Below are 72,089 nucleotides of genomic sequence, written 5' to 3'. Positions count from 1 at the left end.
TATCTGATTGTGATGACCAAAGAACATCTGATTTGATGGATTTTCACCTATAAACTAGCTCATCATTAGCCAAATGGAAAAATGGTAGGATAGCAGATATCAGATGGTGAGCATCTTATTTTTTTCTGCAATTTAGGGCAAATGCTACAATAAAAACACTTCATATGAGTGTTAATATGTTAATGTTGTTAGCAAGTTATCTAGAGATTTACAATGTCCGGTAAAGCAAGTTTCACAAATAAAAAAGAAAAGAAAGAATCTCAGCATAATTTCCATCACTTGTTATAAAAAGAATATGTATTATACTTCACAGAAAGTATTAAAAATGATCTGAATTCAATTTACTTTGATTCTCGTAAAAATGAAATATAATATTTTGTAAAAGGTGCTTCTCTGTTCTTCCATGTTTCAGTTAATGGCTTGAAGGCAACTTTTCTGATTAAATTATTTTCTGGTGTAAAAAGGATGCTACTGCCTATTTACTGTTTAAGAATTTATGAACATATACTCTAATTACAGTCTACATAATATCTCAACTCTCTCCACAGTTTTTCAAAAATGGCTCGACGGCAGTAAAGAGTTCAAGATATCAATAATTATTGGATCGCAAAATGTGATTATATCCAAAAGCATTATTTTTTTTTAAATGAAAACTCAATTAGTTTTACAGCATATAAAAAATGTTCCAGAAAATGGGTTGTCTGCTATTCCAAATGTAAACTGAGTAGTTACACAACACATAAGGCTTTTTACTATTATTGTGATATTATTATTAGAAAAAATTGTATTTAACCCAGAAATTAATCTTTTGCTTTTAAGCATAATTTACCTATAATATATTCTGTTCATTTGTAAGGGGTCCTTACACCGTAACTGGTAATATACAGTGCCTTGCGAAAGTATTCGCCCCCCTTGAACCTTGCGACCTTTTGCCACATTTCAGGCTTCAAACATAAAGATATAAAACTGTAATTTTTTTTTGAAGAATCAACAACAAGTAGGACACAATCATGAAGTGGAACGAAATTTATTGGATATTTCAAACTTTTTTAACAAATAAAAAAGTGAAAAATTGGGCGTGTAAAATTTTTCAGCCTCTTTACTTTCAGTGCAGCAAACTCTCTCCAGAAGTTCAGTGAGGATCTCTGAATGATCCAATGTTGACCTAAATGACTAATAATGATAAATAGAATCCACCTGTGTGTAATCAAGTCTCCGTATAAATGCACCTGCACTGTGATAGTCTCAGGCCGCGTACACACGGTCGATCCAAACCGTTGAGAATGTCCAAACCGTTGAGAATGACCGTTTTCATTGGTTCACCGCTGAAGTGGCCTGATGGTCTGATGTGCGTACACACCATCAGTTCAAAAACCGATCGGGTCAGAACGCGGTGACGTAAAACACACGACGTGCTGAAAAAAACGAAGTTCAATACTTCCAAGCATGCGTCGACTTGATTCTGAGCATGCGCGGGTTTTGAACCGATGCTGTTGTGTACTAACCATTGGGCAGCGGTCCATCGGTTCGATTTTAAAGCAAGTTCTACAATTTTTGACCGAAGGACAACCGACCGATGGGCTGTACACACGGTCGGTTTGGACCGATGAAACTGGACTTCAGGCCGTTTTCATCGGTTTGGACCGACCGTGTGTACGCGGCCTCAGAGGTCCGTTTAAAGTGCAGAGAGCATCATGAAGAACAAGGACCACACCAGGCAGGTCCGAGATACTGTTGTGGAGAAGTTTAAAGCTGGATTTGGATACAAAAAGATTTCCCAAGCTTTAAACATCCCAAGGAGCACTGAGCAAGCAATAATATTGAAATGGAAGGAGTATCAGACCACTGCAAATCTACGAAGACCTGGCCGTCCCTCTAAACTTTCAGCTCATACAAGGAGAAGACTGATCAGAGATGCAGCCAAGAGGCCCATGATCACTCTGGATGAACTGCAGAGATCCACAGCTGAGGTGGAAGACTCTGTCCATAGGACAACAATCAGTCGTATACTGCACAAATCTGGCCTTTATGGAAGAGTGGCAAGAAGAAAGCCATTTCTTACAGATATCCATAAAAAGTGTTGTTTAAAGTTTGCCACAAGCCACCTGGGATACACACCAAACATGTGGAAGAAGGTCGACAGCGCGGACCAGGAGCGGCGGAGGTTCATAGTAAGACAGTGCTAACACACTGTAACATACCCTGCTGACTTTTTATTTATTTGATGTAAGAGTCCAATTTTACTGCATTATTAAAACTTTTTTACTAAAATACTACACTATAGTGGCCTTTTCTCCTCCCATTGGGCTCGGGTTGGATCAATCCCCCGCTGCCCCCCTCCCCCTATTCTAGTCACCTTGTAGGACACCGGACCACGGAGCACAGACTACCAGTCGTTTGGACACTAGGAGATTATCGCTTACCCTATGTGCCTTACTTAAAGATCTGGGAGATGAGAGTTTTGGGAGACAGGTGGAGGAGGTCCCATATGGTTCAATAATACAACTTACAACTCAACCAGGGAAGGATCTACAATTTGGATGGCCAGGAGGTCTGAGAACCTCTCATCTACGGGAATAATTCCATTATTGATCTATTTAATTGTTTGCACTATTGAACCATCACTATCATGGACATTCATAGCTAACCATCACGGACTGCACTTTATTATAGAATAGTTGCCTTCAGCAACAGCTTAAGTTTTGCACTTTAGTGTAGAGGTGGTGTATTCATTATTATTGCACATTCATGCTTTTGATTACTGTGGATAACAGGATCTTTTATTTTATGTCACTTATATTTATTTATTTATTTATATTAATAATTATTTATTTATTTATATTTGATTTTACACATCTGTATCAGATTGCTTGCCAGCATTTATTTACTATATGGCACAAGGTGCCAGCACAATGCACTTGTATGTTTAAACTTTAGCGCTAATCATTTATTTATACATGTGGAAGAAGGTGCTCTGGTCAGATGAAACCAAAATCAAACTTTTTGGCAACAATGCAAAACGTTATGTTTGGCGTAAAAGCAACACAGCTCATCACCCTAAACACACCATCCCCACTGTCAAACATGGTGGTGGCAGCATCATGGTTTGGGCCTGCTTTTCTTCAGCAGGGACAGGAAAGATGGTTAAAACTGATGGGAAGATGGATGGAGCCAAATACAGGACCAGTCTGGAAGAAAACCTGATGGAGTCTGCAAAAGACCTGTGACTAGGACGGAGATTTGTCTTACAACAAGACAATGATCCAAAACATAAAGCAAAATCTACAATGGAATGGTTCACAAATAAACATATCCAGGTGTTAGAATGGCCAAGTCAAAGTCCAGACCTGAATCTAATCGAGAATCTGTGGAAAGAACTGAAAACTGCTGTTCACAAACGCTCTCCATCCAACCTCACTGAGCTCGAGCTGTTTTGCAAGGAGGAATGGGCAAAAATTTCAGTCTCTCGATGTGCAAAACTGATAGAGACATACCCCAATCGACTTACAGCTGTAATCGCAGCAAAAGGTGGCGCTACAAAGTATTAACTTAAGGGGGCTGAATAATTTTGCACGCCCAATTTTTCAGTTTTTATTTTTTTTCAAAATTTGAAATATCCAATAAATTTCGTTCCACTTCATGATTGTGTCCCACTTGTTGTTGATTCTTCAAAAAAATTACAGTTTTATATCTTTATGTTTGAAGCCTGAAATGTGGGGTTTTTTGCCTTCCTCTGGATCAACTGTGGGTATGGAGTTGGGTGTATAGGATTTTACTGTGTTTTTTTATTTTGTTTTTTGTGGTTGAACTGGATGGACTTGTGTCTTTTTTCAACCTGACTAACTATGTAACTAACTATGTAACTATGTGGCAAAAGTTTGCAAAGTTCAAGGGGGCAGAATACTTTCGCAAGGCGCTGTAGGTCCTGTTTCTTGAATGAAGGATGTTCTTTCTTAGTGAGAGGCTTATTAATGCCTCTTCAATTTAAGATATATACGTTTTTCCATTGAAATCAAGGAAAAACGCATACAAATGCTTCTAGATTTGCATTGATGCCTGTTGTAATGCACTTTGTATTGTATGTTGACAGAAATGTTGCTATAAGGTCAAAATCATTCTGCAGAGAGACTGAATGAAGAAGGTCAATCACATGCTCTACAAGATACAGAAACACAAAGCTTAAAATAAAGTTTAGTGGTGTTGACCTGGACTGTGATACAGGGTGCATTTAGCATCTAGAAGGAAAAGTTGTATTGTTGCAGAATAATGTGCTACAGTATATGCAACCTATTTTATGAATGAAAATAAAGAAACAGTCTCTTCCGATGTCTGCAAAGAGCTTGTGTTAATTTGGTCAGCGAGCTACATTGAACAATGAGGCCATTCAGTTGTTGATCCAAACTTGTGCGATCAAATTGTTCTTTTTCATTACTTTTTTTAGTGAGAAATACGAGGACTGCCATTGCTGATCTCCTGAAAATGTTAGGTACCTGGCTGTCTTTGGTCTCAATATTTGGAGTTACTGAAATGAAACAAGAATACACAAAGTTATGTCTGCATTTCTGATTTCTCTACTTATTTCAGGTCAGTAATGCAAAAAACGATCAGCATGGAAGCCCGACATTTTGAGGAGAAGTCATCAAATGGCATCCTACATTATCCCCCTGTACAGTTTTCTTCTCATTAATGCTGATAATTAAAGAGAATCAGACACAGAAGCAGGACGGTTCCACCCAAAAGAGGAAGTTCCACTTTAAGCACTGCATGTAATTTTTTTGGGGTGGGAACGGGTACCTAGTTTGGACAGTTCTCCTCTCCCCCCCTCCCTACAATCTTCTGGGACACGTCACAGGTCCTAGAAGATTGCCTGACCATTTGGAAGGCACAGCGCGACTTGGCGAGAGGAGAGGGAGAGAATCGAGGGATTGCTGGATCCTGAGACAGGTGAGTGTGTGTTTATTGAAAGTCAGTAGCTAGACCTTATGTTTGCTTTAACCACTTCATTACTGGGCACTTAAACCCCCTTCGTGCCCAGACCAATTTTCAGTTTTCAGCGCTGACACATTTTGAATGACAATTGCGCGGTCACACAACACTGTACCCAAATTATATTTTTTTCATTTTTTCCCCACAAATAGAGCTTTCTTTTGGTGGTATTTGATCACCTCTGCGATTTTTATTTTTTGCGCTATAAACATAAAAAAACTGTAAATTTAAAAAAAAAAAACACAATATTTTTTACTTTTTGTTATAATAATATCCCAATTTTTTTTTAAAAAATTTGAAATTTCCCTCGGTTTAGGTCGATACGTATTCTTCTACATATTTTTGTTAAAAAAAAAAAAATCGCAATAAGCGTATATTGATTGGTTTGCGCAAAAGTTATAGCGCCTACAAAATAGGGGATAGATTTATGATTTTTTTTTTTTTTACTAGTAATGGCGGCGATTTGTGATTTTTTTGTCAGGCCTGCGATATTGCGGCGGACGTATCGAACACTTTTGACACAATTTTGGGACCATTCACATTTATACAGCGATCAGTGCTATAAAAATGCACTAATTACTGTATAAATGTGACTGGCAGTGAAGGGGTTAACACTAGGGGGTGAGGAAAGGGTTAAATGTATTCCCTGGGTGTGTTCTTACTGTGTGGGGGGAGGGGACTGACTGGGGGAGGTGACCGATGCTGTGTCCCTATGTAAAGGGACACAGATCGGTCTCTTCTCTCCCTTACAGCACGTGGAGCTCTGTGTTTACACACAGAGCTCCACATCCCTGCTGTGTCACCGACGATCGCGGGTGTCTGGCGGACATCGCGCCCGCCAGGCTAGCGCATCGGCTCCCGAGCGATGCGCTGGGCACATTGTTTCCCCGCTGCGCACCCCCAGCGGCGCGCATGGGGAACAACAACAACAGGACGTCCAGGGACGTCCACCCGGCACTTGAGAGCCGCGCTGTGGACGCCTTTCGTCCATAGCACGGATCCCAAGTGGTTAAGAAAATCACTGAATCATTGAAGAAAATCAAAGATATCTTTTGCCCCAATTAACATACTCTTGGCTCTGTTCTCTACATGTTAATATAATAGTTGGGCTAGTCAGCAAGTGTGTGTTTGCAGAGCAGCTGACACTGTCTTCCTACTGGGCTATTCATATTGTGTACGTGCCTTGTTCCTGTTGGGTGAATTTTACAGAATTGAATATAAACATAAGATAACTGTCTCTTGACATCATTAATGCATGCCATATTAAAGTGATTGTAAACTATCACCTTGTAAAACAACTCATACAGTTTAAAATTGAAATGGATGGCAAACATTTGTGTATAGATATAAAAAAAAACATTATAAATACAATTTCTCCCCTTTTTTATAAGTGATCACATTCCCTCTGTTCTCAGCAACATAAGTGCTGGGAGAGGAGAAGCAAAAGCACACTGATCTTCCCAGTGTCCCAGTGAATGGCTGTGCTTGTCAGGACAAGTCTGATCATTAGAGAAGAGCGTACTGAGTTCCCAACACAGCTAGAGAACTGACCACAGTGAGCTCTCCTGCCTAGTGTGGTCAGTTCTTAACATGAAAGATGAGGGACTGACAGAAACACCAGGGATTTCACACAAATGAATCAATACAAAGAGAACAGGATACTTTGTCATACAAGTACATGGTACAGCAGGTACATATCAGAAATTTGAAATGCTGGGGTAACAAACACTATAAGAGAAACTTGCTTAATTTTTTTTAATCCTTGACCAAGCTGCTATCATTTGGCACACCCAGCAATTATAGGCAGTAACATATTCATCATATAAATGTACTTTTTCATGGTTCACAAAATAAAATAATCTCCTGAAAAAATAATTATATAATGCAGTTATTATAAACAAGACAGTTGGCTGCCTGGAAATGAATGAAGCAATAAAACAGACCAATCTGCCCACTGCTGTTCATAAATTGCTTTGTTTTGAATATATTTCTGCTAACAAAAATAACTCCCTAAGAATAGTTAGTACCTGCAGAAATGAAACACCCATTCTGGCTTAACAAGGATATGTTTTTCCTATGCAAATTCTCCTAAACCCAGAAATTAGCAATGACTGCTAAATTAACACACTTGAAGAGCTTGGCTAGCTCTAACGGGCAGACAAATGGTCTTGTTACATTGTAATAGTGCCAAGTTAATTGAAGTGATTACTGTTGCTCATGAGCAGCCCCATTGAAGTAAAAGTCTTTTAAATTATCCATAGACGTTAAATGTCAGACACTATTGTGTAATTATACTTTGTAAATACTGAATGTCATAAGGCATCACAGGTAATTGAGGTTTACAGAGAAAAGCTTTTTTTTTTTAACCTAATTGAGCATCAAGGCTTTGTCCCTTAGTATGACAGCAGTTTATGGCAAGCAACAAAGTTTGTGTGTGCAGTACATGACACACAGACAATACGTTCACCTTGGACACTTATTTATAAGGATTGTATGCAATTTTAAAGGTATACTGGATCCTTGAATATCATTTTGGGATCATAAAACAGTATTTACCGGCACTGCACATTGACACAGACAGCCATATCAACAAGGAAGGCTTTGATGACTATACATGTTAGTAAGACATCAGGGGATCATTTTAGGAAGTGCTATGCTTTGGAAGCAAGAGATACATAACTATCCCCCAAATTACCAAATGTTCCACTGATCACTAGCACACCTTGTTCTACCATCTTTGCACATAGCCAGGAAGTTGGAGCATTTAAATTGATCACACCCCTCATTAATATGCTCTTCCTCTTCTCTTCTTAATAGTGGGGGAGGGAAAGCTAAATACATTAAAAAGTAAGTTCACATCTCACATAATGGGAATGAGCGTTTCAGCTTGTGATTTTTTACGCATGATTTACATGTGTTTCCGTGTGTCAAACGTAGGGAAGCCTATTCACTTGAATGCCATGCAATGTGCCAATTATATTAAGATTTGTACTTACACCAACTAGAAGTGAATGGACATCGTTGAGAGTAGCTTGCTCTCTATCAACCTATCAGAAATTACAAAGTGTTAAAGTGTTACTAAACCCACAACAATAAAATATGTCTGTATATGCAGTAAAGCATGCTTGTTATACTCACTGTGGAACCTAAGGGGTTAATCCTCTGCATTGTGTAAAAAGGCTGTTTGATCCTATATGCAGAGATCCTCTTCTTTTTCCATTGACTCCAAAACATGTCCGGATAAGACAGAGCCTGTGGAGTCAGGCTGCACATGCTCAGTTTGGTGTGTACTGCTAGAGAGTTTTTTTTTCTTGGGAGGGTGCATGTGATCAGAGCCAATCGGCACTGTCCAGACAGAGGGTCATTAAAACTCCTCCTACAAGCTTTAACCAGGCACTGATAGAAGTCACAAGACTGTTATATACTGCTGATGAGAAAAGGTACTTAGCTGTTTATATTTATATTTACTAAAGTAATTACATTTCCGTGTTCTGTTTTTTTTGTTTTACAATTAGTTTGGCTTAAATAAAGGAGCACCCCAATCTGATTAATTTCATCTTGAAAAAATAAAGTAATAATAATAATAATTATTTCATACTGCAGTTAAAAATAATACAACTCCAATTTGCTCTGCCATATATTTAAATGGTATTAGCAATGTATATGCAAAAACAATTCAATTACCAAAAAGGTATACATGAACAGAATAATACTTTAAATTAATACTTTACCAGGACTTAAGAATTCTGTCATTTTGAGAAACATCAAGAGAGAGAGAGAGAAAGAGCTCCTCCCTGTCATCTGTAACTACTTTTTATCCTACCCAAAAAGTGGGTGTGTGTATCACTACTATGTAATTGATAATGTAATATGACAATGGGGTTTATTTACTAAAGGCAAATCCACTTTGCACTTTAAGTGCACTTGGAAGTTCACTCTCTGTAGATCTGAGGGGGACATGCAAGGAAAATAAAGAACAGCATTTTAGCTTGCACATGATTAGATGATAGAATTCAGCAGAGCTTCCCCTCATTTCAGATCTTCCCCTCAGATCTACAGCGACTGCACTTCCAAGTACACTTGTAGTGCAAAGTGGATTTGCCTTTAGTAAATCAACCCCAATGTGTTTTATATGTTACCATGACAACACACGTCTAGCGGCCATCTTTAATAATTACTATTTTCAACCTCTAGAGGCAGTGTTGTATAATAAATGACTTGTAATGTTGTTTTCATGACCTTGTGACCTTAGTAAAACACCATTAATTGTGTAATGGTTGACAATCATGTGTCAATTGCCCTAGCCATCCTTTTGGATCCTGGAAATATATGGGTTGAGAAAGTCTACCCCACACAATTTGGCTGATACTTGTAAATGCCATTAAATGAAGTCATATTTCTAATAATAAGCATAACAGTTATTCATGAACATTATCACTAATAGAATACTATGTTTGCAACATTTACCATAATAATATATATATATGCATTAATGGGTTTTTGAATATTAAAACAGAAAAATTATTTGTGAATAAGCCCTCTTATTTCATTCATGCAAAGAAAACTTCTGTAAGCTCATGTGAAACATGAGCTGCTACCATTTTCTTATCTTATAGGCTGACAGAAAGAGAAATTATGATCTTAAGAGAACTTAACATAATACAATTAAAACCTTCTATTGAGAATTCCTCTTAAAGATATTGAACAGAAGCTGACCTCTTTTAAAAAAAATTAAAGCCAAAATGGCTTTGGTTATGTTCATAGCATAATACGTGAAAATATACGATATCCGGCCTTATATATATTCAACCCCAATAAATCTGACAATTCAAAATATAAATTTCAGGTATGTGTTTGATAGAAATCGGTCAATGCAAGGACATTACCCAATCTATTAAATATTGTTTTGAGACTACACGTATTGTACAGTGGCTTAACAGTATGTAAGCAGCTTGGATAAGTCATAATTTAAGAGGGAGAGATAAAACAAGTTTTAGGTGAAAATAAACATTAGCGTGCATTATCTCAGAGACAATAGCCACACATTTTGCACAGCGGCTAAACAGTATGCAAGCAGTCTGGTTAAGTTGCAATTTAAGAACAACTCAACAGCACTTACAATTGTTCCTGACAAACAGAAAATGGTAGTCCTGTTGAGTTTTTGAACTGTGAACAGAGGGGTACGCAAGAATATGTAGCCCATACTGTAGCCTATAATTATGTATTGCAAGTACAACACAGTAAATCATCTAGCTTTCTCTACACAAGCTGCCAGCTCTCCCTGAATTAATTTAACACACACTGACTACTAGGAGCTCATCCTGAGGGTGCTGGCACATAGCAAACCCACCATTATTGGGCATTATTTTCCAGATGACCACAGTGGAAAGGTCAGGCAGGGCATTATATGTTCTTTAAATTTTGGTCTGGCAAATTTATCCATCAATTCATCTCAACAGTGAGCCTCACACTTCCTAGGTTTGCCATGAAACCATCAAGCTGGGAATCTGTCAGTGGTGAATAAACTCTATTTTTGGCACTCGGTTGTTGTGAATTCAGGATCCCTTTACTAGTTACACTTGATTGTAAAGGTTAGTGTACATAAAATATTTGTGTTTTGTGTTTGGCATGACTTTGTAAATCTTTTTCACAGGATTTAAAATGCAGAGTTTCAACCTTTAATTGCAACCTTATGATCTTTGCATAATAATCGTATGATGGGGTCAGCTAATATTGCTAAGTACAGGGAGTGAGCATGCATATTGTTTAAAATTATTTGATAATTATAAACAAAACTTTTATTGAGAGCAATGCAAAAACTATTATTGCTGATACCATTCTGTTAAAAATTGCAAAGCTGAAACCAAAGCTTACTTATGGAGAACTTTTTTTAACATCCTCATAGATCCTGTAAAGCCAGGACTTCTGGTCATCCACCCATTCTGCCCTTATTATAATCAATCACTGGATACAGTGATATTTTGATCTTCACATGTTGGATTTTACAGATCCAACATATCTATCATGCAACAGTTGTATATGTGTGTAAGTTATCTTGCTAGCCCTCACACTATGCCAGTGTTAGCATTAGCAAAATATGCACCATTTAACCACTTAAGACCCGGACCATTATGCAGGTTAACCACTTAAGCCCCGAGACTGTTTTTCAGATTCGGCGTTTACAAGGCTAAAACATTTTTTTTTGCTAGAAAATTGCTTAAAACATTATATATTTTTTTTCTAACACCCTAGAGAATAAAATGACGGTCATCGCAATACTTTTTCTCACACCGTATTTGCGCAGCGGTCTTACAAGCACACTTTTTTTGGAAAAAAAATCACTTTTTTGAATAAAAAAATAAGACAAAAATTAATTTGGTCCAATTTTTTTATATATTGTGAAAGGTAATGTTACGCCGAGTAAAATGATACCCAACATGTCACGCTTTAAAATTGCGCCCGCTCGTGGCATGGCGTCAAACTTTTACCCTTAAAATCTCGATAGGCGACATTTAAAAAATTCTATAGGTTGCATTTTTTGAGCTACAGAGTAGTTCTAGGGCTAGAATTATTGCTCTCGCTTTTTTTTGTTTTCTTATTTATTTTTATTGATTTTATAATTTTTTACACTGAAATAAAAAAAAATGTATCACTTTTATTCCTATTACAAGGAATGTAAACATCCCTTGTAATAGAAAAAAGCATGGCAGGTCCTCTTAAATATGAGATCTGGGGTCAAAAAGACCTCAGATCTCATATTTAGACTTAAATGCAAAAAAAAAAAATGGAAATTTTGTCATTTTTAAAAATGACAACAAAAAAATTGTCTCTTTAAGACGCTGGGCAGGACTGACGTTTTGACAACACTTCCGCCCAGCAAAGCTATGAGGACGGGTGGGGGCCATCCTGCCCTCAGTCGAGTCCTCACTGATCAAGCAGCAGCACCCGATCTCCTCCGCCGCTACCGACGGCTCCAGTAAGCGGCAGAGGGCGCGGAAGAGCGGCGGGAGGGGGGGCCCTCTCCCGCCACTGATAACGGCGATCTCGCAGCGAATATATACAGTGGGCGGGCGTTAACCGGTTAAGAACCTTACCCCTTTTTGCGATTCGCACTGCGTCGCTTTAACTGACAATTGCGCGGTCGTGCGACTTGGCTCCCAAACAAAATTGGCGTCCTTTTTTCCCACAAATAGAGCTTTCTTTTGGTGGTATTTGATCACCTCTGTGGTTTTTATTTTTTGCACTATAAACAAAAATAGAGCGACAATTTTGAAAAAAATTCAATATTTTTTACTTTTTGCTATAATAAATTTCCCCCAAAAATATATAAAAAAAAATATTTTTTCCTCAGATTAGGCCGATACGTATTTTTCTACCTTTTTTTGGTAAAACAAATCGCAATAAGCGTTTATCGATTGGGTTGCGCAAAAATTATAACGTTTACAAAATAGGGGATAGTTTTATTGCATTTTTATTAATAATTTTTTTTACTACTAATGGCGGCGATCAGCGATTCTTTTCGTGACTGTAACATTATGGCGGACACATCGGACAATTTTGACACATTTTTGGGACCATTGTCATTTTCACAGCAAAAAGGGCTATACAAATGCACTGATTAATGTGAAAATTACAATTGCAGTTTAGTTAACCACTTATAAACTGAAAACCTCAATGGGAATGGGATTTTTAAGGCAACAAAATGTAGAACAACAAAATCATAAAAAAGTATAAATTTATAATATTTATTAGAAAGAACAATATCAATAATGATTTAAAAAAAAAATCTTTTAAAATCATTATTGATATTGTCCTTTCTAATATATTATGTTCACATGTTGTAATAAATTTATACTTTTTTATGATTTTGTTGTTCTACATTTTGTTGCCTTAAAAATCCCATTCCCATTGAGGTTTTCAGTTTATAATTGATTCAAGGGATGATGGCAACCACATGCCACTGTACATGAGCTAAACTTTTCTAGGAGTTAACCAATAAGTGCACTGTAGGGGTTAAGTGTGACCTCATATGTGTTTCTAACTGTAGGGGGGTGGGGAACAGACGATCACAGACACTGCCACAATGAAGAACGGGGAAGGTGTGTTTACACACACCTCTCCCCGTTCTGCAGCTCCGATGACCGATCGCGGGACATCGGCGGTGATCGGGTCCGCGGGTCCCGCGGGCACAGTCATGGAGTTTCGGACCGGGTCACGAGTGCCCCCCACGGATGGGCACTTAAAGAGGACGTACTGGTACGTGTTTGTGTCCAGCCGTGCCATTCTGCTGACGTATATCGTCGGTAGGGGGTCCTTAAATGGTTAAAAAATCTGCTCCATTGTTTTTAAGCTGCACTGGGAGACATACCATAAAGATGTTTTTATATTATTTGTAATAAATGCTGATATACAATTAATTGAGGCTCAAATGACAAGAATTACATGCCCAATTCACGTACTGCAGAATATTCTTGTTTTTTCCCCATACTATTATCTTCCTTAGTCTTCTCTTTTCTAAACAGTAAAGGCTTTTTGCCCTTGACAGTGATATTTTGCAAGTTGTCAGAGAGGCAAATATAGGCCGTGCATGATTGGTAAAATACTGTCTTTCAGGAAATGAAATGAAAGCTGATGGATCTGAGATCCCCAGGAGGAAGAAAAGCATACTTTACTCCAGGCACTTGCACTCCTAATATAATGCATTAGCAACTTGCCAGAACTGTCTCAGCCATATTGTTTCTATTTGTAAAAAGTATAAATGAAGTAAAACTGTTCTGGCATTCTCAAAACTCATCCCTGGGAGCTAAATACGAACGTTGAAACAATCATTCTCAGGGAAACAACAAACGTGATCTATTTGACAGAGAATATAGCTAACATGTATGCAAGCAGCTTCAATTTAGAAGTGTAAATTGACACACATTATAAAAGAAACAGATTTTTGGATATTTGCTGTCAAATCACAGCTCTTTTTTCAACTTAGTCAAAAAACTATGAAGCTGGTGAAACATTTTATTTTTATTTATTTTCGAAGACTTTGAAGAAAAGAAGCCCAAACTGCAGGCATTACCTTACATCAAACTAAATAAGCACTCAAAATGAGTTTCAATTTAATGTTTCCATATATGACAACGTTCATATCATAAAATTGAAAATTGGAATAAATGTGCCATTGTCGGGTTTCATCTTTCAAATGAAACAAGAAATTGGATGGGTTATTGCAGAACTAAACTCTAACTAGATGACATTCTAAACCTAAACCTTTGTGTGTTACCCACCATATCCGTGTTTCCTTCTTGATAAAATACCATATTCATCTTTTGTTCATCATTTCTTTTGCATCGCAGCACTTCTGATTTCTTCCTGTTTCTTTGCAGTCATTTGCTGTTTATATGAAAGTGATCCAGTGGCAGTTGCATGCCTCTGATGTCACTGAATAAATAGCGCCATTCACATAGGGGAAGCCGATGCCTGGGGCCCCTTATTGTTAAAGGGGGCTATCAAATTATATAACGCACCCACCCAAAGACCCCCAAAAACTACCAAGCCAGGATTGTGAAGGAAGAAGTCCTTGTTCACATCAATATGGGGACAAGGTGCTTTGCTATGGCAGTCATGTGACGGCATTTGGCCAAGTATGGTTCAGGGGGTCAAGGTCTGGTGTGTTTTTGGGGGACCCCTAAATTTTAATTGAAAGGTGTTACCTCTTAAAATCCACATGAGTTCCTAAACTTTTTTGCAAGGGGTCCCCCTAAAATATATACCAGATATGAAGGGTCGAGTATGAATACGGGGGGACCCTATGCTTTTTTGCTTACATTCTAATGACAGCCAGAAGTCCCTGGGCCAGCAACCCCCCTGGCAAGGCACCTTGTGTTCATTGTATTGAGGACATGGGCCTTTTCCCTATAACCCCGGCTAGGTGGATGTGAGGGTCTGCAAAGAAGAGCTTATCAGAATATGGAAGTCCACTTTAACAATACGAGGGTCTACAGATACCGCCCCCAAGTAAATGAGTACATATCCTTACTCATTCAAAAATAATGTAAAGTGTAAAAAAAAACACACACATACAGATTTTGACATATCCTGTAAAAATAATAATTAAAAAAATGTCCCACAACGTACATTCATCTTCAATCATGTTGACCAGTAATGTAGATCCACTGCAATCACAATGCCTGACAACTGCAAAAAAAAAAAAAGCCGACACACAACTGATCACAATGACTTATTGCGGATGGCAACTTATATAAACAAAGGGGCAGGGTTTTCTGGGTGATATAATTGACCATAAATTGTCATGTACATATTTTGTCAATGTCATCACCCGGGAGTCCCTGCCACCTTAATTATATCAGCCCCTCATCCTGTGGAAGTGTCAGATGAGCAGTCATTAGCATCATACATGTTTTTTCTTCTTTCGGTAGGTCAGTGGGAATCACCAAGGGGTCTAGTATAAAATGTGTACAGGCAAATTAAAAAAAAATTGTGCATAGGGTCCTCCTTATAACTGATACCATTTTTTTGCATGTTGTTCTCCTTAAAATGTATACAAGACCAGAAGGGAACCCCTGTGCCATATTTTTGTGTGTGGGAGTCCACCATTAATAGCTACACCAGACCTTCATCTAGGATAAGGGTCTGGTATAGATATAGGGAATCACTGGCTGATCCGTTTAGAAACAGAATGAGTCAGTGGGGGCTGTCATTTTGTCAGCAATTTTCTTTTTTCTTTCTAAATGTCAGAATTGCTGTAGTAGGATGTATACATTGCACAAGTACGCCACTTCACAGGCAGGGTCGGGGCATCCCTCAGGCATGTTATTTAATGGAATTTTGAATGTTTAATGATTCACTTTAAGCATAACTAAAATCACTGCTGCCTGCCATATAGAAGAAAATATATATATGTTTGCTTTGGTACATGTTCATCAGGGAAGTGTTCATGCCCCATGCTATTTTTTTGACAATCCCTTGCCTATCAGCCTAGAAAATTACCATTAATGATTTTTAATATTCAGCTCTCATTGACTTTAATGGGGGTTCGGATTTGGCACCCAAAATTCTGAATTTAGTAATGTCGCTAGAACCCCACTCGAGCCAAACTCAGTTACATTTGGCTCATCACTAGTCCTACTGACAGTCTTTAATAACTGTTATGATAATTGTAGCTGTTAGATTGATTAGATGCTAATCCCTTTCTCTAAACTGTTAAAAAATATTGTTTTTATTTCAAAATGGTCTGTCTTTTTTTGTTTATAGCACAAAAAAAAAACGCAGAGGTGATCAGATGCCACCAAAAGAAAGCTCTATTTATGGGAAAAAATGTATTTAGGTACAGCATCGCAAGACCGCGCAATTGTCAGTTAAAGTAACGCAGTGCCATATCGCAAAAAATGGCCTGGTCACAAAGGGGGAGTGGTTAAGAAAAAAGTTTCAGAAACAGCAGCACTCTAATATCCTTAATACTGCGTACAATTGATTAAAATACATTAGGTGCTCTGTCCTTTTAAGTGCTCATAAAATGTATATTACTTTACATATCACAAATACCGAATAAAGTGCATCAGTGATACCAAAAAGGGCATAAGTGGTACAATTAAATCAATTACATAAATAAATAAATAAATAAAGCATTTTATTAAATAGTACGAAATAATCAAAAATGTATGCTCAAAGTCTATAAACCATAGCCAAGGTGGTTCACTGTACACGGATGCACTTTATTTGTGATATGTCAATTATTATACATTTTACCACCTAAAGGGAGAGTGCACCCATTGTATTAAATTCATAAAATGAACAAAATAACATAAAATAAAATAAAAAGCTTATGGATTTGAGTTTGTGATCTTTTGAATAACAATCTAGCAAGATGAAAAGTTGTATTTGGATCAGGGAAATCAAAAATGTTACTACTTTTTATGAACTTTGTACTGTGATAATGTATACCCCGATCTCCGTGATAAACAAACTGTCTTGAAGACATTAACTTAGCATTCCTGTCAATGCTCATACATAAAAAAAAAATGGCCTTCAAATAACAACAACATGCTTTTTCATTGTGTCTCTACAAAGCACAAAATAAAACTAAATGCCAAGTAGAAAAATCCCATTAGCAGTTGGTGATTTTAAGCATGTTTTTCTCTCTGAGCGCCTTGAGCTCTAAATGTTATAAATGTTATTCTGTGTTATCCTAGTGATCAGATGCAGAAAAGATCAATAAAGGGATCTGAGACCAATTATTTTTGTAAAAAAATATACTTTCTGTGACAACAGTCAAAGCCCCCAATAGGCAACATGTAAGAACACAGCCTAATTAGAATGTTTTCAGTGTAATCATTAACTCACATCTAACACCTACAAGACTATTTTGTTTAAACTAAAACATGACCTGCTCGGCAGAAAGGCCTTGTAAACTGTCTAGAAAAAATATGAGACAGCAAAGGTCAATGCAAGCACTCATTTGAATTTCAATTAGAATCCTAAGTCCAATGTGCACAGTTAGACTTGTATTGCTTTCTGTTCTTCCCTCTTGTGCCAGACAATCTCGTCAGTACATTCCATGTGGATTAATTACTGAAGATGCAAAACAACTATTCATTTCAGTTCACTGTCGTCAAAGGCTTGGTGTTTGTAATAATATTTGTCCTAGTTTGCCTGCTCGATGCTGAGATTAATACATTTTGCGCTCAAATCCATATGGGCCAAAGAAGTTTGTGGTCACACAGGAGAAAACCCAACTTGTAAAGCTGTTAATAAAAAAAAGGCATTATGTGGTCATTTGTACTACAAGCATCAAGCCTCAAGGTGCAAATCTATAGATGAAATAGAATAGAATAAAATATAATAAAATGCTACTGCGCCACAATAGATGAAAAAAATGTACGACATTTACAGTATTTGGCAACACAACAATATATGTATTGTGGTGCACTGCAGTATATTGTGCTCTACTGTACAATACACTGGGGTTCCATTCTCAATATATGGCACTGCAATGCAGATAGAGCAGGTACATTGCTATGTGTTGGGGAAATACTCATTAAAGCGGGAGTAAACCCATTGATTTAACGGTTTTAAAAAAACTGTTACATTTCTAGCACGTGCTGGGAATGTAGCTGTCCCATTGGTTATGCTCTCAACCAGACCAGATGTCAAACCATCCAATGTCTGGTCATAAATGATCACATGTGCAGCATCATGGCAATTGAAGAATAAACAGAGACCAAGATGGCAGCTTACTTGGCTAAAAACAATAGGAGGGTTTACTTCCACTTTAAATGTTAATGGAACCTAAAGCTGGACTTTGGACAAATCAAATACACATATGAAATTCATATATTCGAACTGTTTGACCTGCCAAAGGATTTGCATTGGTACCTATCCATTCTTCAGGTTTAAACAGCTCTGCAACTTATCCCAAGCCTATTTGGCAGGAGACCTACATTTTCTGTGCTCCCTTCCCCTAGCCTATGATTGCACAGTGAAAAGAGAAGCAGCAAGCTGATCAGCTTATCCCTCTGTCCCTCTGATCTTTCCTCCCTTTAACATGCTTCTTGTTAGTATGCGAGCACTGAAGCACTACTGATTGCTGGCCCCCTTGGGCTACTTCATCCTCTTCCTGCCTGAGTCCTGCTGTACAGGAGATTGCAAGATGCTGATACCATATCAAATTCAAGAACTTATATTGCTTTCTAAAAAAATACATTTCATTTACTGTATATTAATGCATACAAAGCTGTATTCAATGGTGTCTTGTATATCTGTCTGGTATTAAAGTGTTACTAAACCCACATGTGTAAAATCAGTCTGTATATGCAGTAAAGCATGTCTGTTATGCTCACTGTGAAGCCTACGGGGTTAATCCTCTGCATTGTGTATAAAGGCTGTTTGAGCCTGTCTTTTTTGATCCAATTATTCCATCTTGCATTACACCCACTATGCCTAGTAACCCACTCTAAAAAGAAGGATGTCAGCTTTCCCTGACTCTGGAGGTCACCATTAGGCCTCCAGGGGTCAGGGTCATTGCTACAGCTGTTTGTTCCTTTCTTCTCTGATCCTCCCCTTCTTCCACAGTCCCCAATTCATCTCCTTGAAGACAGAGCCTTTTGAGTAACTCTGCACATGCTCAGTTTGGAGTGTATTGCTTAAGATTTAAGAGTTTTTTTTGGAAAGGTGCATGTGATCAGCACAGGGCCAATCAGCACTGTCCAGACAGAGGGTCGGAGAGGCCTGCAGCCTCATAGGATAGTAAGAGTAAAAACTCCTCCTACAAGTTTTAACCAGACTCTGAAAGAAGTCACAAGACTGCTATATACTGTTGATGAGGAAAGGTATTTAGCAGTTCATACTAACTAAAATAATTGCATTTCCATGTTCTGTGTACTGTGGGAGACAGATATAGTGAATGCAGGGTCCTGGGTAAGTAACACTTTAAGCTTTAACAAAGGAAAATGTCAGTTTTATTATAAAAACCTTTAATACAATTTAAATACACCTCTCAGCATCAGGATAATCAGTATATTGTTTAGAGGCGGTAATAGCAAAAAAGCCTGACACACCCAAATAACTACTTTTCATTGCTACAGCTATTAAACAACCCACTTAATTACAAAGTAACCAATCATTTAAGTACAGTATTATAGTTTACCTATTGAGTCATGTCGAGCTCTCAGTGCCAAAAACAAAATAACATTTACTGAAATATGATTTAAAAGCATCTAATGACCACTCCAGAATTAATGGACTAAGGCTACCCTACCGATGTTGTAACAAATCAGTTTTTTTTTTATTGTTTATTACAGCAGTGTACATGATCAGCTTTTTAGTCTCAGATTCAAATAAACTGCACATGGTCTCATAATGATTGAATGTGTATTTTGTTATATGCTTTAGGCATTATGCATGTGTCCTCCCGATGTTCTGTATACATGGACGTTATATCCATAGAGGATCTTAGCATTTGCATCCCAATGGGTTTCAAAAACAGCACACTCTTTGTTTGCCTACCATCTATCAATTTTTAAACAAACCATGGAGGAATAGCCAGAATTTACTTATCTATATACAGTAATTGCTATCCCTTAATCCCTTTAGATTGTAAGATCCATGAGCAGGGCCCTCCTAGTCCTTCTGTATTGAACTGTATTGTAATTATACTGTCTCCTGTAAAGCACTGGCCAAAATGTTGGCACTATATAAATCCTAGACATGTGCATTCGTTTTTGTCAGAATACATTTTCGTGCCAATTTTGGGTATTTTCATTATCGTTTTAACAAACAAAAACGAACGCTCAGAATCCAAAATCAGAAAGTTCCGACATAAAAAAATGCTTTATTTTCGTTTTTGTTGCTACAACAGTTCGATATAGCTAGAAGATTCGACATGACGCTGACAATAGCAATATGTGTGTCTATCGAATCTGCGGTCGAATGTGCCTAACCTTAACTCTATTATTCCACGATTATTCTACATAGAGAGGAAAGATTCGACATAGAGAGAAAAGATTCGACATTATAGAGACAGTGTTGGGGTAGACCATTCACATGAACGACGAAGATACGACGAAGCAGCGAAAAACATACAAAAAACGTTGAATCTGTCATTGAAGGCTTATGGTGTCTGTCGAAAGTTCTAAGAAGACTCGACAAGCAGCTAAACTGTACGACGCCGCAATTGTACATTTCCGGTGCTCAGCCCATAGGATATAAAAAAAATTGAATCTTGGTTGACTAGTAATAATAATTTATAAATATAATTATTACTAGTGTCATACAACATTAGAATTCTTCTATAGCTTGTAGGCGAAACATTTGACCGGAAATGTACAATTGCGGCGTCTAATCTTTTAGCTGCTTCGTCAAATCTTCTTAGAACATTCGACAGACACCATAAGGCCCCGTAAAACACGGTTGGACCGAACCGATTAGAATGAACCGAAGTTCATTTTCATCGGACCAAACCGACCGTGTGTATAGGCCATCTGTCTGTTTTCCTTTGGTCTAAAATTTTAAAACATGCTTCAAAACCGAACCGATGGACCGCTGCCCGATCGGACCAAACCGATGGTTAGTACAGAAAAGCATCGGTTCAAAACCCGCGCATGCTCAGAATCAAGTCGACGCATGCTTGGAAGCATTGAACTTCATTTTTTTCAGCACGTCGTGTGTTTTACGTCACCGCATTCTGACCCGATCGGATTTTGAACTAATGGTGTGTACACACATCAGACCACCAGGCCACTTCAGCGGTGAACCGATGAAAGCGGTCCGTCGGACCATTCTCATCGGTTTGTGTCCGACCGTGTGTACGGGGCCTAAGCCTTCAATGACAGATTCGACCTTAATTAATTTGAATTTTCAGACAAATGCATTTTTTAACTAAACTAAATAAATAAAAATGGATTTTGGGAGTAACAAAATATTTTTTTTTTTCGGACGAAAACGAAATTCCGAAACAAAATATTTCAGTGTGCACATGTCCAATAAATCCTGTATATTAATAATAATTGCTACACACAAATGCAGTTAAAATTAACATTCTATTTTATTATGCAGCAATATTTAATTTTCGGTAATTTCCCCCCAAAAATCCCCTTTTTGCAACCATAACAACTGTATTCATTACAAGAGGATCAACTGGGAGTTTGCAGAAATCTTTAGGTCAATTTACTTGCAACCTGCTGCAAGAAAATTGGAACATCTGCTATTACATTGGACTCTTTATCCTTGGAATGTTAACCTCCAGAAAGTGCTGCATGACTTAAAGCGGACCTTCAGTAATTTTTTCAACTTCCCATCTATTAAATCTTCTGCCCTTTTTGTTTTAACTTTGGATAAAAAAAAAACTTTTTTTTTATGCCAGTAAACACCTTATGCAGCCCACTTCCTGTTTCTTGTCTGATAAAAAGCCTAGGTTTATGACATCTCTCTCATGAGAGTTTGCCAGGAAGGGAAAGGGGATGAGGCCAATGAGAGCTGCAGGGCTGGAGGTGTGCCTCTGTGTGTCTGTGTAAAGCCAGGAAGTGAACAGGCAGCAGCTTCCGCTGCCCACAGTTAAAATGGTTGCAGGCAGACTCAGTGGAGGGAGATTTCTGCAGCATATTTGGCAAGTACAGAATCACAGTGTATAAAAACTAATATGCAAAGTGGTTGGAGGGAAGCTTCAAAATGGCAAAGATGTTTTTTTTTTACAAATTATGTGAGCAGACTGCAGATCCTCTTTAAGGGTGCTGGGATTCCTTGTGTATGATTATTTTTAAAGATTTCAGTAAGACATCAGAGCCAAAATTATTTTTAAATAGTTAAAAAAGCTTTCAACTTCAGTAAAAACTGAATTGATCAAGACATCCTATTACCAAACAGTTTCTACAGTGAAATAATCAAATCTTTTGATGAGATGTTGCCTTAATCCATTTCATCCTCATAAATTATGAAATTAGAAAAACCTGAGCCTTATAATTGTGTAAAGAGTATACAGCCTGCATTAGAAATGGTAAACTCCATTATAGCCTATTGCTGGCAATACACAGTAAATTTATGGACGCTTTCAGCAGCTTTCAATTACAAAAATGATTTAACTAATCAATTTTCCAGTGTTTCTGCCATATAAATAAAAATATAAAAAACTGGTGGCAAGTTGTCTTGATCCATTTAATTATTTTTGAGATGAAAAGCTGAATGAACTCACTCAAATTTGCTAGAAAAATGCCAAGAAGATTTGAAGGACAATGTGGAATTAGATTGTAATGTGTGTGCTCCCTTGACTTTGTACAGATTTCTTCATTACAAATGACATTTGGAGCTCAAGTTTAATACACCTGTATTCACCAGTGCAAACTGTTTAAAAACAAATGATTAAACGTGAGAAATCCAGCGTATAGTCAATAAATAGTTTCAAAATGTATCAAAGAAAATTAACAGAAGCTGGTCTGCTTTTGAACACATAAAATGCCAAATAAATTATAATACTGTTTATATGTACATATACTGTACATGCTTCTCTTATTCACCCGTAGAGAATGGGATGAGACCAACATTTCATTGAACGTGACTGTGAAATTGAAGACCTTGAAAAATTTAAAGCAAAGCTACACAATTTCTTCTAAATGTTGTAAATTAAAAGCCATCAAATGGCAATAAAGTGCACCAAAATATAGAAAAAGCAAAAAGACCACCAATTCTGCACTGCCTCTTCACACTGTTCAATTTGTTATTTGGATACGCTATATTGTCAAAAATATTAAGACACCTGCCTTTAAACAGGTTCAATATTGAGTTGGCCCACCCTTTGCAGCTACAACAGCCTTAACTCTTCTGGTAAGGCTGTCCACAAGGTTTAAGAGTTTGTCTATGGAAATGTTTGACCATTGTTCCAGAAGCGCATTTGTGAGGTCAGGCACTGATGTTGGACAAGAAGGCCTGGCTCGCAGTATCCGCTATAATTCATCCCAAAGGTGTTCTATCAGGCTGAGATCAGGACTCTGTGCAGACCAGTCAAGTTCCTCCTCCCCAAACTTGCTCATGCTGATGCTTGGTGATTGGCTGCTTGGGAACCCAGCACTGTCACATGGGGTAGGACGAGAACCTTTAGTCCTGTGAAAGCATTTAACAGGGCTTCCTTCCATTGTTGCTGGTGGCTGTAGGCTAAGTTCAGAGGGGTATAGTTGGTATTCAGAAGGAGACAGGGTCGTTTAGAAATAAGACTTTTAAATCTTTATTTATCTGTAGTCAAGTCCTTAAAGTGATTGTAAAGGCTTGTTTAAAATAAATAAATAAACATGTTATACTTGCCTCCTCTGTGCAGTTGGTTTTTGGCAGCCCGGATCCTCCTCTTCTCAGGTCCCTTTTTGCTGCTCCTTGCCCCTCCCTCCTTTGAGTGCTCCTCAGCCAGAAGCTTTCTACAGGGGGCACCCAAGCAGAGTCAGAGCTCTGTGTATCCATTCAGCCACCCCTCTCTCCTCTGATTGTCTGACTGACTTTTATTGACAGCTGCAGGAGCCAATGACACTGCTGCTCTATCTCAGCCAATCAGGATGAGTGTACAGGATGGCTGAGGGGATTGTGGACATCGCTGGAGAAAGAAAGAGCTCAAGTAGGTAAGTAGGGGGTGCTGGGGGAGCTGCTACACACAGAAGTTTTTTTATCTTAATGCATAGAATGCATTAAGATAAAAAAAAACCTTCTGCCTTTACAACCCCTTTAAAGTGGTTGTAAACCCACTTTTAAAAAAACTAACACCTGCAAGACAAATGCATAATGAGCTAGTATGCTAGCATACTAGCTCATTATGTAATACTCACCTGGAACCGAAGCCCCCGCTGCTGTGCCCGACACAGCACCGACTGGTGACATGTCGTCCTGGAGTTATTTCCGGGTATCGCGGCTCCGGTGCAGTGATTGGCCGGAGCTGCGATAACAGCATGACCTCCTTCAGAAACAGCATGATGGCTATTTGTAAAGTGTGCCTGTGCTGTTGTCTATGGCGCAGGCGCCATAGACATCGGCGCAGGCGCCATAGACATCGGCGCACATCTCTATTGTAAATAGCACCTACAGGTAAGCCTTAATCTAGGCTTACCTGTAGGTAAAAGTTGTTGTACAGGGTGTAAAATTTAAAATATCTAGCTTAATTTAAAAAAATGGGGCAGTACTAAACCTAACTTTTAGAAAACCACAAGCAGGCAGATTTATATTGCAGAAGAGATATGCAACGTCTTACCCTGCAATAATACACACCTACCTACCTACAGTGCCACCAAATTTCCCATTAGTGCCAATATAGTGCCCATCAGTAGGTGCTCATCAGTGCCACCCTATCAGTGGATCCTCATCAGTGCCCGTCAGTGCCGTAAAAATGTGTACAAAATGCATAGAAAAATGCATTTTCATTTTATTTCCACATTTTCCTAAAACATGTTCAAAAGACTCATTATGCCTCCTAAAATATACGTTTCTTTCCAAAATGGGGTCATTTTGTGGGCGTTTCTATTGTTCTGGTGCTCCAGTGCCTTCAAAAGAGTAATAGGTTGTTAGGAAATTAGATGTGTAATGTATGCTCCTAGAACTCCTGATGGTGCTCCCTGCATGTTGGGTATCTTTGTGGCCAAGCTGTGTAAAAGTCTCACACATGTGGTATCGCTATACTCAGAAGGAGTAGCAGAATGTATTTTGGGGTGTAATTTGTGGTATGCATATGACATGTGAGAGCAATAATCTGTTAATATGACAAATTTGTGAAAAAAAAAATCTTAATTTTTCAAAGAATTGTGGGGAAAAAATTACAACATAAAAAAAACTCACCCCCTAATAAATACATTGGAATGTCTACTTTCCAAAAAGGGGTCATTTGGGGGGTATTTGTACTTTCCTGTCTTGATAGTGTCTCAAGAAATGAGATAGGCCCTCAGTACTTAAGGTGTAATCAATTTTTAATGATTGGCACCATAGCTTGTAGACTCTATGGGCCAGATTCACATAGAGATACGACGGTGTATCTCCTGATACACCGTCGTATCTCTGAGTTGTGCCGGTCGTATCTATGCGACTGATTCATAGAATCAGTTACGCATAGATATCCTAAGATCCGACAGGTGTAACTGTGTTACACCGTCGGATCTTAGGCTGCAATTCCAGGCCGGCCGCTAGGTGGCGCTTCCCTATCTTTTACGCAACAATTATGCTAATGAGCAGTTACGCCGATTCCGAAACGAACGACCGTCCGGCGTTTTTTTTTTACGTCGTATGCGTTCGGCTTTTTCCGGCGTATAGTTACCCCTGCTTCTATGAGGCGCAGCCAATGTTAATTATGGCCGTCGTTCCCGCGCCGAATTTCAAAATTTTATGTCGCTTGCGTACGTCGATTCACAAAAGCACTGGACACAAGTTACGCTCACGCCGAAACCAATGATGTCCTAGCGACGTCATTGGGAGCAATGCACGCCGGGAAAATTCGCGCACGGGGCATGCGCAGTTAAATCGGCGCGGGGACGTGCCTGATTTAAATACTTCACTCCCCCTAGCCGGGGGATTTAAGATACGCTGCCGCAAGTTTTGAGGTAAGTGCTTTGTGAATTAGCATTTGCAAAGCATTTGCAAACATTTGCTTTGTGAATTAGCATCCGGCGGCGGATCTTAAATCACATAGGTTACGCGGATCTAAAGATCCGCTAACCTATGTGAATCTGGCCCATAAACTTTCACACAGACCAAATAATATACACTGACTTTTTTTACTATTTTTACCAAAGATATGTAGCAGTATAAAATTTGGCCAAAATGTATGAATAAAAATTTCAAAATTTCAAAATTTTATAACAGAAACAAAGAAAAATTATTATTTTTTTACAAAATTTTGGTCATTGTTTTATTTATAGCACAAAAAAATAAAAGAACCGAGAGGTGATTAACGGGGTCGCCTCACTGAATCCACAGGCACGGTTTACTTACCTTGTCCCTGGATCCAGCGATGCCATCTCGCTGTGTGAGCGAGCGGGTGCTCTCTCGATTCACACAGTGCCTCTGTGTGCCGCCAATCTCCGTTCCCTGCGACGTTACGACACACGGGGGCGGAGAACGGCGCCAAATTCCAAAAGGTAAACAAACACCTTACATACAGTATTCTGTAATCTTATAGATTACAGTACTGTATGTAAAAAATACACACCCTCCTTGCCCCAGTGCCCTACATGTTCTTTTGTATAATAAAAACTGTTCTTTCTGCCTGCAAACTGTAGATTGTCCATAGCAACCAAAAGTGTCCCTTTATTTCAAAAATGGTTTTAGAGCAGCTAGAAAACAGCGATAATAAATTATAATCACTTGCAGAATTGAGCGATAGTGATTTGTGGGGAAATTCGTCAGAAAAAAATAAAAGTAATGACAGCGACAATTCTGCAACTGAGCAAATTTCTGTGATTTTGAGTTGATTACATTATTGAATAATTTTTATTATAATTATATTATTATTTGTTATAATTATTTATAATTATTTATTATATTATAATTTATAATTTTTTTTTTTTTTTAAATCATACCCGGGATGCCTACTAGACTCTTGTTTGGTCAGATTTAAGTGAGTTATTCCTAAGAATTGCAGGAGTACAATATAAAACGCCAAATTTCCTTGCAAATAATGGTACCGCTTTCAGCACCTAAAATCTGAAATAATCATACCGCTAGGGAGGTTAAATACCACCAAAAGAAAGATCTATTTGTGTGAAATAAAGGACACTTTTTTTATGAGTACAGTGTTGCATAACTGAGTAATTGTCATTCAAAGTGTGACAGCACTGAAAGCTGAAAATTGGCCTGGTTAGGAAGGGGGTTTAAATGGCCAGTGGGCAAGTGGTTAATTATGGCAAACACAACTACCCAGCCACCTCATAAACAAAAATAACAATGTAAGACTTCTTGCTGGAGGTTACAAAATAGAACATATAATAAAAGCAAGCTACTACTTATATATTTTTTTCAGGTTGTGCTATTTGAAATATAAAGTAGGTGTTATCTATAAAGTAGATGTTATCCCAATTTGGCTGCAAAAGTGATGATCACTGCCATTTAAGCAAGCACTTGTTCATTTCACTTATTAGAACAATCCTGAGACAAGGTGAGCTGGTAAACGTATGAAGGTTTTCTTAATTTTTTTTTCATGCTTTCTTCATGTAAGGATAAATTTCATAGCATCACAGATCGTGAAAAAGAAGAGACAGTCATGATCACAACAGTCAGCCTTTAATGGATACTTGAAAGCCATGTGCAATAAATCCATGCAAAGTGCTCCGTCTCCCCCCGGTTGCCTTGTAAATACGTTGCTTTTCCAGAATATTTTCTCATAAGACTTTTGCCCTGGAGCTTTGGCTTATATCTTTCCCAGTATAAAAAAAATGAATGTAATATTTCACACCAAGAAATGTTAGGATCAAAGTTAGATGTAATACTCCGCAGAGGAAAATATAGACCTGTATCCTAAAGTTATTACTTGGCTTAATCTCTATCTTACATTACAAATCTCTGCTTCTCTATTCATCATCAACATTTTAATTTGCAGTTTCAATCAGGAGTAATTTAAACCATATAATATGAAGCACATCCATGGCACTGGCATCCCTTGACAATGCTTGTTCATGGCTGGTTATGAACATATTAATAATGATGTATTGCAGCTTGGGGTGCGATTTCTGGGTGTGATAGATTACAGATGAGCATGATAATTCTAAAATAAAATTAAGTTGTATTTCAGAGGAGTCTGTGTTTGTTTATATGTTTATATTTTTGCCAGCAAGCTTCATCTATCCTCACTGGTATCGCAAAATTGATATTACAATTCTGTCAGCCTATTAATTCATTTCATTTGGCATTTAGATTTAGGAACACTTCTCTGATTCTTTTAGTTTGTTTTACATTGCTAGCACAAAAAAATAATTGTGCTTACATTGCTTTGTATCTTTGAATTGACTTATTTTGCATGGTCTCTCTGTACTATATAAATCATGGATACCCTGGTATTGATTGTGCCCCTACCATACTGAGTTAGTAAATAACTCAGTATGGTTCCTTTCAAAACTTCCCATGGCTTCCCTTAAAAGACCCACAATTTGGACTTTAGTCTTTGGTTGCTAAACTAAAACCAAAATCTTACTGCCCAGGTTTCTCTCTCCAGATCCAGCAATACATTACAGCCGTAAGCAATCTTAAATAAAATGTTTTCCTTTAGAAATATAATTTTGCTGGGGTACTGTTATGCCGCGTACACACAATCGGATTTCTGATGGAATCAAATCTGAATTACGATGAAGCTGACTTTCATCAGTCTTGCCTACACACTATGGGCCAGATTCACAAAGGATTTATGAAGGCGTATCTCCAGATATGCCGTCGTAAGTCCAAATGTGAGGCGTCGTATCTCGGCACATGATTCAAAGAATCAGATACGCCAGAATTTGTCCAAGAAACCACTGACGTAAGTCTCTTACGCCGTCGTATCTTAGGTGCATATTTCCGTTGGCTGCTAGGGGCTCTTCCGTATATTTCCGCGTCGAAATGAGCTAGATACGCCGATTCACGAACGTACTTGCGCCCGGCGTATTAAAATACGCTGTTTACGTAAGGCGTACGACCGGCGTAACTTTACCCCTCATAAAGCAGGGGTAAGTCATGTTAAGGTATAGACGTCGGAAACGTCGGAACAGCGTCGTATTTTACGTCGTTTGCGTAGGTCGTACGTGACTGGGGATGGGCGTATGTTACATTCACGTCGACTAAGCATTGAGCCGGCGTAACTTAGGGAGAAAATTTGACGTGATACTGAGCATGCGCCGTTCGTTAGGCGCATCATTTACGTGGGGTCACAATTAATTTTCATACAACACGCCCCCTACCAGCCTACTTTGAATTACGTGGGCTTACGCCGGCCCATTTACGCTACCCCGCCGTAACTTAGGGCGCAAGTTTTTTGTGAATACGATACTCGCCTCTCTAAGTTACGGCGGTATAGCGTATATGAGATGCGCTACGCCCGCCTAAACTTAAGCCATTCTTTCTGAATCTGGCCCTATCAGACTAAATTCCGACTGTCTTAAACGCTGTGACGTAAAACACTACTACGAGCTGAGAAAAATTAAGTTCAATGCTTCCGAGCATGCGTCGACTTGATTCTGAGCATGCGTGGATTTTTCTCCGATGGAGTTCCACACAGACAATCGGAATTTCCTATCGTTTTTTTTTTGATCGGAAAAATTTAAAACATGTTCTATTTTTTTACACCGATGGAAAAAAGTCAGATGGGGCCCACACACAATCGTTTTTTCCGGAAAGACTGATCGTGTGTACCCCGCATTATAAACATGGGAAAGATGCACTACTTTACAGGCAGATTAAGGGGACCCCCTGGCATGATATTTAAAGCAATATTTCAATTTTATTGTCACACTTTAAGCATTATTAAAATCACTGCTCCTGAAAAAACTTCCATTTTAAAAACTTTTGCATTGATACATGTCCTCTGGGGCAGTATCCGGGTCCCCATACACTTTTTATGGCAATAACATGCATTGTAACCTTTAAAATTAGCACTTTCGATTTTTCACGTTCGTGTCCCATAGACTTTAACAGTGTTCGCACAAATTTTTTGTCTGTTTTGCATGTTCTGGTGCGAACCGAACTGGGGGGTGTTCGGCTCAGCCCTACTTATGACTTTAACTAGCTCATTTGAACCAAGCTGGGCCAAATTAACTATTTCCATAACTAACAGATGCAAAGTAAGCTTGCAAAATATTATTGAAGGCTTTACCCCCTAAGAGCCTGGTTCACACTGTGGCGACCTGGGATCCGACTTTAAGATGCCCCAAGTCGTCCCAAGTCGTGCGGTCGAGAAAATGAATGGAAGTGAATGGGAGCCGTCTTAATGTACACTACTAAAGTCGCTCCGACTTCAGAAAAGGTTCCTGTACTACTTCAATCCGACTTCTAGGCGACCTGTACCCATTGATTTCAATGGAAGTCGCCTCCAAGTCGGATCCCCGTTCACAGTGATGCAACTTTACAGGAAGTCGCCCCAGTGTGAACCTGTTCTAAGGCAAGCTCCTCCCTCCCACAGGGGAACTCCACGCCAAATTTTAAATAAAAAACTGGCATGGGTTCCCCTCTAGGAGCATACCAGGCCCTTAGGTCTGGTATGGATTTCAAGGGGAACCCCCTACGCCGAAAAAAACGGCGTGGGGTTCCCCCCAAATCCATACCAGACCCTTATCCGAGCACACAGACCGGCCGGTCAGGAAAGGGGGTGGGGACGGGCGAGCGGCTCCCCCTCCTGAACCATACCAGGCGGCATGTCCTCAACATGGGAGGGGTGCTTTGGGGCAGGGGGCGCCCTGTGGCCCCCCACCCCAAAGCACCTTGTCCCCATGTTGATGGAGACAAGAGCCTCTTCCTGACAACCCTGGCTGTTGGTTTTCGGGGGCTGCGGGTCGGGGGCTTATCGGATCTGGGAGCCCCCAGATCACCCTATTTGAATGAGTATAGGGTACATCGTACCCCTACCCATTCACCTGGTGGAAAATAAATGTCAATAAAAAAATACTACACAGGTTTTTAAAGTAGTTTATTAGGTAGCTCCAGGGGTCTTCTTCCGACTTCGGGGGTCTTCTGCCAGGCACCACCGCTGTCTTCTTTCAGCTCTTTTACCAGTGGTAGCCCGGTCTTCTCCCGACTTTGGGGGTCTTCTTCCGACTTTGGGGGGTCTTCTCCGCTTCGCTCTCCGCTCTCTTCTCCCGCTCTTCGGTTCTTTTTCTCTTCTGCCGGGCACCACCGCTGTCTTCTTTCAGCTCTTTCACCAGCGGGGGCCTGGTTTTCTGCGTCGCCTTCTTCTCTTCTTCTCCTCTTCGATGTTGACTCGACGCTCCCTCCCGATGTAATGCCGGGTGTGCAGAAAATTATATAGGCCCCTAATATAGGCCTCTTATGACGTCACAGTCCCAGAATGCTCCGGTACTCCGGTATTAAAGGGGGTACCTGTACTCCGGTACCAGTACTCCGGTATTAAAGGGGGCTTCCAGATTCCGATAAGCCCCCCGCCCGCAGACCCTGACAACCAACGGCCAGGGTTGTCGGGAAGAGGCCCTTGTCCCCATTAACATGGGGACATGAGCTTCATATGTACCTTTACTGAAGTTTTAAACTCAGTTTAAAGCACGTTTTGGTTTCCAGTCATGACATCTGAGTTCTACTGTAGTGCTTGCACACTGTCAAACTTCATTAGCACTTTCCCCGACGCACACACACTACCTCCAAATAAGAAAAAAAAGATACAAGTAAAGTGGTTCTAAAGGCATTCCCTGCATTAGGTTGCTGTAAACCTCACATACACCAAGTGAACAGCCTCAGATGATACACAGAGATTAAAAAATCCTCCTACATAAGTTTCACATGCATATCTGCTGTCTTCAGCTTTATATACTGTTTTTCAGGATTTTCATTTCCTCATTTTACCTCATTCTGAGGTCTTGGATTGCACTGGGAGAAAGCTGATTTAAGGAAAGGCAGAAACTCTTTGAGCTGTCCTGTGAGTAAAGCAGCCTTCTGCTAATCGATTTGTATCACCCACCCTGATACAAAATTCAGCCTGGTTTTATCATGTGCCAGAGAATTTGTCAGAAAGCAACGGGACTTAGTGCTTTGAAGAGAGATAAGAAAACACTGCAGCTATATGTGCTTAGGTCAAATTTCATGAATCGGTTTACATACACTTTAGGGTAAAACATGTCTCGAGAGTAGTAATGCCCCCTCACCCCCCTGTATTCTATCTTTGTCCAGTGCCCATCTGCAGAAGCGCTGGTTTCTGTTCCTCTCCTCATAGAACAGAGATGCAGTAGCAGGAGCCATTGGCTCCTGCTACTTTTAATCAAATCCTGTGAGAAAGGAGCCATTCCACAGAGCAGGTAAGTATAGCATGTTTTTTATTTTAGAAAAAAAAATCAAGCCCTTTACAAGGCCTTTTAACCTCTTCCTTACTGGGCCATTATAAAATGACGATCCGGGTGGACGTCATATGTTGTCCTTTCTTCCCAGCAATCTAGGGCATGTGCGCGCCTGCGGCACTGTTCGTGATCTGGCGCGTGTGCCCGGCACCCACGATTGCCGGTGATCACGGCAGGAGTGTGAATCTGTGTGTGTAAACACACAGGTCCACCTCCTGTCGGAGGTGAAGAGACCGATGCTGTGTTCCCAGTACAGAGGAACACACATCGGTTTCCTTCCCTTGTGAGTCCCCTCCCCCCTACAGTTAGAACACACTTTAGGGAACATTTTAACCCCTTCAGCGCCCCCTAGCATTAACCCCTTCCCTGACAGTCACATTTACACAGTAATCAGTGCAGTTTTATAGCACTAATCGCTGTATAAATGTGAATGGTCCCAAAAACTTGTCAAAAGTGTCCGATGTATTTCTGCAATGTCACGGTCACAATAAAAATCGCAGATCGGTCGCTAAGGCACACTGTGGCAGGCTGGATTCTGTGATGATATAGACACTTGGCCCTATGTTAACCAGATTGGATCTTGCATTGACCTATCTTATGCTCCAGTTGTACTACCGGCAACTCTGCTTGTCCTTCCTAGTGCTGCCTCTTTATAATGTTATATGTTCTTATGTTTTTTTTTTTCTTTGTCCTTTCTTTTGTTTTTCCTTTGCCTGGAAAATGTTGAAAATTTAATTAAATTTTAGTTTTCAAAAAAAAATCGCAGATCGCCGCAATTACTAGTAAAAAAATAAATAAAACAAAAATGCCATAAATCTATCACCTATTTTGTAGACGCTATAACTTTTGCGCAAACCAAGCAATATACTATTATTGCGATTTTTTTTACCAAGAATATGTAGAAGAATACGTATCGGTCTAAACTGAGGAAAAAAAAAACTTTTTTTAAAAAATGTTGATATTTATTAAAAAAAAAAGTAAAAAAAAAAAAGTTAAAAATATTGTGTTTTTAAAAAAAAAATTCGCTCTTCTTTTGTTTATAGCGCAAAAAATAAAAACCGCAGAGATTATCAAATACCACCAAACGAAAGCTCTATTTGTTGGGGGAAAAAAATAAAGATTTAATTTGGGTACAGTGTTGCATAACCGCGCAATTGTCATTCAAAGTGCACCAGCGCTGAAAACAAAAAATTGGTCTGGGCAGGAAGGGGGTGAAAATGCCCTGTATGGAAGGGGTTGAGTAACAATCTCCTTTAGATCTGCCATCAACTAATATGTAATGCAAGGACCTGATTTTATGCTAATTGAATTGTTTGTTTAGATTTGACCTCAAATTACATAGTTTCGGTAAAGCTAAATTGTACAGTGATTGTACAATAAGATTTTTTTTTTTTAGCACAGGTAGTTTTTATGAATATATGCTGGATATAAAAGTTCTGGGATTAGCAAAAGCAAATATTTGTTAAATTTTACAAATTTATTTTGTGAAACGTTGATAAGATATTTGCTTTTTGTTTTTTTAATGAAAATATCATAATAAACAAAATGCTGAAAGATTTAGCTATTCATTTTAGTGCATCATAGTGTTTTCCACCAATATTTTTATACAGAATTTTTAAATACCTCATGTTCAAGTATATTGTCTGTTTCTTTGTATAAAGAGCTTTCTCCACCTTTTGAACTCTAGCCATTGTTAAAATGCCAGCCAAGTCCACAGCTTTTGCAGGGAATATGACTTTTTCCTTTTCATCTTCCTCTTCTATGTCTCTTAGGTCTTTTAGTGCATGCAAATGTGTACTGCTTCATAAAAGGTCCCCTTGAAATCCTATAACATGCATATTCTAGTTCCATACTATAGAATGGAGAAAGTTCAAAGAGAAAAGACAGTGCATTGGTTTAAAAGGAAAGCAGCTCGGAAGCCCAAAAAAATAATACATAATATTTTCTAACAGTACATCAGGGACCACAAAAGTGACAATGCTAAGAATTTATATATTTGCATATATCCAAGAATTGAATTTTTTTTTAAGAAGAACTCCAGATTCAGAGAAAAAAGCGAAAGATCAAATCAAAGGGCCAGTGTGTTAACTGACATCTGCATTAAGAACACCTTTGAATAGGGATATCGACTTACACTGGGTGGGCGGCGCCTTTTCCCTTTGCCCTGAACTTGGATAGCAAGTATTAAAAACAGAAAGAGGGGGAGAGCCTCCAATAGAGCCAACTACTTCAGGATCAACTTACTGTGAGTAATCCACGTCATTTTTGTTATATGAAAACGGACGGAAATAATTGCCATTGGTCGGAATACTATGGAACTGATATTTTAATATTAAAGCGGAGCTCCACCAAGATTTTTTTTTTAAATGCTGCAAAAAAAAAAAATGTTTTATACATACCTGAAGTGCCTGTTGCTAGGCAGATCGTCCTAATCTGCCACTCCCTGATGTGCGGTCCTTCTTCTATCTTCTGTTCCTCGGCTGCCTCCTGTGGAATGGTGGAGAATGGTGTCCCAGAAGACATCGTCCATTTACGTCACGCCGCGCGGCTCGTGCATGCGCAGTAGGGAATCGGGCGGTGAAGCCGCAAGGCTTCACTTCCTGATTCCCTCACCGAGGATGGCGGCGGGGCAGCCGAGACCCAAGCGATTGCTCGGCTTCGGCTGCCGTCATCGAGGGAACCCTGGATAGGTAAGTCTCCTTATTAAAAGTCAGCAGCTACAGTGTTAGTAGCTACTGGGCCATATTCACATACTTTCTGCGGCGGCATTGCGTAAGCTATTTACACTACGCCGCCGCAACTTACTGGAGCAAGTGCCGTATTCCTCAAGCACTTGCTCCGTAGTTTGCGGAGGCATAGTGTAAAAGGCCAGGCGTATCCCCGCGTATATTTCAAAGAGGGCGGCTTATATTTAAATTAAGCGTGCCCCCGTTTCGAACGAACTGCGCATGCGCCAGGCTAAAAATAGCCCAGTGCGCATGCTCCAGTTCTCGGCGGAAAACGTCAATGACGCTGACGTGTGCGTCATTGACGTAAAGTCGTATTCAAGAACGACTTAGGGAAACGACGTACCCGACGGGAAAAGACTACGCTGACCCGACGCCATACTTAACATGGCATACGTGGGACTGGCGTAATGTTACCCCTCATATAGCAGGGGTAACTTTACGCTTACGCAAACGACGTAAGCGACGGTTACGCGACGCAATTTCGTTCGGGAATCGGCGTATCAGGCTCATTTGCATAAACAAATGAGACCTGAACGTAAACGCCACCTAGCGGCCGGCTGGGAAATTACATTTAAGATCCGACAGTGTAAGTGACTTACACATGTCGGATCTTCAGCGTATCTATGCGAAAATGATTCTAGGAATCACTCGCATACAGTAGATACGCGGGTCAAAAAAGAGAGATACGAGAAGAAAAAAGAGAGTTTCCTGTGATACTCCGTCGTAACTCTACTCAGAATATGGCCCTCTGACTTTTATTTTATTTATTTTTTCTAACCGGACCTCCGCTTTAATGACCCTATGATCTCTGACCTATTTGGTGATATATATATATATATACCGTATTTATCCGGGTATTGCGCGCTCTGGCGTATAGCGTGCACCCCTAAAGTGGACCCGCAATTCCTGTAAAAAAAGATTTTAGTACTTACAGTTTTGGTGTCTTGCGCGGCATCCATCGGCGGCCTTGTTGGGTCCGGCGTCCGTCTGCGGCTTCGGTGGTGTCCTCCTCGTCGGGTCCGGCGTCGTTCTGTGGTGTTCTCCCTGCTTGATCCCCGCTTCCCGAGCTGAGTTTGAACTACTGCGCCGGCATATACCGAGCGCAGTACACTCGTGTATAGTCGGGCAGGCTCGGCTCCTCTCGCGGTCAGGTCCTGTGCGTCCTGTACGTCCAGGACGTGACTGCGAGAGAAGCCGAGCCTGCCCGACTATACATGAGTGTACTGCGCTCGTTATATGCCGGCGCAGTAGTTCAAACTCGGCGCGGGAAGCGGGTTTCGGCGTATATCGCGCACCCACGATTTTGCCCTGAATTTCAGGGCAAAAAAGTGCGCGGTATACGCCGATAAATAAGGTATATATATATATATATATATATATATATATATATATATACACAGTATATGCACAGGTATCTGCAACTATATCTTCAGCCCAGCCAGGTGTGTCAGAGAGTACAGAGCCGTTTGCAGAGTCATGGCCACAGAATCAGAGGACCCAATAAATCACATGGCTCCTTCAGGGGATTAATGCTGCTGCATATAGATCTACTAGCTGATTAAATAACTACATGAACATAGTTTGCTCTCTGGGCCATAACAATTTATTCTGAAAAAACCTCAGTGTCCTGAATAAAAGCAAAGAGTATGACTGGATGTCCCAGTCTTAATTGTTAAACAAATGCAGGCATTTAATAAAATAAAGCCCTGAATGACTTTCTTTCCAGTAGTAGGGTGGTAATTATATACACAGTACCCAAATCAGTAACTCTTTAACTATGGCACTGATTACAGACAATCAGTAAGGGAATTCTCAAAATAGAATGTTTTCCAGATCTCTGCAATACACTTATTATCATTCAATGCAGATTTACTACTCAAGTACCACAGTAGTCCTGATCTTACTTGCCTCTACGGTGCAATTGTGTTTTATTATTGTAAAGGTATTGTAAGAGCTATGGAAGAATTTGAGAATGTGGAATCAATAAATTCTACTCTTTAGTCTATGTTTTAATAACATATGTATTTAATCTTCCATCAAATGACCAAGGATTGACTCCTACTTTATGCAACATTTCCTAACAATCACCTGTAAGAAAATCTTTGCTCGCCACTACCATGACTACCTGCCCACCATGACAGCGCCAAGCTTTTTATGCCTTTTATTTTAAAGTAACTTGCCTATTAGCCCTAAAATGACCAACATGTAACAAGATTAGCCCTCAATTAGATTATACTTTAATTTGATTCACCGCCGAGTTTTGAACAAGATTCGTAGAGTTCGATCTGGGCAGATTCGTCCATCACTAGCTGCTGTTATAATGAAACAATACATAATGTTGAAAGATTTTACAATGGCATAAGCTTCCAATTCCATCCATTGGATCTTTTGATTTGCAAGGCCAAATATTTCTCTGCCAAAATGAGTTGTTCAGCAAGCTCTCCTTTCATTAGTAATACAACCCCCATGCAAGCTCTAATGCCGCGCACGCACGATCTTTTTTCGGCATGAAAAAAACTAAGTTTTTAAAAAATTTCATTTAAAACAATCGTGTGTGGGCTTCACATAATTTTTCGGGTTCTTAAAAAACGACAAAAAAAAATTCGAACATGCTGCATTTTTTAACGACGTTTAAACTATATCGTTTTTCGGGTTGTAAAAAATGATCGTGTGTGGGCTAAAACTACGTGAAAAACCTACGCATGCTCAGAAGCAAGTTATGAGTTGGAAAAAACTTTGTTTTTTACATGCCGAAAATCAATCGTGTGTACGTGGCATAAGTTATGAGAAAAATTATATATTTATTTACATAAATTTCAACAGTTACATTTATGTACATTTATGTATATTTAGGAAAGAATCCAGGCCTTTCTTAAAGCAATCTACTGAGCTGGACAGAACCACCTCTGTAGGGAGTCTATTCCACATTTTCACAGCTCTTACTGTGAAGAAACCTTTCCGTATTTGGAGATGAAATATCTTTTCCTCTAGAAATAAAGAGTGCCCTCAGGTCCCCTGTGATGATCTTAAAGTGAATAACTCAACACCAAGTTCACTATATAGACATGTATTTGTACATGTTGATCATCAAACCCCCCCTTAATCGCCTCTTCTCAAGATAGAATAAATTCAGTTCCTCTAATCTTTCCTCATAGCTAAATTCCTTCATGGCTCTTATCATGGCTCTCCCCCTGCCATGCCCTCTTAAGGGAGAATTAACCTAAAAAAAAGATTAGTTAAAGGGGTTGTAAAGTTAAATGTTTTTTCACCTTAATGCATCCAATGCATTAAGGTGAAAAAACATCCGACAGCACCGCCCCCCCCCGAGCCCCCGTTTTACTTACCTTACCTTGAAAGTCCTGCGCTCGTCCCCGTCATCCGCTTCGGTTCCCAGTCTAACCGTTGATTAAGCACTAATTTATAGTGCGAAACGCGTCAGTTGTTTTACTCCCGTGTAGTGTGCTGTGACTTGTAGTGCATTTTTCCTTTTTTTAAATAAAGACAACCATCAAGGTTTTTTGGAGTGCGGCTGTCCATATTTTCTTTTTCCATCTGGCCGTTGATTGGCTAGGTTGGACGGATTGATAGCAGTGCAGCCATTGGCTGGCGCTGCTGTCAATCACATCCAATGACGCGGCACACCAGTGGGTGGGACCAAGTGATACAGTTGGCGGCTATGCCCGCCGCTGTATCACGGGAGCGCGCCTGCAAGAGCTTTCCACCATGCAAGATCGCTCGCATGAAGGTGGAAAGCTCTTGCGGAGGGGGAGCCATGACAGACGCCGAGGGACCCCAGAAGACGTGGATTGGGGCCACTGTGTGCAAAACAAACCACACAGTGGAGGTAAGTATAACATGTTTGTTATTTTTTTTTTTAAATATTAACTTTAGTGTTGCTTTACCTACAAGGGCTTTTTTTTTACCACTACTTCTCCTTTATATTGGCTTTTGAAATTTACAAATGCAGTAATTTAGATTTTGGATGAAAGGTTTAGCCTTGGCAAACACTTTTTGAAAGATAAAAAATGCATTTTTATATACAACTCTATAGAGCAGACCAAAATGAGGGACAAATGAGGAGGAAAGAGGGTCATTGCTCCAAATCAGGGACAGTCCCTCAAAATCAGGGACAGTTGGGATCTATGGATACAACTGATTTTGCACATCTACTATTACATTTTAATGGTCATGCTCATTGTGTTATGTTTAATGCACACAAAAGAATGCAGCATGTAGGATAAAAAAAATCCAATGCCATGCTTGTAATAAAGTGAAAACAAAAATTTGACAGACATGATATTTTACTACAAGAAATTATACAGTATGCATTTTGTTGTAGTGAAAAAAAGGCCCTAATGCATAGAAACATAATTTCAAGTCAATATTCATGAATGTCCCTTGTAAAATTGTGAGAACCTTCTATTGCATAGTGAAAATAAAGTACAAGGTTCTAATATTTTGCACTGACAACATAGCAAAGTGTAAATATATATTTTTAGATGAAATAGATCGTCCTGTAGTCAATATGCGCTTGTACTAGACAAAATCTTTTTTGAGCAATTCTAGTGCTTCTTTACATGCTCTAGAGCAGGGGTGCCCAACCTTTTGAAGCGCGAGGGCCACTTAAGCAACTTGGTAACCAGTCGAGGGCTACAATGAGCGGAGCAGGCTAATGACAGGTCGCGGCTTCTCTATAGGTCCTACTATCCGCCCAGATGAAAGGGGATGAATTCTCTTCTGTTTTTCGGATTGGAGGTAGGCGGGCGTAAACGGACATCAGTCGCTCTATAGAGGTGAACTAAGGGTCCCATTTGGTCGGGCCGATCGTGTGAAAAGGGCTAAGACTGCTTTCACACTGATGTGCTGCGGTGTACCCACAGCGTAGTGCACCTGTGTCTATCCTGTGGGTTAGCTGAACTTTGCCATAGACTCCACCTGTGGCAAAAGCCAGCGCTGTAAAGGAAGCATTGGCTTGTGGGGCTCTGCTCTGCAGCCGCTTTCTTCCTCTACCACCAGCTTCATTCACAAAACTGATGCTGTGGTATGGCAGGTCGGCAAAATGCGATCTGGGCTTGCCAAACCTCCATTCCAGAGAAGGAGGTCACGGGCCACATCACAGGGCTTCGCGGGCCACTGGTTGGCCATCCCTGCTCTAGAGTCTATATAAAGGCACAAACACCAATTCACTCATCAACATGAATAAAATAAAACTCTGTACACAAGTTATCATTATGATGTATAAATTCACATTTCGTTGTACAAACAGGTGCAGTGGAGAGACAGCAGTTTGCTGATATAACAAATGCCTTTTTTGCATTGTGAATGACCTTCACCATAATACACCTCGCCTGACTTTAGCACAGCCACACACTGAATACAGAATCTGATTGCGTGGTCTCAGTTCTACTTGAAAGTAGCTATGAGTCAGCTGGGCATAGCATTTTAATACTAGTATTACTTGGATCGAATAACCGGTGATGTGCATGCACAGCCAGAGCTAGCTATGTAAGACATGTGAGACTGCACAAGGCACCTCTATATAGGAAGAACACACAGCTAGGTTTTAACTTTTTATCATTTATCATAATATCATAAATAGAAAGCTTTAATTCCAGCAAACACCTCTGATTTTCCATCAGACAGACTCTTCTTATCTATTCCATTCCATAAAACTGTCAAACTGTTCTGAAGCTTTGCAAGTGCTGGAGTTGCAGCATAGCAGTCTATGTCAATCCATCCTGCAGGGTTAAACAGTACAACAGAATAAAGTGAGTGCTGCCATGCTTTAACTCACCTATGGCAATATCAGAAAATATATATTTATTTTAGAAATTAGAAAATTGGCCTAAAATGTCTTCTGTCTAATATGTGTGTAAAATAAAAATATAAGAAATGACAGTGCAGTTTCCCCCATCTTCTTAAGTAAAATCATCAGGGAATACTTTTTTTTTAGGGCACCATACTTAACTTTTCCCATGGGATGCCATGTTACCTAAGACTAGTTCTGTATGGTTTAACCACTTGCCGTCGCCGCACCGTCATAATACGTCCACAAGGTGGCTCTCCTGGGCGAGATCACGTATTATGACGTCCGGCGCGTGAACGGCGATGGGGCGCGCGCGCGCGCCCCGCCGCCGTTCCCGATGATCAGATTCGATGCAGAACTGATCAATCACCAGGTCCAGGCCAATAAAATCTGGCCTGGACCTGGCGATCGCTCCAACCAATGGTTGTCTTCCCCTGGCAATGTTTTGTAAACATTGGCAGGGGAAGTACTGCTCTCTCCCTCGTGTCGGTCTTTCCGTTCCAGACCGAGAGGGAGAGAGCATCTGAAACGTGAGTTGCACAACACTACTCTAACACCAGGTCACATAGGCACACATTTAACCCCCTGATCACCCCCCGATCACCCCCCAAATTAACCCATTCACTGCCTGTCACTGTGTCACCCAGTACAGCAATCAGATTTTTTTTTGATCGCTGTACTAGTGTCATTAGTGACAAAAATAAGTGTTAGGGTCATCAGTCTTAGGCTCTAAATAGTCTAGGGACCCCCCCTAACCCCCCCCAATAAAGGTTTAACCCCATCATTACCCCCTGTCACCAGTGATCACAGTATAAGTGTCACCGGTGACGCAGTTTAGCTAGTTAATTTTTTATTGCATCAAGGCACCCGCCATATTTTTTGCAATAAAATTTTAACCCCCTGATCGCCCGGCGGGTGATCAAAGTTTGGTTTTAGCGCCAGATAGGGTCTGCGTCGCCCCAGGCAGCGGCCAATAGCGCTAACACCCACGCACGCACCATACGCATCCCTTTAGTGGTATAGTATCTGATCGGATCGATACTTGATCTGATCAGATCTATACTAGCGTCCCCTGCAGTTTAGGGTTCCCAAAAACGCATTGTTAGCGGGATCAGCCCAGATACCTGCTAGCACCTGCGTTTAGCCCCTTCGCCCAGTCCAGCCCACCGAAGTGCAGTATCGATCGATCGATCGATCACTGACACAAAACACAAAAACACATAACTGCAGCGTTCGCAGAGTCAGGCCTGATCTCTGCGATCGCTAACAGTTTTTTTGGTAGCGCTTGACTCGGTCACTAACAGGTCAGGTGCTTTTTTGCCTGTGAATCTCACCACTGTACCCCTAAATTTAGAGCCCAAAATGGCAAATCGATGGTACAGTGATGAAGAGGCCTACTTGTTTATGAGCCTGACAGATAGTGATGAGGAGGTCACGCATCTGTCAAATTCTTGCTCAGAATACGATCCTGTAGACGACAGTGGCTCCCTGACAGATAGCTCTGACGACGGAGTGGTCCCTGCTAGGGTCAGGCGTACCAGACCCCGATCTTCTGCTGTCGCTGAGGTGCAAGAACCGCAGGGCTCTCGTATGGAGGAGAGAAGTACTAGCGCCGCTATTCCTTCTGGTGAACTGGCAAGCACCAGCGGCCTAGTACATCCTGGTCATATATCCAGCACTGCAGTAACACTTGGTGACGTGGCGAGTCCCATAAGTGCAGTTCAAGCTGGAGAGATGGCAAGCACGAGTAGTGTCCCGCTGCCACCAAGAAGAAGAAGACGACAAAGACAGGCCCGTCCCCATAGTGCCCTTCCTGCTGCATTCGCCAATCCTGATTGGGTACCCACCACTTCTGCAGCACCCGTACTTCCCCCATTCACTGGCCAACCCGGAATTCAGGTGAATACAGTTGATTTTACGCCACTGGATTTTTATTCGCTGTATTTCACGGAAGATCTCTATAGATCTATTGTGGACCAAAGCAATTTGTACGCTGGTCAATTCATCGCCGCTAATCCCCAGCTGTCCCTTGCCAGAGATTGGAAGCCAATTACGGTTTCCGAATTTAAGATCTTTCTGGGCCTTTCCCTCATCATGGGCATTACTAAAAAGAGTGAGCTGCGGATGTATTGGTCCGCGCACCCAGTTCACCATATGCCCATTTTCTCTGCCTCCATGACCAGGACACGATACGAGCAGATCTTGCGGTTCATGCATTTTAGTGACAATGAACTCTGTCGTCCTCGGGGAGACCCTGAATTCGATCGGCTCTACAAAATTCGGCCCCTCGTAAACCACTTCAACGAACGGTTTGCAGCCTTGTATAATCCCAATCAAGTTGTCTGCGTTGATGAGTCCCTGGTTACGTTTTCTGGCCGCTTGTCATTCAAACAATTCCTTCCCAGCAAGCGTGCCAGATACGGGGTCAAGTTGTATAAGCTCTGTGACAGGGCAACAGGCTATACATCTAGCTTTATGGTTTACGAGGGAAAAGACAGTCACGTAGAGCCGGGGAATTGCCCTGATTACATAGGGAGCGCTGGTAAGATAGTGTGGGAATTGGTGTCACCCTTATTCGGAAAGGGGTACCACTTGTACGTGGACAATTATTACACAAGCGTGCCACTTTTTAGTCACCTTTTTGATTATGGAATTGGCGCATGTGGCACCGTGCGACCTAATCGCCGGGGCATCCCCCAACGGCTTGTAGAATCCCGTCTTAGTCGGGGGGAGAGAGCCTGCTTACAGTGTAATAATTTGTTAGCAGTGAAGTGGAGGGATTCACGGAATGTTTTCGTTCTGTCCACGCCTTACGCAGACACGGCAGTCCAAATTCCTACGGCGACTGGTGTTGTGGAGAAACCCCTCTGTATCCACGAGTACAACCTTAACATGGGAGGGGTGGACCTCAATGACCAGTTGTTGGCGCCGTACCTAATTGCCCGGAGGTCCAAACGCTGGTACAAAAAAGTGTCAGTGTATTTGTTTCAATTGGCTTTGCTGAACGCTCATGTGCTATACAGAGCTTCAGGACGGACTGGATCCTTCCTAAAATTCCAGGAAGAGATCGTCGAAGCCCTTCTGTTTCCAGATGGTGCTGTGCCCCACCTTCCCAACGCAAATGCAGTGAGCCGGCTGTATGAGAGGCATTTTCCTTTTGTCCTCCCTGGTACCCCTACCCAAAGATCCCGCCAAAAAAGATGTCGTGTCTGCAGCAAACTCGGATTTAGGCGTGACACCCGCTTTTATTGTCCCGACTGTCCTGACCAACCTGGTCTCTGCATTGGTGTATGTTTCAAACGCTACCACACACTAATTGAGTTTTAGCGTAGGGTACAGCACCACACAGTCCTAGGCACACCAACACAGGGTCTCGGAATATGTGATGGCCATCACATTTTGAGAGACCATAATCTGCAAGGTTCAGTTTACAGTTTTCTTACAGTTTTTATAAAAGTGAAAAAAAGTGGAAAAAAAATTAAAAAAACTCACACAAAAACACAAAAAAAATATAAAATAAAAAATCCAAAAATAGTTGTTGTTTTTTTCTCCTCTCTTTATTGTTCTCTTATGTTCACTCTCTACTGTCCACTCACTATTGTTCTATATCTATTCTCTCTATTTTTACAATGTTTTATTGTATTTGCTTTGCAGGTATGGTATGTTATACTGTAATGTTTGTTTTATTGTTAACCATCATTTGTTTAGCAGGTACGCCATTCAGTTGCATCGCGGATTTATTTAGCGTGACAGCAACAGCGTTTGCTCCCACGATTTATAAAGCTGTGACTCCAACGCTGTAGGAGGTGATTTCACCACCACGGTTAAAAAAAAAGCATATATGCCGAAGCATGGGGGCAGCAGGGGCGGAGGAGCGATTTTGCTCCTAATGCCGCGTACATACGGTCGAAATTCCGACGGAGGCATGCCCGTGGAAAAGTTCGACCGTGTGTATGCGGCATAACTTTTTATGCGGGAGGATGCCCCCATGCTTCGGCATGTATATTTTTTAGGCACAGGTTGCGTTAAAAAATGTTTTATTTTTTACTGTATTTATTTTTTTGGTATTTGCTTTGCAGGTATGGTATGGTAAGATCTTAATGTTAAAATGTAATGTTACTTTGTTATAATGTTAACCATCATTTGCTTAGCAGGTACGCCATTCAGTTGCAGCACGGATTTATTTAGCGTGACAGCAACAGCGTTTGCTCCCACGATACATAAAGCCGCGACTCCAACACTGTGGGAGGTGATTTCACCACCACAGTTAAAAAAAGAGCATATATGCCGAAGCATGGGGGCATTAGGGGCGGAGGAGCGATTTTGCTCCTAATGCCGCGTACATACGGTCGAAATTCCGTCGGAAGCTTGCCCGTGGAAAAGTCCGACCGTGTGTATGCGCCATAACTTTTTATGCGGCGTACATACGTGTGTGAGCGGCATAACTTTTTTGCGGGAGGATGCCCGCATGCTTCGGCATATATAAATGGTGCATGTATGCCCATCATTAGAAGTGGGTGGATGAAGGGAGGTATTCTAATGGTGGGCATACCCACCGATCAATCTTTTTTTCGTTCAGTCAACAGGCTGCATGAAAAAAAAAAAAGATTACAATACATGTCCAACAAGAACCATCAACGTATGGTATGTTGCTGGACTTTGAATGGTTATACCAGAATGATGCCTGCGGGTTTAGGCATCATCTTGGTATCATTCTTTTCAGCCAGCGGTCGGCTTTCATGTAAAAGCAGTCCTAGCGGCTAATTAGCCTCTAAACTGCTTTTACAAGCAGTGGGAGGGTATGTCCCCTCCCCGGATATAAACTGCGCCATTGGGAAAGTGGGAAAACATTTTATCACACCGATCTTGGTGTGGTCAGATGCTTTAAGGGCAGAGGAGAGATCTAGGGTCTAATAGACCCCAATTTTTTCAAAAAAGAGTACCTGTCACTAACTATTGCTATCATAGGGGATATTTACATGCCCTAAGATGGCAATAAAAATTATAAAAATAATAAAAAAAAGTAAGGAACAGTTTAAAATAAAATTAAAAAAGCTAATTAAATAATAATAAAAAAAAAAAAAAAAAAAAAAGCACCCCTGTCCCCCCCTGCTCTTGCGCAAAGGCGAACGCAAGCGTCGGTTTGGCGTCATATGTAAACAACAATTTTACCATGCATGTGAGGTATCACCACGAAGGTCAGATCGAGGGCAGTCATTTTAGCAGTAGACCTACTCTGTAAATCTAATGTGGTAACCCGTAGAGGCTTTTAAAGGCTTTTAAAAATGTATGTAGTTTGTCGCCACTGCGCATTTGTGCGCAATTTTAAAGCATGTCGTGTTTGGTATCTATGTACTCGGCCTAAGATCATCTTTTTTATTTCATCAAACATTTGGGCAATATAGTGTGTTTTAGTGCATTAAAATAAAAAAATATGTATTTTTGCCCAAAAAAATGCATTTGAAAAATCGCTGCGCAAATACTGCGTGGTAAAAAAAAATGCAACACCCACCATTTTAATCTGTAGGGCCTTTGCTTTAAAATAATATATAATGTTTGGGGGTTCAACTTAACTTTCTTGCAAAAAAATAATATGTTTTTATGTAAACAAACAGTGTCAGAAAGGGCTTTTTCTTCAAGTGGTTAGAAGAGTGGGTAATGTGTGACATAAGCTTCTAAATGTTGTTCATAAAATGCCAGGACAGTTCAAAACCCCCCCAAATGACCCCATTTTGGAAAGTAGACACCCCAAGCTATTTGCTGAGAGGCATCTCGAGTCCATGGAATATTTTATATTTTGACACAAGTTGTAGGAAAGAGAATTATTATTATTTTATTTTATTTTTTTTGCACAAAGTTGTCACTAAATGATATATTGCTCAAACATGCCATGGGCATATGTGGAATTACACCCCAAAATACATTCTGCTGCTTCTCCTGAGTACGGGGATACCACATGTGTGAGACTTTTTGGGAGCCTAGCCGCGTACGGGACCCCAAAAACCAATCACCACCTTCAGGCTTTCTAAGGGTGTAAATTTTTGATTTCACTCCTCACTACCTATCACAGTTTCGGAGGCCATGGAATGCCCAGATGGCACAAAACCCCCCTAAATGACCCCATTTTGGAAAGTAGACACCCCAAGCTATTTGCTGAGAGGTCTGTATTTTGCAGATCTTGCTTTTTGTCACAAAGATTTGAAAATTGAAAAAAGAAAAAAAAAATATATATATATATATCTTTCTTCATTTTCAAAAATAAATGAGCGCTGTAAAATACTCACCATGCCTCTCAGCAAATAGCTTGGGGTGTCTACTTTCCAAAATGGGGTCATTTGGGGGGGTTGTCTGCCATCTGGGAATTCCATGGCCTCCGAAACTGTGATAGGCAGCGAGGAGTGAAATCAAAAATTTGCGCCCTTAGAAATCCTGAAGGCGGTGCTTGGTTTTCGGGGCCCCGTACGCGGCTAGGCTCCCGAAAAGTCCCACACATGTGGTATCCCCGTACTCAGGAGAAGCAGCAGAATGTATTTTGGGGTGCAATTCCACATATAACCATGGCATGTGTGAGCAATATATCATTTAGTGACAACTTTGTGCAAAAAAAAAAAAAAAAAAAAAAAGTTTGTCATATTCCAGCAACTGGTGGCAAGATATAAAATATTCCATGAACTCAAAATGCCTCTCAGAAAATAGCTTGGGGTGTCTACTTTCCAAAATGGGGTCATTTGGGGGGGTTGTGTGCCATCTTGGCCTTTTATGGCCTTCAATACTGTGATAGGTAGTGATCGGTAGTGAGGAGTGAAATCAAAAATGTATGCCCTTAGAAATCCTGAAGGCCGTGCTTGGTTTTCGGGGTCCCGTACGCGGCTAGGCTCCCAAAAAGTCCCACACATGTGGTATCCCCGTACTCAGGAGAAGCTGCAGAATGTATTTTGGGGTGTAATTCCACATATGCCCATGGCATGTGTGAGCAATATATCATTTAGTGACAACTTTGTGCAAAAAAAAAAAAAATTGTCATATTCCCGCAACTTGTGGCAAAATATTAAATATTCCATGGACTCAACATGCCTCTCAGCAAATAGCCTGGGGTGTCTACTTTCCAAAATGGGGTCATTTGGGGGGGGTTTGTGCTATTTGGGCATTTTATGGCCTTCAAAACTGTGATAGGTAGTGAGGAGTGAAATAAAAAATTTGCGCCCTTAGAAATCCTGAAGGCGATGCTTGGTTTTCAGGGTCCCGTACGCGGCTAGACTCGCAAAAAGTCCCACACATGTGGTATCCCCGTACTCAGGAGAAGCAGCAGAATGTATTTTGGGGTGCAATTCCACATATAACCATGGCATGTATGAGCAATATATCATTTAGTTACAACTTTTTGTAATTTCTTTTTTCTTTTTTTTTTTTTGTCATTATTCAATCACTTGGTACAAAAAAAAAAAATATTCAGTGGGCTCAATATGCCCCTCAGCAGATTCCTTGGGGTGTCTACTTTCCAAAATGGGGTCATTTGGGGGAATTTTGTGCTATTTGGGCATTTTATGGCCTTCAAAACTGTCTTAGGTAGTGAGAAGTGAAATCAAAAATTTGCGCCCTTAGAAATCCTGAAGGCGGTGCTTGATTTTCGGGGCCCCGTACGTGGTTGGGCTCCCAAAAAGTCTCACACATGTGGTATCCCCGTACTCAGGAGAAGCAGGAGAATGTATTTTGGGGTGCAATTCCACATATAACTATGGCATGTGTGAGCAATATATCATTTAGTGACAACTTTTTGTAATTTCTTTTTTTTTTTTTTTTTTTGTCATTATTCAATCACTTGTTACAAAAAAAAAAAATATTCAATGGACTCAACATGCCTTTCAGCAGGTTCCTTGGGGTGTCTACTTTCCAAAATGGGGTCATTTGGGGGGGTTTTGTACTTCCCTGCTATTTTAGCACCTCAAGAATTGAGATAGGCAGTCATAAAATAAAAGCTGTGTAAATTCCAGAAAATGTACCCTAGTTTGTAGATGCTATAACTTTTGCGCAAACCAATAAATATACGCTTATTGGCATTTTTTTTACTAAAGACATGTGGCTGAATACATTTTGGCCAAAATGTATGACTAAAATTGAGTTTGTTCGATTTTTCTTATAACAAAAAGTAGAAAATATCATTTTTTCTCAAAATTTTCGCTCTTTTTCCGTTTATATCGCAAACATTAAAAATCGCAGAGGCAATCAAATACCATCAAAAGAAAGCTCTATTTGTGGGAAAAAAAGGACGCAAATTTTGTTTGGGTACAACATTGTATGGCCGCGCAATTACCAGTTAAAGCAGCGCAGTGGAAAATTGTAAAAACACCTCTGGTCTTAAGGCTGACAAATGGTCCGGTGGGAAAGTGGTTAATGTATGCACATTAAACTATATATTGAAACAGTACTGGACTGGGGTATGCATGGCCTACTAATAAATATATGTTTATAAGTCCACAGTCTGCTGCCCAGTGTCATATTCTCCATACTTCTCTTCTGCAGATGCTTTCTGCTATCATATCTTCTCCTCTTATACACATGTAGCACCCTGATGTTTAGGCAGGGTTGCTATTAAATTTAGTTGCCAGGCGATAGTGGCCTTGGCCAATTGTTAGGAAGTCAATTGATTCCTCTCTAAATCTGGACGTGTTGCACCCTTTATCTTCTGTCACTAGGTGGCACTATGCTAGTGACATTAGATAGGACAGGGGCATTGCAGGCTCAGACATGAATGTCTCAGCTAATGGGCAGGGATTTTATTTGGTCCCTTCGCCTGCTGGGAGAGCCTATTTATTTGGGTGGAGTCAGGTGATCAGGGTTCTGTGCCACCTGGACGGCTGTCTGGGTGGACGTGTGTTGTACTGCCTCCCGGGCTGCTAGGCCAGAGCCTGAGGCCTATCCCAGAAACATCTGTCTGCTAGGCTGTCTGAGGTAGGGTTGCCACCTCATCCCTTTCAACCTGAACACAAATGAATTAGAGTTCTGAGGCTAATTTAATGCAGATAAGGCACCAAATGAGTTTCATTACCACCGTAATCAGCCACAGAACCTGTGTAATTAATATGTGTTCAGGTTTAAAGAGATGAGGTGGCAATCCTAGTCTGAGGCCCGCCGCCCATCCAGAAGCAGGAGAGCAGCATAGGGTTGGGATTGCTAGCTTGCAGTCCAACCAGAAGTAGCAGTTCAGTCGGACGTGCCTCTGGAGATCACCATTAGGCCTACACACACACTGTCACCTGTATTTTATAAAGACGCTATACAGACTCTTCTCCTGCACATACGACCCACTGTCATAACCTTTTCACTCCTTCCCTGCATATTTTGCCTGCTATCATATCCTTCACACTCCTCTGCTGCAAACACTGTCCACTCAGACACTCCTTTAGTATTGTTCGTAACAAATCTTCTACCTTTTCTGGCAATTACACTGTATATAGAAGAACACCATAAATATGTAACCGCCAGTAGTAGAAATTTTGAGAGTATAGTCAGCTCTTGTACATGCGATCTGTCTCAAAACTATTAAGCCTCATACATACGATCGGACTTCCATCTGACTTTTCCGTGGATTTTGGTCTGAATGAACATTGGACGTGAACTTGTTCTGCATACACACGGCAGGACATTTTCAGACAAATCACTTGGTTTTTTAGCTCTTTACCGCCATCCTTTGGGCAACTTCTGCTATTGTTTTCTGATCTTTAGAATTGGTTCTGCGCATGCATGTTTTTACTTTGGACTTTAGTCCGATGGACTTGTGTACACACCATCGGATTATCCTCTATCGGATATTTGTTGCCGAAAGGTTTGACAGCATTCACAGCGAACATTTGTCCGATGAAAAACCGAAAACAATTGTCCGATGGAGCATACACGCAGTCGGATTGTCCAGTCAAACAAGTCCGTCGGACCGTTGTTGTCAAAAAGTCAGATTGTGTGTATGGGCCTTTAATTTGACACAGCAAAACAATAAGAGCGTACAACTATGACTAAGGTGGGGGGTCTAGAAGGGGAACTGGGACCATCACTTAAGCCCTGTACACACGATCGGTCGATCCGATGAAAACGGTCTGATGGACCATTTTCATCGGTTAACCGATGAAGATGACTGATGGTCAGTCGTGCCTACACACCATCAGTTAAAAAAACGATCGTGTCAGAATGCGGTGACGTAAAACACAACGACATGCTGAAAAAAACGATCGGTTTTGTTCTATCGGTTAGGTATCCATCGGTTAAATTTAAAACAAGATTGCTTTTTTTTTTTCCTATGGATAAATAACCGATGGGGCCCACACACGATCGGTTTGGTCCGATGAAAACGGTCCATCAGACCGTTCTCATCGGTTTGACCGATCGTGTGTACGCGGCATAATAGTAAAAGGATTTCTAGGTACAAACTTCCTATGAATGCTGACAATATGCTAATGCATAGTTGAAAGTATTGTAAAAGAATTTCCAGTTAAAAAAATTTGTATGTATTTTTAAGCTCAAATGGTTTCATGGAAATCAGGAACAGTTGGCACATACTTTTCTGCACATCATTAAAGGCTCACGTCAACTGGTTTTGTTTTCCTATGTTTAACATGCATTTAAAATGCACATCTAATGCAGGTTAGCAAATTGCTATTGATTTTAATAGAGCAGTGCATATGACAGTTAGGAGGGTGCCTCTGATTTGTTTTTCAGTGCGCTGTGTTTCTTTGGACACAGCATGCCCTAGTACCCTAGTAAGGTATGTTTGAACTTCAGGCAAAGAACATCAAATGCAGCTTTTTTATTTTTTTTGGTAAAAGCAACGTTTTACAGTAGTGTGCATACAGCTGCGTTCAAATGAAAACCACTGCATTTGACAAGAACGCCCGTTGACATAAGCCCTAAATCTACTTAACATTTTCACAGCTTTTTTTTTTAACACTGGCACTGCATTGAAATGGTTACAAGAACTTTCTACTTTCTCAACATCCTTTGAAAACCTGTAATTCAAGGCCTACAAACACAATTTCTTTGACTATTAATGATTTTTTATTACCTGTTTTCTTGAAACAATACTAGTAAAAATGACAAAAAATCAGGAAGCTAAACTGTTTGTTAAAGGAAAATTGTAATTTACCATTTCTACCACAAGATGCCGCTATATTATCCATAGTGATTTCTTTTTCCGATTTCCTATTTTTATTTACATGTCTCCAGATATTAAACTCCAAAGTTGGTCAGTTTTTTTTAATAACAATATTTTTAAGGAAATGGTATGTCCTAGTAAGTACTTTAATTTAAAATATAGGCTCAGCTGGTAGTTTTTCAAGATCTTTCAGGTTTCCTAATAATGAAAATGAAAAGAGCAATGAAAATGGGCACACTGCTATATATATGCTATATAGATTCCAATCTGGTTATACACTCTCCTTTAACAACAACTACATTGCGCAAGGGAATATTTAATAAGTTGAGTACCAGGTGCTGTTTTAAAAAAGGAATGGGATTACACTATGGGACATTTTAAAGCGTGGCTTGCCAGGTCCCTGTGCCTGCAGGGGTTAATACTGTGAAATGTCAGTGGAATTCCAGTATTAAATCTGGGAACTGAATTTATCAGCTTATAGCTTTTCAATGCTGCTCCAAAGTTCTCTATGAAAACAAACACACTTTGTATCACAGTGCAAAACAATGCCTTTGCATTTTGTTCAAAGGATTACTGATATATCACCTGCAAAGTCGTCAACACCTTCTTTAACAACTTGCCCTCCGGAAGGTTTTACCTCCTTCATGACCCGGGCATTTTTTTGCTATTCAGCACTGCGCCACTTTAACTGGCAATGGCGCAGTCATGCAACGCTGTACGCAAATTACATTTATATAATTAATTTTCACACAAATAGAGCTTGACTGGTACACTGTTCATTTTTACCTGATATTGACACTGACAACAAAGATACTTTCAACTGGATTGATAATTTATTATTTATTTATCGGCCACAGCTTGATATCTATAAATGATGAACAATCTACTGGTAAATTATATCCAGCACAAGACCCATTTAGCAGTGCCGAGTGTCATATTTCCACTTTCCTTCCATTGCAGGAGCCAATTCAGCCCCCAGCCGTCCAGGTTAGGCTCAGGGACTTACTTGGGCTTCCTGGTACCAATTCTACCTCCTCTACCAACCACCTGCCACCTCAAACCACAAAAGGTGACAAGAAAACTGTATTAAAACAAACATACATGACCAGAACTAAAAACACATTTTACAAGCAGCATGAAAATACAACAGTATCTAGAAAAAAGAAACAACACAGTAACGGGGGCCAAACCATGGTCCTCACACTTGGCAATCTACCAGACAGAGGAACCTAGTAGACATGTGCATTCATTTTTGCCCAAATGGATTTCCGTCAGAATTTCTGGTATTTTGGTTATCGTTTTAACAAACGAAAATGAACGCGCAGAATGCGAAAGATCTGACATAAAAAAATGCTTTATTTTCGTTTTTGTTATAGATAGGATATTTGACATAACTCTGACAATAGCAATCTGTGTCTATCGAATCTGCGGTCGAATGTGCCTAACCTCTATTAGTCCAATATTATTCTACATAGAGAGGAAAGATTCGACATTATAGAGAGAAAAGATTCGACATTATAGAGACAGTGTTGGGGTAGATCATTCAACATGAATGACAAAGATTCGACGAAGCAGCGAAAAACATACAAACGTCAAATCTGTTATTGAAGGCTTATGGTGTCTGTCGAAAGTAGATTCGATAAGCAGCTAAACTGTACGACGCCGCAATCGTACATTTCCGGTCAAATGCTCGGCCCATAGGCTATAGAAGAATTTGAATGTTGACTAGTAATAATAATTTATAAATATAATTATTACTAGTGTCATACAACATTAGAATTCTTCTATAGCTTGTAGGTGGAACATTTGAAATGTACAATTGCGGCCTCGTACAGTTTAGCTGCTTGTCGAATCTTCTTAGAACTTTCGACAGACACCATAAGCCTTCATTTTTCGGATTTTCGGAGGAATGCATTTTTTTTAACGAAACAAAATAAATAAAAACGAATTTCGGAAATAAAAACGAATTTCGGGAATAACTAAATAAATGTATTTTTCGGACGAAAACGAAAACGAAATTCCGAAACAAAAATATTTTACACATGTCTAGAACCTAGTACAAAAACCCAATGTCCAATTTTTTGGTTTGTTGTTTATTTTTTATTTTTTTAAATCTTCTATTTTGTTTTTCATTCTTTTTTTGTAAACAAAGCCACAACAACAAAATAGGGGGTAGGATGGCAGGGCCTTATTTCATTGTGAAGAAGGCTCCAACTGAGGGATATCAGACTTAAAGTGACATAGAAGCCCTCACCTTTCTCTTTTTCCCTGCCAATAATCTGCCGCTAAAATCTCACCACTTCACCATCCCGCCTTTCTGCCATCCACTAACCCTATTTGACCCGACAGACTATTCCGAAGGAACCATCCCCAGTCATGATGCCTGCTGTGTTTATAACACAGGGCATTGCTTTCTTTTGGTGGTAATTTTTTACCACTGGGTTTTTAATTAGATAAACAAAAATTTAGAAAGAAATCATTTTTGACCCTACAAACTATTCCGAAGGAACCATCCCAAGTCACGATGCCTGCTGTGTTTATAACACAGGGAATTGCTTTCTTTTGGTGGTACCACTGGGTTTTTAATTAGATAAACAAAAAAAGACCAAGAATTTAGAAATAATATATTTTCTACTTTCTGTTAAAATCCTAAAATCTAATTTCTTCCTAAATTTAGGCCAACATATATTCTGCTATACGGTATGTCTATGGTAAAAAGAAAATACCAATAAGTGTAGATTAATTGGTTTGTGTGAAAGTTATAGCCTCTACAAACTATGGTATATGTGCTGGAATTTACGTAACTATGATGCTATAATGGCATTGATCAGCGACTTATAGTGGGATTGTGATAGGGTGGCGGAAAATCTGGTGCCAACAGACACTATGCTCTGCTTTTCATGGAGAAGAAGTAGCCAGATCACTGTTCCTTGTGCACAGAATTCTGTGTTTCTGTAAACACAGAACTCTGTGATTGACATAGCTGATCAGCTGATTTCAGCGTGCGCACCCTAAACCCAAAAGAAGGCCAGCATATTTAGTGTGATAAGTCAGTAGGTGGTTAAAGAATATGATCAGTTCTGCCTCACCTACCCTTGAACAACAGAGCACTGCAGTAGAGATATACCTGTATTTCATGCTGATAGCATCCTAAAGCCCTGTACACACGATCGGTCCATCCGATGAAAACGGTCTGATGAGTGAGTGAGTAAGAAACTTATATAGCGCAACACATGCGAACTGAATCGCCTCTGGGCACTTGGTATCCATTCCCTGGGCCCTCAGAAGAGATGGGTCTTGATCTTTCTCCTGAAGGCCAGATGGTTTACCTCCAATCAGATGCTGGTTGGTAGAGCGTTCCACAGTCTGGGTCCTTGAACCGCAAATCTTCGTTCTCCTTTGGACTTGTATCTGGCTCTTAAAGCGTTTGTTACCCAAACATTTCAAATTTCTGACATGTGCCTGCTGTACCATGTACTTGTATGAGAAAGTATCATGTTCTCTTTGTATTGCTTCATTAATGTGAAATCCCTAGTGTTACTGCCAGTCCCTCTTATTTCCTGTTAAAAACTGACCACACTAAGCAGTAGAGCACATCGTGGTAAGTTCTCAGCGTGGTAAGATGCAGTGTCTCCCCACAGGAATGTAGTCCCAAGGGACGGGGAGCATGCTGACTAACCCCCAGCCAGAATGGCCCGGATGATGGGGGCAAGCTTACTGAGGAGGAACAGGAAGTGAGAAATTCAGACAAAGGAAATAAACATTTAGAAGGGAAATCGAAACAAAAGGTAAGTGAACCAACAATGCACTAGCTTAAAGGAACCTATTTATAAAATAAAAAACAAACCTTTACAACCCCTTTAAATTATTTGGTGAACAAATCTTGTAATGTTTCTTCTGTGGCTTCCCATAAAATGACAATGTAGTCTATGTATTGCTTGTAAAACTGTAGGCCTAGTCAGATTTTATAATATATTTCTTCTTCCTCCCATATATTCCTAAAAAGGTTAGCAACACTGGGAGCGTATTTTGCTCCCATAGCTACTCCCTTAGTTTGCACATAATAATTTCCTTTGTGAGTGAGTGAATAATATAGCGATACAAATGCGAACTGAATCGCCTCAAGGCGCTTGGTATCCATTATCGTCCTTATCCTTCAGAAGAGGTGGGTCTTGAGTTTTTTTCTTTTTCTTTTTCAAATGATTGTTTTCCATTGCCATTTTCAGGTTGTGCAAAATAAACTCAATTTGTTCATTCAACACTTTTCAATCCATCTTTTTGCACTATATTTGTGTATAGAGAATTCACATCTATTGTGACTAAAAAACAACGTTACATATCCTTTATATCTTGTGCTAAATATAAGATATTGAGTTTATTTTGTGGACAACTTTAAACCCACACCACCAGTTTGGTAAAATTATAGTGCCACAACATCAGTTTGGTACGATGACGCCAGATCATGATCCCAAGGTTCACCCTTCTCAAGTCCGGGGACCCTGAAAGCAAGAAGACATGAAACAGTGACAATCCAGAGGACAGAGCTAGTTTTGGACAAAGTAGGGAAAGTAGAAGTCAGGGTTTAGGTCTGGCAGTGGATTTAGGTGACCGCCTACCAAGCCAAGGGTCAGGGCAGGTAGCAGACTCAGATAGTCAGGAACAAAGCCAAGGCCCAGGACATATAGCAGGCTCAGATAGTCAGGAGACAAAGTCAGAGGTCAGTACAAAGGAATTCATGGAGAATAGAAGGCTGGATAGCAGACAGGCACAATACTCAGCTAACTTGAAAGAGAGATGCACTGAGTTTAAGTGAGCAAAGTAAGAGAATGAAGCATTTCTGATTGGCTATAGCCATACAAAAGGGGAAGGGTGCCACTCTGATTGGCTGCAAAATGACTGAGAGACAGAGAGCCAGGCTAATCAGGGACTAGCTGTGTATATGATTATATTAATCAGCAGATGGAACCTGGAGACACTCATAGCACTCATACTACAAGGTAAGAATTGAGCACATGTTGTGGAACCACAATAACCAACAAAAACAGCTTTGCACGTCAGGGCTTTGGACTTACAAGTAACATATTGGCTTGCCTGCTAGTTAGTGGGACTACAACTAAAAGCTTGCCTGCTTGTCTGTGGAACCAAAAATAACAGATCAGCAGCAGCTTTTACTGCTGATCTGTGACACCACGTTTAGAAAGATACAATGTGGGAGTTCACCACTCCAGGGTAATTACCTCTCCTAAGGTCAAGTGTCTCCACAGTCAAGCAAGGTTCTGGCACTGTTTGCAACAGAGATCATGGAAAAAATAAATAGATGGATAGCCGCACTCCAAATATTCACCTTTATTGAAAAATGTAAATCAAGGCATCATGTTTCACACCAGACACGGTGCTTAGTCATATCTAAACATAGCTATGCCTAAGCACCGTGTCTGGTGTGAAACATGTCAGCGGCTGTGCAGTTAGTCTGTACCTACCTTTGATGCCTTGATTTTAATATTTCAGTAAAGGTGAATATTTGTGCGGCTATCCAGCATTTTTTTTTTCCATTTAGGAAGATGCAGCTTGAGTGGCAAGGACTTTATTTGCAGAGTTAGGTACTTGGGTCTGTTAACCAGGGACCTGTATGTAAGGGACCAGGGGCCTGTATGTAAGTAAGTTGCCAAGTGGCAAGGTTTTATTTTTTTGTTTTTCTGGTTATTTCTCCTGTAGATAGTGTAGATAGTCTCTGTAAATAAATCAGGTTGTTTGTATCTGTTTAAAGTGTTGTGAACACATCCAGAGAGTCACATACACTATATTACCAAAAGTATTGGGATGCCTACCTTTACGCACATACATTTTAATGGCATCCCAGTCTTAGTCCATTAGTCCATAGGGTATAGTATTGAGTTGGCCCACCCTTTTCAGCGACAAAAGCTTTAAATCTCCTGGGAAAGCTGTCCACAAGGTTTAGGAGTGTGTCTATGGGAATGTTTAACCATTCTTCCAAAAGCTCATTTGTGAGGTCAGGCGCTCATGTGAATGAGAAGGCCTGGCTTGCAGTCTCCGTTCTAATTCATCCCAAAGGTGTTCTATCTGGTTAAGGTCAGGAATCTGTGCAGGCCAGACAAGTTCCTCCACCCCAAACTCAATCATCCATGTCTTTATGGACCTTCTTCGTGCACTAGTGCGTAGTCATGTTGGAACAGAAAGGGGCCATCCCCAAACTGTTCCCACAAAGTTGGGAGCATAACATTTTCCAAAATGTCTTGGTGTGCTGACACCTTAAGAGTTCCCTTCACTGGAACTATGGGACCAAGCCCAACCCCTGAAACACAAACCCACACCATAATCCTCCCTCCACCAAATGATTTGGACCAGTGCACAAAGCAAGTTCCATAAAGACATGAATGAGCGTGTTTGGGGTGGAGGAACTTGACTGTGTGAATGCAAAAGGTAGGCCAACTCAATATTGAACCCTATGGACTAAGACTGGGATGACATTAAAGTTTATGTGTGTGTAAAGGCAGGCATCCCAATACGTTTGGTAATATAGTGTACACCCCTCTGTTGAGCTAATTCTTAACAGTATATATAAAACAGATAATCATACATTTTTAGCTTGTGCCATTCTTATGAAATAATGGACTTTATTGTGTAAAGCATTGTTGAATCAGAGCTGACCTAACAGGTTCAGCAAGCTTTATTTTTTTCAAGCTTCAGTGGCTCATCACTTTCTGATTAAATCTGCTTAAATGAACAGTTTTAATTGCAACTATTTTCAAAGGGGATGTGATCCAAAAACGTGCAGGTATACAGAACAATTATTCATTTAGTGGTCAGAGATGGATACATAAAATGTGTTTAAGATACATGTCAGTGTTGACCCTTTATAAAGGCTTGGACATGCAGCTTGGCTGGTCAGAAAAGAGAGTTGCAGAGAGTTGCTACCCTCCTGAAACATACCAGGTCACATGCCCTCGACATTGGCAGGGTACCTTGCAGAAGGGGATCCCATCAGGAAGGCACCTTGTACCCAGAACAATGCCATGATGAACCGTATCTACTCCCTCACTGCTTCTCCATTGCAATTGAGAGCTCCCTAGACAACTGCCAGGCTGCCGGGTCTATAACTTCACCCATGATCTCTGGTCAGTTTGCTGATGTTCAGCAGCTTGTTGAGGAGCTGTCATTTCCAACAAAAGTATAGGTGGGAGAAGATTTTCATAGAATGGGTCTTTGGAGCATCATTAATGGGGGGGGGGTCAGGATATCTAAGGGGACCTTATCTTAAAGTGGGGTTTCAGATTTTACTAACTCTTGCTCCATCAAGTTCAATGGTTGATGGAAGCCTGACTACAAAGGTCAGGATCAATCTAACAGATTGTTTCCTGGGGTGAAAACATATTTCCTCTCACCAGGCAAAGTATGACTTACAGTACATGTGTGATGATAAACATTGAGAGAGGTAGACTTCCTACAGTAGCTTACTGGGCCCTCTGTCTCTCATCAAAACATGGGGTTTAATAGCTATGCAGTTAAAGCCAGTAACTGTAAAATAGGGTGGTAAACTGGTATGTGGGATAGAAGATCTACAGGCGCATCTCATAAAATTAGAATATCATCAAAAAGTAAATTTATTTCAGTAATTTAATTCAAAAAGTGAAACTCATATATTTTATATAGATGTGTTACACGCAGAGTGATCCAATTCAAGCATTTCTTTCTTTTAATTTTGCTAATTATGGCTTACTGCTAATGAAAGCCCAAAATTCAGTATCTCAGAAAATCTGAATATTACATAAGACCGATAAAAAAAGAGGATTTTTTAATACAGAAATGTCAATGTACAGTATAGTATGCACTCAATACTTGGTGGGGGCTCTTTTTTCATGAATTACTGCATCAATGCAGTGTGGCATGGAGGCGATCAACCTGTGGCACGACTAAGATGTTATGGAAGCCCAGGTTGCTTTGATAGTGGATATGGAGTGGATATTTCGTCTAAAAACCATGATTCCAAAGGGGCTTAACACAAAGCTCAGCTTACAGGTATTTTTGAATCCCTAGTCATGTAGACTGTGAATATCTGTGGACTGTGGAATTCTATCCATGACTGGATACTTTCTATATTCTTTTAATATCCTTCACTTCCAAATCTAAATTAAAAAACTGTATTGGCTTGGTTGTAACTTTAATGCCTGTTTGATTGATCTGCTGTGGATGTTGATGCTCTTGACTTTGATCTGTTTGGATGTTGTGTCTGCAAGAGTTTGTTACTAAAAAAATACATCTGAATTTGAGGTCCGAAGAATAAGATATCCAAAAGCTATTTGATACAAAATTATCACTTTTTTATTGATCTATTCATGATGTGGCCCTTTAAGCCTGTGGTAAGTGACTGGGAGAAATTTCAAGAGGGGAGGTACCTTTGTTACCTGTTATAAGCTCCAGAAACGGACTTCCACAGTGTCCTGACGAAGCTCACATGATTATGTGAGCAAAATGCATCAAAGTCACTACGTCATGTGATCCAACTCCTCCTCCTATTCATATGGCTTGTACTATCCCACCCAGCTCCATACAGCTCACACAGACTGCACAGAGGATACGAGGACTTCCTACTTGATGTCAATCACACACCGACACTGACATTTGCACCTATCTTGGAGGTTCCTGTGAGGGGGAGTTGAGTAGTGGTCAACTACCATCGTGCACCAGCTGTCGGGGAAGACCAAGCATCAGCGGGAGATCGGTGAGATTACTCCTGGGATGCTGTTCCCGACTCCATATGTTAACATAACTGCTGTGCCACTGCCGTGTGGATGCCCCTTCACCTGTGACCACCAGGTTGCAGTGGTTCACCAATTCCTCCGGCCCCCTATCACATGTGTTTCTGAACATACTTGTTACCTTGAACTGGTGTCTGTTAAACGCTCTGGCTTGTTTAACAGATACATTTGTAATGGATTTGTGATGGCATGTCCATTTTGCCCCTAGAACTGGCCATGGCTGATTACTTATCAGTGTCAATTAGACTTCAGTTAACATAGCCAGCTGTTTGGTGTGAGTGGGTCATGAATGAGAGCCCGGGTCTCCTTCTTTTATGAGTTCCTGACAACGTTATCACAAATGGTTTTATAATGGTGTGGTGAAGGTCACAACTTTTGTCATATTTGAATCTTGTACCAATAAACATTATCAATTTTTGATACTTACACCACAGTGTGTTTCCCTTTGCAGCCATCTCTGCCTAGCTTTGGTGCCTCAGTACCTTAGTTTATTTTTGTATAGTGGCTTTCAGCTTGTCTGTATTGTTGGGTTTGATGTCTCTCAACTTCCTCTTGACAATACCCCACAGATTCTCTATAGGGTTTAGGTCAGGCGAGTTTGCTGGCCAACCAAAAAAAAATAAAAAATAAAGCTTCAAGGGCCATAGCTTGGTGACCTGGGGTCACAGAGACCCCCAAATTTGAGGGAAGGTAGCTAAAGTCCTACCCCACCACTGGTCAAAAGAGCTCCTAGCACCTATGGTTCTGGAAAATACAGGAAGCCTTGCGCAGCCTGTCAGAAGCTATATACAGGGCGGCCAGTCTACATACACACGCTGTTTGCAGCAGACTGAGAGAATGAGCTCACAGTGCCTCTGAATTCTTGTCAGAGGCACTGAACAATGGAGCCTTGGCCTAATGGTAAAGCACCATTGGTCAAAGCTGTCCAATAAAAATGCTGCAGTGGAGGCTCTCCCATAACTGCAGTGTTATGGAAGGGGGCATGTGTATAAAATACACATGCCCCCTTCCAGCCTAGCCTAGCCCTCTTAACCAACAGTTTCATAAATAAATGAAAAAAAAACCCCACTAAACTTAGCCCACTTTTTGTGTATAATGTGAAAGATAATGTTACGCTGAGTAGATACTTAACATGTCAGGCCGCGTACACAGGGTCGTTCCAAACCGATGAGAATGGTCCATCGGTTCACCGCTGAAGTGGCCTGATGGTCTGATGTGCGTACACACCATAGTTCCAAAAACCGATCGGGTCAGAACGCGGTGACGTCAAACACACGACGTGCTGAATAAAACAAAGTTCAATGCTTCCAAGCATGCGTCGACTTGATTCTGAGCATGCGCGGATTTTGAACCGATGCTTTCTGTACTAACCATCGGTTTGGTCCGATTGGGCAGCGGGCCATCGGTTCGATTTTGAAGCATGTTTTAAAATTTTGGACCGAAGGAGAAAAGACCGATGGGCTATACACACGGTCGTTTTGGACCGATGAAACTGAACCTCTGTCCATTCTCATCGGTTTGGAATGACCGTGTGTACGCGGCCTCACAATTTAAAATTACACACACTTGTGGAGTGGCGCCAAACCTCAGTACTTAAAAATCTCCATAGGCGACGCTTTAATTTTTTTTTTATAGGTTGCATGTTTAAAGTTACAGAAGAGGTCTAGCGCTAGATTTATTGCTCTCGTTCTAACAATCACAAACCACACATGTGGCGATACCTCACATGTGTGGTTTGAATGTCATTCACATATGCTGAAACAAATCCTTATGCTGATCAAATTAGTGAACTATGAGAACTAATGTAATCTACATAATCAGAGAATAGTTCAGGTTCTATTCTTTTATTATATAGATTATATATGGCACTTTTAGTTCTCTTTTTTTTCACAATTTAGTTCTCATAATTTTCTAATTTAAGCAACATAAGGACTTGTTTTAACAAAATCAGGACTGTTGGTAGCTGTATAGATCGCAGTGTAATTTTTATTTTTTATTTCTGCATTCTGTAACAGCCCTGTACTTGACCAGTGAAATGTCAGCATTTACAGGGCTGTTACAGAATGCAGAAATAAAATATAAAAATCTGCGGTCCAATAGATTCCTTTCACCAAACACTTGTTTGTCTGGGGGAATCTGATTGACTGCCTGCACCTAGACACTTTTTTCAGCATAAGCCAATTGGCTAAAGATGAAGATGACATTTTTCTTCTCACAATGCTCGGCTACGCTGTGTTTTTTTTCACTAAATGGTATTGTGGGATTTGGATCTGATACTAGCCAGTGCCTCACCAGCCACTGACCTCACTGCACGTCCCTGGTGTATGCCACTGTCATTGCATTGTTTCCACTGGATCTGTTTGGACAACCCTCTGATTTAAAGGTCCAGCATTGTAGGGGCAACAAATTCACTCATGTTTAGCATATAGATTGAGAGATGTTTTTTCTCCGGTGTCCGGGTCGTCTGACAAGATGTCTAGAAGTCCTCTACAGCCCTTAAGTCTGGCATCCATTTATAGGATTTTCCAAGAAATCAGGAAGAAGTATTTTCCCAACTCTAGAGCTGCAATTGTGGTCCTTGGTTAGATGAGTAGGTTTGTCTAAAAACCAAACCAACTTGTCCCACAATAACAGAATGTTAAGTTGAAGAGGTCTGAACTGAACAAATGGAACTGCCTTGAAGGAGGCTACCATCAAGTCTAGAATTCGTATGCAGAATCTTCTTGAGGATGAACAACTAAGCCTTAAATGTAATATATTTCAGCTTTCCAATTATTAGATGTGGTGGCTGCATCCGTTTTATTTCATTTGAATTTTCTACTTTCAGTTTTTACCTGGTGATCTGGCCCGTAACACACCTTCTGTATTAGGGTGCCTTCAAATTGTTTACACAGGCACCTCCCTGTTCTGCAGCTCAGTGACACGATCGCAGGACACCAGCGGACATCGAGTCCGCGGGTCCCACGGGTGTGGTCGTGGAGCTCGCGGCAGGGGTGTGTAAATGCTGCCGCCAGCGTGCGCACTCCCGCATGGCGGAAAATTCAAAGCAACATACCTGTACGTTACTTTGCACAACCGTGCCATTCTGCTGATGTATATATACAGGAGGCGGTCGGCAAGCGGTGTAAATAAATGTATGCATATCTATAAATTAAAATAATTTACTTTTTTTTTATTTAATTATTAAGATGTTTTTTTAAACATATTCATTATGTTCACCCCAGCTGAGCCATACAAGTAAAAGCTTTATTAGCGCATAGACAACCAGTGAGTGAAGATAGTGAGACCAAGACATTGCAGCAATTGAATTGAGGATTATGGACACTTCATTTTACTTCTCAGTCTCTATGATAGTTTATCTTATAGTTACTTTTAAATATTAATTTAATTGCACTATATTCCCAGGCAATAATTAGTGCTGCAAAAATATTCTGTAACACAGCACATCACACCTCCATTAATTCATTAAACAGGCACCTGTTTACAACATACTTTGTTTATTATATCTCTTAAATAAAAATCTTAGGTGAAAAGCCAATATATTTTAAAATGATATAACTGACACAGAGTTGTAGCTGTACTCAGAATCATAAAAATCATTCATGTTTTAGAGTGCAATTAAGAAGTCATAACACTGAAACTCGTGGATGCCAGGAGAAATATAATCATTTTAAAAGGTAATTGCTGGGAGAAGAGATTTGATTTCCCACATACCTGTAATAAGCTTATAGAAGTCTTTATTTTTGCATGTCAATTGCTTGGCTCAGCATCTTGACCTGTATATAATATCCATATCAATCTCTTTGTGAACACAGCTTTAAAGACTTCTGGACTTCAAGTCATCCTTTTAAATAAAAGTAAGTGAATTTAGCTAAAGCCTAGAAATACCTCCATAGATCTAAATGGCAGAATAATAAACCAGAAAATATAGTTATCCCGGGCTATCTGTATTAAATAAAACTGTATTCTTCTACAAAAAAAAGCTACTACTAGATTATGGCCCAGATTCTCAAAAGAGATACGACGGCGCATCTCCAGATACGCCGTTGTATCTCTGCGTAGCGCCGTCGTATATATGCGACTGATTCTTAGAATCAGTTACGCATAGATATCCATTAGATCCGACAGGCGTAAGTCTCTTACGCCGTCGGATCTTAACTGCAAATTTTTTTTGCCCTCTAGGTGGCGCTTCCGTCAATTTCCCCGTCGAGTATGCAAACTAGCTAGATACGCGAATTCCCGAACGTACGCGCGGCCTAAGCAGTAAAGTAACAACGTTTACGTTAGGCTTTTCCCGGCGTAAAGTTGTCCCTGGGTCTATGAGGCACAGCCAATGTTAAGTATGGCCGTCGTTCCCGCGTCGAAAATTTAAAAATGTACGTTGTTTGCATAAGTCGTCTGTAAATGGGGCTGGACGTCATTTACGTTCACGACGAAACCAATGACGTCTGTGCAACGTCATTTGGAGCAATGCACACTGGGATATTTTAGGGACGGCGCATGCGCAGTTCGTTCGACACAGGTACGCGCTTCATTTAAATGAAACACGCCCCCTACCCGCCGAATTTGAATTCCGCCGGGTGATTTACGCTACACCGCCGCAACTTTACCGGCAAGTGCTTTGTGAATAGAGCACTTGCCTGAAATACTTGCGGCGGCGTAATGTAAATGAGATACGTTACGCCCGCATAATTTGGGCCCATCTACGAGAATCTGGGCCTATGTGTTTATGATTATGTGAAGCCTAAACACACAAACAGCAAACTGCTGATCTGGGTTTCACTTTGTTACTAAGGGATCAGAATTGGTAAAGCCTCTACCCATCCTTCCCTTGCCATTAAGCCGTAAAGAGACTCTTTATAAACCAATATGGTTTTATTATTGGACAGATAAGTGGTTGGTGCCTGTTAATAGCTCTGTGGGATTTGCCCATCCTGTCTTTAGTGAAAAAAAAAATATTCTGGATCAAAAAAATGCACAGAAGAATGCTTTTCTGGCAAACAGAGACAATAGCAGGTAGGTTCGCTTTACAGGTACAATCCTGCCAAACAAGAAAATACTGCAATTACATTTTCTGGGGCACACTTCTATCTACATGACTAAGGTTATCTCCGAATCTGAGCCTACAAAATCATGACCCTGTTTTACTAGCAGTATAGAGCATGTTTACTTTTCAATGATCTCAGTGGACCTTGAGGAAGGGGAAACACCCTGAAAGCTTGTCCTGAAAAATTGTATGTTAGTGCAAATGAAAAAAGTATTACGGACAGTACTCAATTTTCTCTGTCACAATTGCACTAATACGACTACAATCACATCAAGAATGATCTCAGTGAAAGATTCACTTTGCAAAGAAGGACCAATCACGCACAAGGAAAAAAAAACAGGATTTTTGCTATCACGTGAATGGATAATGCAAAAACTTTACAACTTCACCTCATTCACTAAGTTAAATGAACATTTCCTTTGCAAAGACAAAATCACTTAGCTAAATGAATAAGATGATGTTGTGCTGAATTAAATCATCAAATTACGTGCAAGCACAATTACTGTTCGTTTTTTAATTTTCCTTGGACATTATTGTGTATTTTTTTTGCAAAGTGAATTTTTACTTAGCATCATTCACGAAAATAAGTGAAAATTATTTTTGCAAAGTAAACTACTTTAAAAGTGAACATTCCTACTCTACTAGGAATTGGTAAATTACCACATATAGGGTAGCTGTTAAAAAAACAATATTAGAAATGAATATCAGCATGAATTCTTGAAAATCTTTCTCCTTTATGAGGATCCATGCATAACTTTGTGAAAGTAGTATATTTGAACCCTACTATAGTTTTGCCACATTTTTACTCAGACAACTAATGTGTAACCTAAAGTAATACTAAATTATGGCTGTGAAAAATGAGAAATAGGCGTTTTTTGGTAAAAGAGACATGCAACATTTCTTTTGCAAAATAAACCTTTACCCTATGCTCCTAGCAATTTTTCCTATTGCATGTATGCTCATTTTAAGCATGAGCAGGGGTTACATTGTCAATGGCCATCTAATGAGCAAACAGGAGTATTGTGGGACCTGGAAGAAACAGCAGAGGCGATAGCGGTGCCATAAGATGACATTGCACATGGAGGCTTAATCTGTCACCAAAAGAGAAGGGCACAGTGTGATATGTGCAAGTATGCAGTGCCTTTAGCATTGCATGAGAATTTCGTTCTGCTTAAGGATGAATGGGCCTGATTCTCAAAAGAGATACGCAGACTTAACTGCTGTTCAGCCTGCGTATCCCTGTGCCTAACTTTGGAAACGATTCTCTAAAGGCTTTTTCCAAAGTTAGGCAGAAAATCTGACAGGTGTAAGACACTTACACGGTCAGATTTTAGGATGCAGTACCGCATCCGCCACTGGGGGCATTTCTCATTGAAATGCAGCTTTGCGTATGCAAATGAGGACTTAAGCAGATTTTCAAAGTATTTCAGCACTTTGATTTCTGCGTAAGTTCCGAATTTGCCTGCGCAAAACTAGGGCTGGTTTTATAATGTGGAAAGTTAGTCACACATTGTAAAGGCCCATTCCAGCGACGGCATTTGGTATGCATTCCTGAGGGAGAACTCCACGGCAATTTTTAAATTCAAAACCGCCATGGGTTCCCCCCCAGGAGCATACCAGGCCCTTAGGTCTGGTATGGGTTGTAAGGAGACCCCCCTCCGCCGAAAATTTGACGTAGGGGGTCCCCCTACAATCCATACCAGACCCGTATCCAAAGCACGCTACCCGGCCGGTCAGGAATGGGAGTGGGGACGAGCGAGCGTCCCCCCCCTCCTGAGCCGTGCCAGGCCGCATGCCCTCAACATGGGGGGGTTGGGTGCTCTGGGGCAGGGGGTGCTCTCCGGCAGGTACCCACGTGGTGGGTGCCTACCCACGTGCACCCACCACGTGGGTACCTACCGGAGCATGATGGGACGGTGATGCCTATATAAATGTGATGCAAGGCGCGCTTCCATCATTACAGCGACAACAGGCGACGAGGCAACATCGGAAGAACAGAAGAGAAGACCCTGACGTCACAGAAGACCGCGCCGGCTGCCTGTTTGAAATTGAACTAACACACAAACATAGCAGGCAGCCAGCGCTGAAGAAGAAGGCACCGGAGAGCTGCAGAAGAACCGGGGTTCGCCGAGTCAACAGCGGAAGAGGGGAGAAGATGGAAGAAGCCCCCCGGAGTCCGGAGAAGCCCCCCCCGGAGAGCGGAAGAAGAAACCCCCCCCGGAGAGCGGAGAAGACCCCCGGAGAGTGGAAGAAGACCCCCGGAGAGTGGAAGAAGAAGCCCCCCCTGGTAATTGAGCTAATAACGAAGACAGGGGGGGCATCCGGAGCAGAATAATAAATTATTTTAAAAAGCCTTGTGTTGTGTGTTTACTAACTTACTTTTTGCCTCCAGGTGAATGGATAGGGGTACGATGTACCCCATATCCATTCACTTAGGGTGGGGGGCCGGTATCTGGGGGCCCCCTTATTAAAGGGGACTCCCAGATTCCGATAAGCCCCCGCCCGCAGACCCCGACAACCAATGGCAAGGGTTGTCGGGAAGAGGTCCTGTCCTCATCAACATGGGGACAGGGTGCTCTGGGGTGGGGGGGCCCGCAGTGCGCCCCCCTGCCCCAGAGCACCCAACCCCCCCATGTTGAGGGCATGCGGCCTGGCACGGCTCAGGAGGGGGGGGGACGCTCGCTCGTCCCCACTCCCATTCCTGACCGGCCGGGTAGCGTGCTTTGGATACGGGTCTGGTATGGATTGTAGGGGGACCCCCTATGTCAATTTTTCGGCGTGGGGGGGTCTCCTTACAACCCATACCAGACCTAAGGGCCTGGTATGCTCCTGGGGGGGGAACCCATGCCGTTTTTTTCTTTGAAAATTGGCATGGAGTTCACCCTCTCAGGAATGCATGCTGAGCGACGCTGTCATTTTTTTTTATAATCATTTGTTTTCCCGGCGCGTCTTTTTTTTTCACCCGTCGCAACTTTAGTGTCCCGTCGAAATTCTCAAAGCCGCCCGGCGTTAATTACGTTCGCGCGCTGCACGTCGGGAAAATTACGTCACACGCATGCGCAGTACGGCCGGCGCGGGAGCGCTCCTCATTTAAATTTTAAACGCCCCCAGGAGAGGAGGACCGCCTTACGACGGCGGCACTTAAGTTACACGGCCTGAAATTTCTACCTAAGTGCTTTGACGATCGGGCACTTAGGTAGAAATTTTAAGTCAGTGTAACTTAACTGCTGAAATTTAAGTTACGCAGACTTTTTGAGAATTTGGCCCCATATGCTTTTTGTAAATCAAATTTGTATACCTGTGTAATAATTCAAGCTCTGAATGGTCTAACGTTGTTAGCAGAGTATCCCAATGTTCAGCTTTGGGATCATTATCTTTAAACCTATTTTTATATTAAACAGTATTTAAGACTAAAGCTATGATTTTGGTGCTTACAGTTGACATAAAAAACATATATTGGAATGCAATACTTGCAAGATTTCTCTAATTCACAAATTTGATTGGATGCAATGGTTTAATGTTCTACTCTATGGCAAATGAGGTTTATTATTTATAAATGTAGTTATGCACTTTGGAACTAAAATATGGGTGCCTCAAGGAATCAAGTGGAAGTAAAAGTGAGCAAATTAGTAATAGAGAAGGTCCCGGGAGTTCTGATACATCATAGACAGCACACAATGCCAATCCACAGCTTATAGAGTAAGCAAGATACTTGTAGTTAAAGAGGCATAGGCTCAAAAAAAAGAGCAAGGTATAATCTTACTCCTGAACAAAGCATTAGTGAAATCTCATTTAGAATATGCAGCTTTGAACTTTGGCAGATGACTTGTTGCCAAAAACTCGACACCTATTGGACCGGTGAGTAAAAAGCAGCCTGGTGGGATTAGCTGAACACATATGCACAAATTAACTGATCACATTGTTCTAGGTTTCCACAAATAGCACATAATGGCTATCATGACCAACCTTCCTGTATTTTTTAGGAGGTTCTTTATGTTCATTAATATGAAAAAAAAAACATAAATTTAAAATCCCCTAAACGTACAAGGAATTGGAAAATATTATCCGCACAAGCACAAGCTGGAACCCATCTAAGCTTGCCAACTCATTTATTGTTTCTTTATTGTTCTTTATGTTATAAAGTAAGCTGATGTTCCAACAGAGCCCAATTTTATCTCATATTTTGTAATGTGAATATCAGTGACCCTATGTTACAAGCAACATAATGTGGTAGCCAGGTGAAGTGGAGGAAGAAAGGACATGGGGAATTTATGTTGGCCATTTTTCGAGTCATAATAAAATAACTTCCATTTGTCTCTGGATTCCGAGGATAGTCTTACAAACAATCTGGGGTTCATGGCATATTATCCTTTCAGTAACATGTAGCCATTTGAAACATTGTTCAGTAAATGTCCACTCATTTGAGAAGAGTCAGATACGTAAAGCTTTCTTGAAAAAATACAATAATTTCTGATTTTGTATGTTGAGCTCTGGGGTAGATTCTCTTGCAAATCCAACTTATCTTGTCAAGTGAACAGCCTCTTTACCTTTAGTAAATTAAGTTCAATGTGTCTACAGTATTCTAGAGACATCCAGTGGTTGGTCAGTTGTTGTTGGGAAGAAGGCTGTTGCACACAGTAGACTTCACATACCTCAATCAAGAATTTGCAGACAGGGTGATAAAGGGTCTGCTCAACTGGTCAATTCTGCATATTAGGAAATATTTGGCAGGCAATTATGTGTTATTCCCCCATAACAAGCAGCCTTGTAGGTCTGTCTTCTGGTAAATAACTCCTTCAGAAAAAGTCTGTAAACCTTGGGAGACTCCCACAGAGTTTTTACAGACCTGTGAGGCAAACAAAGGATGCCACTGAGATAAATATGTTCAAATGTTATGACTTACTCTTCCTTCACTGCCAAACAAAAAATATGCATTTCAGGATGAAACAGGTAGTGTTTTTTGAATCTTCAGTAAACCAGTTGTAAAAGTCCAGTCATTCATTTGCTGTAATTCCTACTAGAAGTAAAGATACAAGGGCAATCAGGGACCCAAGTGAGAGATGTGAGCCTGGGGCTTGTGTCATCTGCCTAGGCTAAAATAAAGACATTTAAGAGAAAAGGAATGAAAGGAAAGAGTTAACCTGAAGCCATGTAGACACCTTTCCAGTGATGGAGAATGGATGCTTCTGTGTCACCTACGTGAGGATGTCAGATTTAAAGAAGCCTTGAGCATTGGGATGAGTATATCAGAGGGTGTCTTAGCTTCTTCTGAAGAACAGTGGGCAAAAGTCCTATGACTCGTGAAGAGATGTCAGTGAATCAATAGGGATGGGAACACCATATCAGTGTGCACTTAATAAAAGAAGGGGAACGATTAGTTGTCCATCACATGGGGATGAGACAGAATGAGGGATATGAGGGTTAAAGCTTTAAAAATAAAATAAATATATAACTACGTTTTAAAATGATTGGTTACTTACCTATATGCACGAGCCCTGGAGTACCTATAAATGGGAGTGGATAAGTCCATTATTCAGCAGAGCAGCGGTGACGATTGAGAAGACACACTCTCTTCGCTCCTCTCAATGGATTTTTACCTGCCTCAGCTGATGGATCGAGCGGCGGCACCCGGCGGGGAGGAGTGGGTGAAGTGCTGCCTATCTCTCTCTCCTCCATCTTCTGTGGCTGGGCTAGAAGTTAATGTGGCTGTGTCCCCTACTATGCTGTCCCTACCTGCAGCGGCCCCACCTCTGGTTCCCCTGAATATGCTCCCCTCGCTGACGTCGGATTCTCGGCAGCTTCCTCTGCCTCCTGCAAGTTCATCTGTCCGCTCTTCTGCGTCATCGGCTCCCCCTCTTAATGTTGATCTCGTTTGGGATGATGTAATTACTGCAGGGACAAGTGAAAAACGATCTGGCAGGTGCTAGATTGAAGACGAGCTGCAGGTTCAAATCCCCATTGACGCCTGTAATTAGTAAAAAGGGTAAGGGTGCAAAAAAGGCTCCTTCCCTGCTTAATAAAGGAAAAATAGCTCCTGTAAAGAAAAGATTTTAACATGGTAATGTTTCTACTGCATGTATGCCTGTTCTTGATTCTGCTTTTGAATTCCCTGCTGCCTCTAA

This window comes from Rana temporaria, chromosome 1 (assembly GCF_905171775.1).
Source record: "Rana temporaria chromosome 1, aRanTem1.1, whole genome shotgun sequence".
Taxonomy (NCBI): domain Eukaryota; kingdom Metazoa; phylum Chordata; class Amphibia; order Anura; family Ranidae; genus Rana; species Rana temporaria.
The sequence above is the reverse complement of the archived record's forward strand: the minus strand, read 5'-3'. Positions refer to the sequence as shown.